Genomic DNA, 72089 nt, shown 5'->3' with positions numbered 1-72089 from the left:
ATGTCATTTGATTAGTTTAGACATGCTTTGTGTGAATTCCACCTGTTTAGTGTCTAATTACCATATATGTGAATTATGCAATGTCATCTTGTTGCAAGACATTATATATGTGAATTATGCAATGTTATCTTGTTGCAAGGCATTATGTATGTGAATTATGCAATGCCATGCTGTTTAGGCAAGCGTCATATATGTGAATTATATCATGCCGTACTTTTTTTGTATTTCTCATTGCTTTTGTCGACAATGTTTGTATATTCAACTGCTCTTCCTGTGCATCAGCCATTTGAATTGGTGATGGAGAAATCTGGAGTGAAAACAAGGTCTTCGGAGCAGACAATGCTACCTGCTGAAGCAGACATCTTGCTGGTTACAGATAGCTCTTTAGAGGAGGATTCAGAGGCAAATGACCAGTCCTATTATCCCCCTGAGGTGTATGCTCAAACTTGGCAGGGTTATATTACTCATATAATGCATATGTTGTATTGCAATGCTTAGTTTTTACATCATATACACAATATTGAATGCCATCTCCTAAGTTGACACATCATATATGCTATTGCCCTCTACTCACTTCCTTAGTATATAAATCATATATTTGAATTAGGTCATGCCATGATGTTTACATAGACAGCATGTATCTGAATTATGGCATGCCAACCCATTTTCTAAAGATATAATATAGTTATATCATCTCATCCTGTTTACATAGTCATCATATCTAAATTATGTCATTCTATCCATGAATTATATCATGCCATCATGTTTCCATCGACGGCATGTTTGTGATTTATGGCATGCCAACCACTTTAATAGACACATCGTATAGTTATATCATGTCATCATGTTTACATAGTCATCATATTTTGAAGTATGTCATTCTATCCTGTTTAGTTAGCCATCATACATGTGAAATTGTGTCATACTATCTTGTTTAATTAGCCATCATATATGTGAAATTATGTCCTGCTATTTTGTTTGCTTAGACAACATAAATGTGAATTATTTCATGCCCTGTTTTCTTCCCTACTATCCATTGCATCTGTCTATCTTACAATGCCTGTACATTCAATTACTTTTCTTGTTTATCAGCCATTTCAATTGGAGGGAGTGATGGCAGTATCTGTGGGAGTAAAAACATGGTCTTCAGAAAAGATCGTGCTACCTGTCGATGCAGATAGAACCACGGTTGTACTTTCCCAAGAACCAGCCCCACCACACATAACCCACACTCATGCAGATTGTACCCCTATCCAGTTGGACAAAGAACCAGCTACACCCCTTCTAACCCCAATCCCAGCAGATAGACACCCAGTTCCCGTTGACACAGCACCGTCTCCACCACAGAGCACCCAAACACGAGTAGTTAGTAAGGCAACTGCAGTGCCCAAATCACAAGAACCACCACTCCGAACCTGAAGTCAACGCTTAAAGCAGAAGAAGAATTGTTCTCAGGTCAGGTTCCGTAGCTATGGTTCATACTACTTTGCTCTTGCATCACTGTATTTACTAATACCAACTAATTTCAAATTTGAAGGATGCAATTGAAACTCCAATTGTGCAATAGGTATGTTTTAAACCTGTTTCTTCAATGTGTTTGGTTGTTTGCTGTTGTAACTTGCTCTATGTTGACTTCAGTTTCAATTGAATAAACAGTTATGTTCTCATGCCATGCACATTACAAGTGCTGTTATTGCTATGTAGTTTCCCACACTTATATTCTGTCTATGCTGCTTTGTCTTAAATATATATGATTCGAACTGTATCTATCTTGATTTGGCAACATAAACTAGAATGATATAGACCATACAGTGACCATACTACATAGATATATGTTTGTTTCATGTTGTTATCCTGTCCACCTTACTACTGAACTGGTTTACCAAAATGAGTTTCTTATACTACATTGTAAGCCTGAGATGTGTTTGTTTGTTTCTCTTTTAGGACGCGGATAAAATATTGGAGAAGAGTACCCTGTTATGCAATGGTAAAGGAAGTAATGCAGATAAGATTCAAGATAGTGAGACATCCCTGTTAGTCTCCAAGAAAGCTGATAAAAACTATATTGAAGACACTGAGACAACCCCAAAGTCCTGTCTTGATGTAGTGTTCGAGTTACTAGCTACCACTGCTGGCACCAGCTCTTCGAACTCATTGCCTGAATCAGTTCGGCTTCTTGACTCTCAACTTCAAGTTGAAAGACATCGATCAGATGTTATGCGACAGGAAGCCGAAGGACTGAGGAAGTCCCTGCAGAATTCAGATGCATACTTTTTGGTGCAACGGCAAGCGCTGGAGGACTTAAGCGCCAAACAAGAGAAAGTTAATAAGCTTGCTAAGCATCTTGCCAGCATTATGGGTACCCAGGATATTGTTTCTTGAGCTCTTCTGAAGTGGTTTCAGTTCTGGACTTGTTTTGCTGCGGCGTTTATATGCTGCTGTGTTCCCTATATTTGCACTGGTGGCGAACTTTGATGCCCAGTGGATGTAATATGTGTAATAGCCGTGATAGCCTAGTGTAAGTTGATTGCTTATTTATTTCCTTGTTGTCTTGTTTATTTGTTTGCTTGTAGTCAGTGCAGTTCTTTTTCTGCGGTTTGCTAGTGGCTGCAATAACCTATTTTTTTAAAACTAGGCCACAACAACCATGGGCTAATATTTACGGTAGTGACACTGGGCCTCCTACGGGCCGTAGAAACAGTGGGCCTTCTATGGGCCGTAAAAACAGTGGGCCTTCTACGGGCCATAGAAACAATGGGCCTTCTACGGGCCGTATCATCAATGGGCCTTCTATGGGCCGTATCATCAATGGGCCTTATACGGGCCAAACAGACCGCATTCTGGCCGTAAACGGGCTAGAGTTGGAATCGTCCGTTCATGGGCCGACCATAACGGGCCATCGTTAATAGGCCGTATTTGATGATGCTATGAAAACAGCCCAACGTATTAACGGACCACAAACGGGCTGACTGTAACCACGGGATGAATTTGGCCCACAAGCAGAAAATGACAGTAACAGGCTGTAAGTAAACGAATGCTGGAAATGAGCCCAAGAATAAATGGGCTCTGAGAAGGCCGAAAGATAACATGGACTGGAGACGACCCAACGGAATAACGGGTCGTTAATGGGTATAAAGTGATACACTGTTCATTACGGGCCAGTTTCACCACGGGTCGTTAATGGGTGTAAAGTGATACACTATTCATTACGGGCCAGTTTCACCATGGGCTGTTAATAGGCGACGAGTTACATAGGGCCTCATATGGGCCGAAATACGTCATGGGCCATACATGGGCCAGAAGTGAAAACGGGCTGGAATCATATTGGATGGCCCAGATGACGCTACTGGGCCTAATTCGGATAGGGCGTAACGGGCCTTGGGTTAGCGGGCTGTAAATGGGCTATATGCGAACATGCCGCCACCTTTTGACCAAGTCAAACAGGCCGGCCTTTTCACAGGAATGGGCCTCTGTTGGGCCGTGCCACGTGTTAATGTATCATAGACGCCTTCTGTCCAATGAGTGGATGACATCTGTCCCGACGATGAGCCGACACGTGTTTCCTCCAGCCAATGATGATTTTACACGTGGAAAATCCCCATTGGTCGGGGCTGTTAACGGGTTATCGGATGCAAAACCCGACCCGATAGCTTAACGGCGTTCCGTTACGGTGGATGCCACGTGTTGGTCACCCTTGATGAAAGCACTTCTGTGACGCGCGATTTATCGTCATGAAAGTGGGCACTTCCGTGATGATAATTTTGGTAATGTCATGGAACACTTCTACGACAGCACAGGTATGACTATCTTGATTCTGTCATAAATTTGTCATGGATGTACATGCATGACAAAAAACGCGACCTACTGTGACAAACACGTATCATCACGGAAGTGTATTTTTTTGTAGTGTTTATTCTTTGGTCGGTATGCTATAATTCAGGCCGGAAGGTTCAGTGGATCTCAGTGTTGTTGGTCTTCAGGCCGGCTCGTTACTCATATGGGCCAAAACGTGGGCCTATAATCATCTTGGGCCATTAGCAGGTCTAAACCTATAGTAGTTTCCCGCCTTTAACAAGCCATGGGCTACATATTTACTGTAGTGACACTAGGCTTCCTACGGGCTGTAGAAACAATGGTCCTTCTACGGTCCGTAGAAACAATGGGCCTTCTACGGGCCGTAGAAACAATGTGCCTTCTATGGGCCGTATCATCAATGGGCCTTAGACGGGCCATATGATCGATTGGCCAAACATGGGCCAAAAACAGACCGCATTATGGTCGTAAACGGGCTAGAGTTGGAGTCGTCCGTTCATGGGCCGACCATAACGGGCCGTCGTTAATAGGCCGTATTTGATGACGCTATGAAAACGGCCCAACGTATTAACGGGCCACAAACGGGCCGACTGTAACCACGGGCTGAATTTGGCCCATAAGCAGAAAATGGTAGTAACGGGCCGTAAGTAACCGAATGCTAGAAATGAGCCCAAGAATAAATGGGCCCTGAGAAGGCCGAAAGATAACATGGGTTGCAAAAGGCCCAATGGATTAATGGGATGTTAATGGGTATAAAGTGATACACTGTTCATTACAGGCCAGTTTCACCACGGGTTGTTAATGGGCCAAGAGTTACAAAGGGCCTCATCTGGGCCGAAAGACGTCATGTGCCATACATGGGCCGGAACTTAAAATGGGCTGGAATCATATTGGACGGCCCAGATGACGCTACTGGGCCTAATTCGGATAGGTCGTAACAGGCCCTGGGTTAGTGGGCTATAAATGGGCTATATGCGAACAGGTCGTTAACACGCTTTCCGTGGGCCGGCCCGCCACCTTTTGACCAAGTCAAACGGGCCGACCTTTTCACAGGAATGGGCCTCTGTTAGACCGTGCCACGTGTCGACGTATCATAGGCGCCTTGTGTCCAATGAGTGGATGACATTTGTCCCAACGGTGAGCCGACACGTGTTTCCTCCAGCCAATGATGACTTTACACGTGGAAAATCCCCATTGGTCGGGGCTGTTAGCGGGTTATCGGATCCAAAACCGGACCCGATAGCTTAAAGGCGTTCCGTTACGGTGGATGCCACGTGTCGGTCACCCTTGACGAAAGCACTTCTGTGACGCGTGATTTATCGTCATGGAAGTGGACACTTCCATGATGATAATTTTGGTAATGTCATGGAACACTGCTACGACAGCACAGGTATGACTATCTTGATTCTGTCATAAAATTGTCATGGATGTACATGCATGACAAAAAATGCGACCTACTGTGTGTCACATCCCTAGTTCTGGCCTGTCCTATGCCTGCTTCCATCTGAGCATCATGTTTAAATTTTTGAAACCTGAACTGAGGAATTTTGGAAGCCTCAAAAACTTAAATAAAAGAAGGGCAAAAACCCTAAAAATCTCATTCATTGCTCCAAAATGCTCTTCTTAAATGTTTGATAATTTTGGTAAGGGTTCTGGTCCCAACCAAAATATTGAACATTTTTAAGGATTTATTTTTGGGACTTTGAATTTAAATCATTAGCTATTTGAATTTGAATTATATTCATATAACTAGAATATAATTTCAAATACCCCTGAAATATTTTATGAGCTTTTGGAAAAGTCCATATAGCAAAATAAAAATATTCAGAGGAGCTTTGGCATTGTTTGAATTATTTTTTAATTCAAAACAGTGGCAAAAGAATTAAATAAAAGAAAAACAGAACAGAAATAAAAGACAGAGAGAGAGAGAAGGAAGTTACCTGTCAGCCCACCCGTCCCAAACCTACCTGGCGGCCTAGCTGGCAGGCCCAGCCCACCACTTCCCCCCCCCTGTCGCCTTCCTCCTCGCGCCAGTAGGCGCAGGCGCGTGGCCGGAGCGCGCGGGCACACGCCCAGGCCACCTCCTGCCTCTCTGCCTGTCTCCCCGTCGCCCTGAGGATGCCACGCACCCCCCTGGACCGCTCTCACTCTCCCCCATTCCTTCTTCTCTCTTCTCTGGCTCTCTCACTCGCGCGACCGAGGACCGCCGTCACCGCCGCTCGTCGCAGTCGTAGCCACCACCGTCGTTCCACCCCACCAGAGTGACCAAAGGCTCCGCCTCGACGCCCCCGACCTCTCCATGGAGCTACGCAACGCCGGGAGCCCTGCATCGCCGCCCACGTCGCCGTTCCCCTCCTCGGCCACCGGAGATCGTCGCCGCCGATTCGCTGCACTCCGGCCGCCCCCGAGCCCACTAACCCTCCCTGCAGCTCCGCGGTGAGCCTTTGACCCGATTCCCCCTCTCCCCTTGCCCTATCTCCCTCTCTAGCCGCCGTTCACAACGAGCCGAGAGCTCTTCGCCGACGGCCATGGCGCCGCCGCGGCCACAGTTGCTGCCGCCCGTGTTTGAGCACGTGTCTGCGCTCAGCGTGTTCCCAGGAGCCCAGAACAAGCATCCGTTCGTCCTCTCGTCAACCGTAGCCTCATTTCCGTCGAGGTCCGAACCTCGGCCGCCGCCGCGAGCTCGATTCCGGCGAGCCCGTTCGACCTCAGCCCCTCCCGCTTGCCTAGATGGATGCGGCTGAGCGCCAGCTATGCGTAGATGATCGCTGCCGCTGTTTTGGTCGACGGAGGACGTTTCCCGAGCCCCTCCGCCGCGTCTGGACTCGCCGGCGGTTAAACGCCGGCGACCGTTGACCCTTGACCGGCGTGGGTTGACCCCACTGCCCGGTTTGACCCTCCCCTCTCTCTCACTGACGTGTGGGCCCCAGGCCACTAACTAAACCAGGATTAGCAATAGTTTAACGCTAACTAAATTTAGTTAGTTAACTAACTACTGACACGTGGGTCCCACTGGTCAGGGTTGACCTGGACCGCGCCCGTTGACTGCTGACGTCACGGTGACGCACTGATGACGTAGTAAATGTTTCTGGAATTTAAATAATTCTTAAATGAGTTATTATTTTCAGAAAATGTCCTAAACTTCAATAAATCATAGAAAATTAACCGTAACTCCAAATTAAATAAATTATATATGAAAAATTATCAGAAAAATTCAAGGAATCCATATGTACCATTTCCATGCATGTTAGAACAACTTATCACTACTGTTTAGGACAAATGAAGTGAATGACATTTAAATAACCACATATGGAGTTTGAATTTGAATCTTATATTCAAACCAACTTCATTTAATCTGTTGCTAGTTGCATTAGCTCAAAACACATTCATATTGCCATGTCATGAGCATGCATCATATTGTGCATTGCATTGATTGTTTTCCCTTCCGTGTTGCCGGTATTTGTTCCCTCTCGATAGACGTGATACCGATGATGTGATCGTTGACACTGATGAAGACTCAATGTTATCTTCAGAAGTGCCAGGCAAGCAAAACCCCCTTGTTCATTCCGATACAATCCTACTCTCTCGCTCCTGCTCTCTTTTACTGCATTAGGACAACAACGATTCAACTGTTACTTGCTGCGGTAGCTGAACCCCTTTATCCTTTGCATGACCTGTCATTGCCACAGTAAATAGATGAAACCCACTAGCATGAGTAGGAGTTGTTTGAGCCCTGATGTGCCTACTCATTTATGTTTGTTGTCATGCCTGCTACTGCGTAGAGTTGAGTCGGGTCTGATTCATCGGGGATGAATCAGAGGCGTGTGAACCTGTCCTACTGTGTGTGAGCTAAGTGTGTGAACACGATTTGGTAAAGGTAGCGGTGAGAGGCCATGTAGGAGTACATGGTGGGTTGTCTCATTGCAGCCGTCCTCAGGAACTGAGTTCTGTGTTTGTGATCCATGATTCAGCTACTACCACGCATTGGGCCCGAAACCAATGGACCCTCTCGGCTTCTTGATCACCCTTGTCCTCTGTCTAGGAGTTGCAAGTAGTTTCTGGTGTTTGTAGTATGCTGGAGGCCGTGGGCAGCGCTGACCGTAGGGGTGGGCTGTGATGCGGTAGGCACGTGGCACGGTGTACCGGGCGCCCGTTTGGTGTCTCGGGAACCCTGTTCACATCGTTTGGGGCTGTGAGCGAAACTCCGGCCGGATCTCCTCATGGATGGAACCCGAATAGGCGATAAACCTGGACTAGAGACTTAGGTGATTAGGTAGGTCGTGGCCGACACCCACGTTGGGCTTCCGCTTGAAGGTTGCCGAGTACATGTCGTGTAAACGGCGGTAAGTGGTGAGAGCGTGTGTGAAGAAGTACACCCCTGCAGGGTTAATATGATCTATTCGAATAGCCGTGTCCGCAGAAAAGGACTTCTGGGTTGCTTATATCAGTTCATAGACAAGTGAAAGTGGATACCTTAAAATACGCAAGATAAGCGTGAGTGCTATGGATGGCGTTCTCGTAGGGGGACGGGAGCGGATCCATAGTGGTGTATTGGTTGGTGAATATGTGGACTCGTGTGCGCCACTTCAAAAGAGTTGCTTGCAGTCGTAGTTTAGGATAGCCACCGAGTCAAAGCTGGCTTGCTGCAATTAAACCCCACCACCCCTTTGTTGATAATGATGCATATGTAGATAGTTCTGATGTAAGTCTTGCTGGGTACATTTGTACTCACGTTTGCCTATTTTATGTTTTTGCAGAGAGACTTCAGTCTCACTAGTAATTCCGCGTGGTCTTCGACGTTTAGCTTGTTACCTCAGCTACGATCTTGTGCCTCGGCAGGATCTGATAGATAGTCAGGCTTTTCAGCCTTTTCCATTTATAGATGTCTGTACTCAGACATGATAGCTTCCGCTTGTGCTTTGACTTGTATGCTCTGATTGTTGGGTCATAAGACCCATGTTTGTAATATCTCGCTCCTCGGAGCCTATTGATAAATTACTTGAGTCATAGAGTCATGTTGTGATGCCATGTGGTATTTGCACATATCGAGCATATTGTGTGTATGTTATTGAAATGCTTGGTATGTGTGGGATCTGACCATCTAGTTGTTTCTCTTTAGTAGCCTCTCTTACCGGGAAATGTCTCCTAGTGTTTCCACCGAGCCATGGTAGCTTGCTACTGCTCCGGAACACTTAGGCTGGCCGGCATGTGTCCTTCTTCGTTCCTGTGTCTGTCCCTCCGGGGAAATGTCACGCGATGAATACCGGAGTCCTGTTAGCCTGCTACAGCCCGGTTCACCGGAGTCCTGCTAGCCCAGTGCTACAGCCTGGATTCACTCGCTGATGACCGACACGTTCGATGCTGGGTCATGGATGCCTGTCCCTGTAAGTCTGTGCCACTTTGGGTTTACGACTAGCCATGTCAGCCCGGGCTCCTTATCATATGGATGCTAGCGACACTGTCATATACGTGTGCCAAAAGGCGCAAACGGTCCCGGGTAAAGGTAGGGCGACACCCGTGGGAATACCGTGCGTGAGGCCGCAAAGTGATATGAGGTGTTACATGCTAGATCGATGTGGCATTGAGCCGGGGTCCTGACAGCGTTGGTATCAGAGCTTGACTGCCTGTAGGATTACCAAGCCAAACTGGTCGAAGTTGAGTCTAGAAATTCTGTAGTTATGTAAGGGAATTGATTGTGGGATGGAACGTAAGGCTCTTTTACTCCTTATACCTCATGGCCTTCTGATCTGAGTCATCATCTTCTCTTCTACGGGGATTAAGAACTAGGCTATCTCTTCTTTCTATTAGGATCACGTGTTACTAATCCGTAGACTTATAAGATTGTTGATTCAAGCCCCAGTTCAGTTCCTACTATCTTCCGTATGTTAATTGTTGATCTCGAAACCTTGATATTGTGCTTCTGAGTGGTTATGCCACCATTTTTGTGAATGTCTCAAATCTTTTCTGAGCATTTACAGCCGTTATGCTGTCCGAGTCATCCCAGGTTTCTAAGTAGTCTGATGCAATTGCAAATCTTTTCTTCCCGTTTCAATGTGCCCATGGGCCAGATTAATCACACTAATTGTTGAGTTGAGGTATTCTATTGCCTTGACTTTTATGTTGGAGTTATTATTATGACCCTACGTGTCTTAGGGGATCAACTAGTAATTTAGCCATGTTTTGTGTCCCAGTGTGATGATTCTGGCTTTTATTCTCGAAAGCATCCCGTGATGCCACTTAGTAGTAGGTATTCTACTCCTTGGGTTTTGAACCCGAGATTCACCCTACTTACTTCATGTTGATAGTAATTGCTAGCTCCCTTAGGTTATTAGTAACCTTTGCGATAGTCCTTGAAGTCCGTGGTATCTTCTTCTTCCAAATACCATGAACTACTTATGGCAGAAGTTCCTCGTTGAACTGAACGATCACAACCAGAGTGCTCTTGATGAGTTCTCCATGCTATATTGTGACTCTGCCAGCTCAATCTTTTTGCATGGGTTATCCGGAAGAATTATGTTGAACCTGGTTTGACATACTAATCTACGCATCCACAGCTCAAAAGTTATATGTTCCTTTGAATTGTCCCTCTTTAGTTGTCTACTGACCTTCGTCTATCAATTGATAGTCAAGAGTATGCGTGCGTTCGTTTATCGATGCCTATTACTCTTGTGGTCCGTCAAGCCATTCTATCGCGGTATGACTAGGAGAAACAAACTCCGGTACCTCATCCATATCCAGGATTGGGTCAAAGAAGTTGTGCTCCACAGATCAAATTGCTAATCCAGCTTTTGTTCTGCTCTACCTTGGAGTATTACATATTTTATATCGGGATTGTTATAGGAATTGCACACCATCCTGTGAACTATTGGTACAGTGATACTTCTCGCCATCATTACTCATTCCTCGGTTCCATGTGGTTATAACCGGAATGTCGACAAGTGAATCGTGATGTGTGAAATCAATACTCCTAGCAACCTCGTTGCTTGGTAGTTAAATGGATGGTAACCTCATTCTTAGCGTATTGATTATTGAATCGTCACCCTAAGACTGATCGTGCTATCTAGTTCTTATTTCGGTGCACCCTTCGATTGATGAGTTAGGATCTTGCCAAGTCCTCACTCATTTGATCATATCGTCTTGCCCTCAAAAGCGAGATTGTTCTCGAGCTTAGTAACATACCGGTGGTTCGTGATTTTCCGAATATCTTCTCGGAAGTATTACCAGGTTGTTCCCTGACTGTTATGTTGAACTCGTGATCAAGTTGGTTTCTTGTGAACCACCTTCTCTCCAAGAATCGGTGTTAGATATCCCTGAGCTAGTTGGTTAAGCTAGACAACAACTTGGAGAGTTGGAGGATAAAAGCTTGCCTGACTTAGTTCGTTCCAAAGGGATAATCTTGTGTAGTGTGTGTTGAAGAAAGATGATATCTTCATCGATTGGTCCCTGTGATCAGTTGCTGGACCTATTGTCTTATCAATCCTTTGATTTGAGTGTGGGCTATCGTCAAATCAAATCAGTACCAATGATGCTCGTAATGTTGTCTTATTCGTGGTTGATCCCTCGAGCATACACCATTACATCTTTGGTCTGACCAATGCTATCACCGTGTTCACACGATGGTGGAAGTCCAGTGATATGGAAATTCCGATGAGTTGTTGTTGAGCCCATTGACAACATTCTTATCTCCTCCATGATTTTGTTGAACATTAAGCTAGTGTTGGAAACTTTTGAAAGCATTTCTTCATGCTAACTCATGAAGTATTTGTTTGATGAAAGGAGTGACTTCCTCTTATACACGTGCATTTGGTGAAAGTTGCCGCCGTGGATTTGAGAAAGTTAGTTTTGCTTCCTCTGGAATCATCCCAAGTCAGTCATGCATACGTGCGAAGTATTCTGTGGTCTGGAGACTTGCAACCTTCATTCCATATGTGTTCCGAGCACACCAAGCCACTGATTGATTTGTTCAAGGAGAAGAAGTTCCTTCTTAAGAGTATACCTTATGCAAGGATTTTGATATCCTCGTTGATGGTTCCCAACCTGAACCCGGTAGCATTTTATTGTAAGACTACCATGTGGGTATGCTTGTCTGGGACAACATGTTCACATGTTTGTAGCAGAACCAGCTCATGTTTTGGAGCTTGCTATCGTAGTTCATCTCCCGAGAATCTCGCAACGTCATCTCGTCGATTTGTGTTGCAAACTTTCATTTTTCTTCCTAGACTCGATGAGTCTGGAATATCCTGACACCAACCAGATCTGAATCTCAGGCAGATATGATGGTTGGAATATTTCCCAAGAATTATAATATTGGTCGCGCAATAACCGGTAAAGTGGATGTCGTGGCCAACACACCCAGCCGGAAGACCTGTTATTATAATATCTTGTTTGAGGAAGTTGGCCACCTCCCCATAGGGATTTCGTAGGATTTACTCCCTAGTTGCCCCTATGGATTTTGAGATCCCGAAGTCCGACCTTTTTACTTGATGTTCTAGATATCAAACCATATCTATGAATGGGTTACACTAGCACATCAAGGAGAACATTAGAAGCGGAGTGCTAAATGTCTCTCGGTCGATCATCCAGATTTTTATTTCCTTGGCCTCGCTAAGGTGAAATCTGAGAAGGTGTTATCTTCCTTTGCATCTGCATCGTCCATCGTTGTTCATCATGGTGGTATGTTGTGTTGCCAGGATCCTTGACACGGATGTTGGTAAAACCTTGATGAATATGGAAATGCTCAAGTTCTTGAGAGCACACGCAAGCGCTACGTGTTATCATCGGCACTAACTGGGTTTGCTCTCAGTTTCCTCGGCAATGCCATGATCTTTTCAAACAGTGAATTCACTCTCTATTGTTGGGTTCCTCCCCAGTTACCAGAATCATTCCCAGCATTTGCATTTTGTTCCCAGCTTGCACCGCCAATGTGCCATTCTACCATGGGTCTCTTCCGTTTCCGGTGATAAGCAAATTCATCCATTACGTTGTCTTCAACAAGGTAATCCACATCATCCAAGTCCGAGTATGCCATTCTGCCGACCCCCTCCAAATGATCGCTTGTGATTGCCTTAGGCTGGTATAAAGAGTTTCAATGATCTTTGAATCAAAGGTAATTCTTTTTGCCACTTAAGGGGATATATCTACGAGTCACCTTCCGTAAGGTGCATCATTATGGTGTCATGTCAACTCAACTCCTCGCTACATGACAACCGTTCACCACCTTCTTAGGTGTGGAATCGTTGTCTACCTAGTGAACCTTCGTCATCTGTTCCACTCCATTCCTCTAGAGGTGTACTTCGTCTCTCAGCTCGAGAGATGTTGCTATGTCCCATTCCGTGAGTCAATCCTGAGTTGTTCGTTCCTTGAGAAGATTAATTCTTCTAGAGTTTTCCTTCCCTCTTCTTGTCATGTTAGTTGGAGTTCTTAGAGAAAGACTTCGAGGCAATGATGGTGATCGAATCAACGCTCCTATGAAGTGCACCCTGGATCGTGAAGATTATACTAGTTGCGTTTTCCCTTCACCTTACCCTACGCTTGAATCTCGGGACGAGATTTTTGTTTAGTGGGGGTGAGTTGTCACATCCCTAGTTCTGGCCTGTCCTATGCCTGCTTCCATCTGAGCATCATGTTTAAATTTTTGAAACCTGAACTGAGGAATTTTGGAAGCCTCAAAAACTTAAATAAAAGAAGGGCAAAAACCCTAAAAATCTCATTCATTGCTCCAAAATGCTCTTCTTAAATGTTTGATAATTTTGGTAAGGGTTCTGGTCCCAACCAAAATATTGAACATTTTTAAGGATTTATTTTTGGGACTTTGAATTTAAATCATTAGCTATTTGAATTTGAATTATATTCATATAACTAGAATATAATTTCAAATACCCCTGAAATATTTTATGAGCTTTTGGAAAAGTCCATATAGCAAAATAAAAATATTCAGAGGAGCTTTGGCATTGTTTGAATTATTTTTTAATTCAAAACAGTGGCAAAAGAATTAAATAAAAGAAAAACAGAACAGAAATAAAAGACAGAGAGAGAGAGAAGGAAGTTACCTGTCAGCCCACCCGGCCCAAACCTACCTGGCGGCCTAGCTGGCAGGCCCAGCCCACCACTCCCCCCCTGTCGCCTTCCTCCTCGCGCTAGTAGGCGCAGGCGCGTGGCCGGAGCGCGCGGGCACACGCCCAGGCCACCTCCTGCCTCTCTGCCTGTCTCCCCGTCGCCCTGAGGATGCCACGCACCCCCCTGGACCGCTCTCACTCTCCCCCATTCCTTCTTCTCTCTTCTTTGGCTCTCTCACTCGCGCGACCGAGGACCGCCGTCGCCGCCGCTCGTCGCAGTCGTAGCCACCACCGTCGTTCCACCCCACCAGAGTGACCAAAGGCTCCGCCTCGACGCCCCCGACCTCTCCATGGAGCTACGCAACGCCGGGAGCCCTGCATCGCCGCCCACGTCGCCGTTCCCCTCCTCGGCCACCGGAGATCGTCGCCGCCGATTCGCTGCACTCCGGCCGCCCCCGAGCCCACTAACCCTCCCTGCAGCTCCGCGGTGAGCCTTTGACCCGATTCCCCCTCTCCCCGTGCCCTATCTCCCTCTCTAGCCGCCGTTCACAACGAGCCGAGAGCTCTTCGCCGACGGCCATGGCGCCGCCGCGGCCACAGTTGCTGCCGCCCGTGTTTGAGCACGTGTCTGCGCTCAGCGTGGTCCCAGGAGCCCAGAACAAGCATCCGTTCGTCCTCTCGTCAACCGTAGCCTCATTTCCGTCGAGGTCTGAACCTCGGCCGCCGCCGCGAGCTCGATTCCGGCGAGCCCGTTCGACCTCAGCCCCTCCCGCTTGCCTAGATGGATGCGGCTGAGCGCCAGCTATGCGTAGATGATCGCTGCCGCTGTTTTGGTCGCCGGAGGACGTTTCCCGAGCCCCTCCGCCGCGTCTGGACTCGCCGGCGGTTAAACGCCGGTGACCGTTGACCCTTGACCGACGTGGGTTGACCCCACTGCCCGGTTTGACCCTCCCCTCTCTCTCACTGACGTGTGGGCCCCAGGCCACTAACTAAACCAGGATTAGCAATAGTTTAACGCTAACTAAATTTAGTTAGTTAACTAACTACTGACACGTGGGTCCCACTGGTCAGGGTTGACCTGGACCGCGCCCGTTGACTGCTGACATCACGGTGACGCACTGATGACGTAGTAAATGTTTCTGGAATTTAAATAATTCTTAAATGAGTTATTATTTTCAGAAAATGTCCTAAACTTCAATAAATCATAGAAAATTAACCGTAACTCCAAATTAAATAAATTATATATGAAAAATTATCAGAAAAATTCAAGGAATCCATCTGTACCATTTCCATGCATGTTAGAACAACTTATCACTACTGTTTAGGACAAATGAAGTGAATGACATTTAAATAACCACATATGGAGTTTGAATTTGAATCTTATATTCAAACCAACTTCATTTAATCTGTTGCTAGTTGCATTAGCTCAAAACACATTCATATTGCCATGTCATGAGCATGCATCATATTGTGCATTGCATTGATTGTGTTCCCTTCTGTGTTGCCGGTATTTGTTCCCTCTCGATAGACGTGATACCGATGATGTGATCGTTGACACTGATGAAGACTCAATGTTATCTTCAGAAGTGCCAGGCAAGCAAAACCCCCTTGTTCATTCTGATACAATCCTACTCTCTCGCTCCTGCTCTTTTTTACTGCATTAGGACAACAACGATTCAACTGTTACTTGCTGCGGTAGCTGAACCCCTTTATCCTTTGCATGACCTGTCATTGCCACAGTAAATAGATGAAACCCACTAGCATGAGTAGGAGTTGTTTGAGCCCTGATGTGCCTACTCATTTATGTTTGTTGTCATGCCTGCTACTGCGTAGAGTTGAGTCGGGTCTGATTCATCGGGGATGAATCAGAGGCGTGTGAACCTGTCCTACTGTGTGTGAGCTAAGTGTGTGAACACGATTTGGTAAAGGTAGCGGTGAGAGGCCATGTAGGAGTACATGGTGGGTTGTCTCATTGCAGCCGTCCTCAGGAACTGAGTTCTGTGTTTGTGATCCATGATTCAGCTACTACCACGCATTGGGCCCGAAACCAATGGACCCTCTCGGCTTCTTGATCACCCTTGTCCTCTATCCAGGAGTTGCAAGTAGTTTCTGGTGTTTGTAGTATGCTGGAGGCCGTGGGCAGCGCTGACCGTAGGGGTGGGCTGTGATGCGGTACGCACGTGGCACGGTGTACCGGGCGCCCGTTTGGTGTCTCGGGAACCCTGTTCACATCGTTTGGGGCTGTGAGCGAAACTCCGGCCGGATCTCCTCATGGATGGAACCCGAATAGGCGATAAACCTGGACTAGAGACTTAGGTGATTAGGTAGGTCGTGGCCGACACCCACGTTGTGCTTCCGCTTGAAGGTTGCCGAGTACATGTCGTGTAAACGGCGGTAAGTGGTGAGAGCGTGTGTGAAGAAGTACACCCCTGCAGGGTTAATATGATCTATTCGAATAGCGTGTCCGCGGAAAAGGACTTCTGGGTTGCTTATATCAGTTCATAGACAAGTGAAAGTGGATACCTTAAAATACGCAAGATAAGCGTGAGTGCTATGGATGGCGTTCTCGTAGGGGGACGGGAGCGGATCCATAGTGGTGTATTGGTTGGTGAATATGTGGACTCGTGTGCGCCACTTCAAAAGAGTTGCTTGCAGTCGTAGTTTAGGATAGCCACCGAGTCAAAGCTGGCTTGCTGCAGTTAAACCCCACCACCCCTTTGTTGATAATGATGCATATGTAGATAGTTCTGATGTAAGTCTTGCTGGGTACATTTGTACTCACGTTTGCCTATTTTATGTTTTTGCAGAGAGACTTCAGTCTCACTAGTAATTCCGCGTGGTCTTCGACGTTTAGCTTGTTACCTCAGCTACGATCTTGTGCCTCGGCAGGATCTGATAGATAGTCAGGCTTTTCAGCCTTTTCCATTTATAGATGTCTGTACTCAGACATGATAGCTTCCGCTTGTGCTTTGACTTGTATGCTCTGATTGTTGGGTCATAAGACCCATGTTTGTAATATCTCGCTCCTTGGAGCCTATTGATAAATTACTTGAGTCATAGAGTCATGTTGTGATGCCATGTTGTATTTGCACATATCGAGCATATTGTGTGTATGTTATTGAAATGCTTGGTATGTGTGGGATCTAACCATCTAGTTGTTTCTCTTTAGTAGCCTCTCTTACCGGGAAATGTCTCCTAGTGTTTCCACCGAGCCATGGTAGCTTGCTACTGCTCCGGAACACTTAGGCTGGCCGGCATGTGTCCTTCTTCGTTCCTGTGTCTGTCCCTCCGGGGAAATGTCACGCGATGAATACCGGAGTCCTGTTAGCCTGCTACAGCCCGGTTCACCGGAGTCCTGCTAGCCCAGTGCTACAGCCTGGATTCACTCGCTGATGACCGGCACGTTCGATGCTGGGTCATGGATGCCTGTCCCTGTAAGTCTGTGCCACTTTGGGTTTACGACTAGCCATGTCAGCCCGGGCTCCTTATCATATGGATGCTAGCGACACTGTCATATACGTGTGCCAAAAGGCGCAAACGGTCCCAGGTAAAGGTAGGGCGACACCCGTGGGAATACCGTGCGTGAGGCCGCAAAGTGATATGAGGTGTTACATGCTAGATCGATGTGGCATTGAGTCGGGGTCCTGACACTGTGACAAACATGTATCATCACGGAAGTGTACTTTTTTGTAGTGTAGGTCTATGGTAAACTACTCACGCTTCATCCGAAGGGCAATAGAGTTGATGTAGAAGCCCTCCATGATCTAATCCCCCTCCGGCAGGGTGCCAGAAAAGGTCCCTAGATGGGATCTTGATGTCTACTACGCAACTTTTTTCTTGTAGACACGTGTTGGGCCTCCAAGCACAGAGTTCTGTAAGACAGTAGCAATTTTCCCTCAAGTGGATGACCTAAGTTTATCAATCCGTGAGAGGTGTAGGATGAAGACGGGCTCTCCCAAATGACCCTGCAACCAAATACAAGAAATCTCTTGTGTCCCCAACACACCCAATACAATGGCAAATTGTATAGGTGCACTAGTTCGGCGAAGAGATGGTGACAAAAGTGTAATGTTGATGGTAGAAATATATTTTTATAATCTGAATAAATAAAAACAGCAAGGTAGCAAATAGTAAACGGGCACAAAAATGGTATTGCAATGCTTAAAATGATGCCTAGGGCCCGTACTTTCGCTAGTGCAATCTCTCAACAGTGCTAATATAATTGGATCATATGACAATCCCTCAAAGTGCAATAAAGAATCACTCCAAAGTTCCTATCTAGCGGAGAACATAAGAATAAATTGTTTGTAGGGTACGAAATCACCTCAAAGCTATTATTTCCGTTCGATCTATTCAAGAGTCCGTACTAAAATAACACAAAGCTATTCTTTCCGTTCGATCTATCCTAGAGTTCGTAATAAAATAACACCAAAGCAAATTCATATTCATAATATTCAATCCAACACAAAGAACTTCAAAGAGTGCCCCAAGATTTCTATCGGAGAAACAAATACAAGAACGTGCATCAACCCCTATGCATAGATTACCCAAATGTCACCTCGGGAATCCGCGAGTTGAGTGCCAAAACATATATCAAATGAATCAATATGATACCCCATTGTCACCACGAGTATTCAATTGCAAGACATATATCAAGTGTTCTCAAATCCATAAAAGTATTCAATCCGATAACCACGAAATCTCAACGGGAAAAACTCAATTCATCACAACAAGATAGAGAGGGGAAAACACCATATGATCTGACTATATTAACAAAGCCCGCGATACATCAATATCGTGACATCTCAAGAACATGAGAGAGAGAGAGAGATTAAACACATAGCTACTGGTACAAACCCTCAGCCCCGAGGGTGGACTACTCCCTCCTCATCGTGGTGGCCGCCGGGATGATGAAGATGGCCACCGGAGATGATTCCACCATCCGGCAGGGTGCCGGAAAGGGTCTAGATTGATTTTCGGTGGCAGCCTTGCGGCGGCAAAACTTCTGATCTAGGTTAACCCCGAGGGGTTTTGGAATATTTGGGAATTAATAGTGCAAAGAAGGGGTACATGAGGCTACCGAAGTGAGCACAACCCACCAGGGCGCGCCTGGGGGCCCAGGTGCGCGCTGGTGGGTTGTTCCCCCCTTGGGGCACCCCCCAGGTGCAGCTCTGGCCCATTGGGTGTCTTCTGGTCCATAAAAATTCTCCAAAAAGTTTTGTGGTGTTTGGACTCCGTTTGATATTGATTTCCCGCGATGTAAAAAACAAGCAAAAATAGCAACTAACACTTGGCACTGGGTCAATAGGTTAGTCCCAAAAATGATATAAAGTTGCTATAAAATGATTGTTAAAACATCCTAGAATGATAAAATAACAATGTGAATACTTCATAAATTATAGATACGTTGGAGACGTATCAGATCTCACGGGTACAGAAGGTTGCGGCGGTGGAAAAGTGTTTTCGTGGATGCCTCTGTTGGTTTGGGGATATATGGGAATATATAGGTGTAAGAATTAGGTTAGGAGGTGCACGAGGGGCCCACAAGGGTGGGGGCGCGCCCTCCGTCCTTGTGGCCACCTCGTGGCTCCTCCGACTTCATCTCCAAGTCTCCTTGTTGTCTTCTAGTCCAAGAAAAATCATCGCGAATGTTTTATTCTGTTTGGACTCCGTTTGGTATTCCTTTTCTGCGAAACTCAAAAACAGGGAAAAACAGGAACAGGCACTGGGATCTAGGTTAGTAGGTTAGTCCCAAAAATAATATAAAATAGCATATTAATGCATATAAAGCATCCAAAACAGATAATATAATAGTATAGAACAATCAAAAGTTATAGATACATTGGAGACGTAACAACTGACTTCCTCGCACATGAGTGTGACCAACACCATGTCCTTACAAATTCCTTTGTGCAAAATTTCCATTTCTTAAATAGGAACAATCCTCCTGAGGTGCTGTTTAATTTGTATGCTGAAACTCATCAAATATCGCTTACTGAATTTTGTGAGACATGCTTAATTCCCTTTGAAGGGGAGTTAAGAGAACCTAGATCGACGGAGTTTGAGGGTTTCCTCCGCACCCTAGTTGTGGGTGAAGAGAGGGGTGTGTCGAAAGCCACCGCCACTAGCTTCCAGTTTCCTTCCATGCACTATTTTACTCTATTCATAGCCAAGTGCTTGACTGCTACAGAGAAGGGCAGTATACTCAATGCACCTGACCTTGCCATTTTACATGGCGCGCTTCATGATGATCACACTTATAGCCTAGGGGCTATTGTTGCATGCCACCTACACACTAATAGAACTAAGGGTAAAATTCATGGTGGTATTTATGCAACTTGCTTGGTGAGACGCTTTAACATTCCGCTACACCAACATGATTATTTGTTGCCTAGAGTTTATCTGGACCGCCAGTCATTGGTGGACCATCAGTTTCTTGATAACACTGAGCTACTTGACCCTCTCCGCTATAACTTGGTTTTCAGTGAGGATACCCATGATATTATCCCATTGCTTGCACCTGCTTTGTTTGATTCTATTGCCAGGAACGGATACAGGGTCATGCCAGCGGACATTATTGCCTACCGAAACGCACAGGCAGCAAAAGAGGAGGAGCCCCAGGAGTGGGATGCTCAGGTGCCTCCGCCTCAGCACTTTGACGTTGGACTGTAGGCTACTACGGGTGGTGATTACCAAGCTAGGATAAAAGCCTAATCTTGGGAGAGTACGTATTCCCACCGACATTACATTCATGTTCACACATTTCCTTGTTGATGTCCATACTTTTTCATTGTATTATCCATGCTAGTTTCATTTTTTTCTCGCTTTCTTCTTGTGTGTTTGAAAAACTTTGAGAAAATTCAAAAACAATTCCCGCTTCTTTTCGGTTTTTCTTTTTTAGTTTAAATTATTTTTAGTATTAAAAGAAAACCCAAAACGATTTCTCGATTCTTCTTTTGCTTGTTGGCAGCTTTCTCGTGTAAATAGTTTTTCTCGTTTTTTTTAATTCTTTAATGTTCTTTCTTCAAGAAAAACTAAAAACTCCAAAAATATTTCAGTGTGTTTCTGTGAAATTCTTTTCTTTTGCTGAATCGTACCAAGGAGAAGACCATGATGAAAATGTTGAGTGGCTCTCATATGCGTTATTGTTAATCTAACAGAAAGCTCAAATTACCGTGTCTTCTCCTTTTGAATAAAATGTTTGCAGATTCTAGCTTAGTCTACATCACTCTTGCACTATTATTATTTTCACATCATTCAGTCATGCAAGTGAAAGGCAATAATGACGATATATGATGAATTGACTGAGGCAGAAAAAGCAGTATGAACTCAATTTGTTTTTGTTTTCATAAATATGTTTAACTCAGTATCCATGATTCAGCATATTATGATTGTGTTGGGGAACGCAGTATTTCAAAAATTTACCTACGATCATGCAAGATCTATCTAGGAGATGCATAGCAACGTGAGGGGAGAGTGTGTCTACGTACCCTCGTACACCGAAAGCGGAAGCGTTTAGTAACGCGGTTGATGTAGTCAAACGTCTTCGCGATCCAACCGACCAAGTACCGAACGCACGACACCTCCATGATCTGCACACATTCAGCTCGGTGACATCCCTCATACTCTTTGATCCAGCTGAGGCCGAGGATGAGTTCCGTTAGCATGACGGTGTGTTGACGGTGATGATGAAGTTACCGACGCAGGGCTTCGCCTAAGCACTATGACAATATGACTGAGGTGTAAAACTGTGGAGGGGGCACCGCACACGACTAAAGATCAACTTGTGTGTCTATGGGGTGCCCCCCTCCCCCGTATATAAAGGAGGGGAGGAGGAGGAGGGTCGGCCACAAGGGGCGCGCCCAAGGAGGGGAATCCTACTCCTAGTAGGAGTAGGTTTCCCCCTTTCCTAGTCCTAGTAGGAGAAGAAGGAAGGAGAGGAAGAAGAGAAGGAAAGGGGGGCGGCCCCCTAGCCCTAGTCCAATTTGGTTTGGGCTAGGGGGGTGCCACACCTTGGCTTGCCTCCTCTCTTCCACCATTAGGACCATGAGGCCCAATAACTTCCCGGTGGGGGGGGGGGGTCCGGTAACCCCCAGTACTCCGAAACTTATCCGAAATGACCTGAACCATTCTGGTGTCCTAATGTAGCCTTCCAATATATGAATATTTATGTCTCGACCATTTCGAGACTCCTCGTCATGTCTATGATCTCATCCGGGACTCCAAACAACCTTTGGTACATCAAATCACATAACTCATAATACACATCGTCATCGAACGTTAAGCGTGCGGACCCTACGGGTTCAAGAATTATGTAGACATGACCGAGACACATCTCTGGTCAATAACCAATAGCGGAACCTAGATGCTCATATTGGTTCCTACATATTCTACGAAGATCTTTATTGGTCAAACCACACAACAACATACGTTGTTCCCTTTGTCATCGGTATGTTACTTGCCCGAGATTCGATCATCGGTATCATCATACCTAGTTCAATCTCGTCACCGGCAAGTCTCTTTACTCATTTCGTAATGCATCATCCTACAACTAACTCATTAGCCACATTGCTTGCAAGGCTTATAGTGATGAGCATTACCGAGAGGGCCCAGAGATACTGATATGTCTCCATCGTATCTACTTTTCCAAACACTTTTGACCTTGTTTTGGACTCTAACTTGCATGATTTGAATGGAACAAACCTGGACCGATGTTGTTTTCAGCAGAATTGTCATGGTGTTATTTTTGTGCAGAAATAAAAGTTCTCGAAATGACCTAAAACTTCACGGAGAATATTTTTGGAATATATAAAAAATGTTGGCGAAAGAATCAATGTCAGGGGGCCCACACCCTGTCCACGAGGGTGGGGGCGCGCCCACCCCCTTAGGGCACGCCCCCGTATCTCGTGGGCCCCTTGATGCTCCATCGACCTCAACTCCAACTCTATATATTCACGTTCGGGGAGAAAAAAATCAGAGAGAAGGATTCGTTGCGTTTTACGATATGGAGCCGCCGCCAAGCCCTAATCTCTCTCGGGAGGGCTAATATGGAGTCCGTTCGGGGCTCTGAAGAGGAGAATCCGTCGCCATCGTCATCATAAACCTTCTCCATCACCAATTTCATGATGCTCACCGTCGTGCGTGAGTAATTCCATCGTAGGCTTGCTGGACGGAGATGGGTTGGATGAGATTTATCATGTAATTGAGTTAGTTTTGTTAGGGTTTGATCCCTAGTATCCATTATGTTCTGAGATTGATGTTGCTATGACTTTGCTATGCTTAATTCTTGTCACTAGGGCCCGAGTGCCATGATTTCAGATCTGAACCTATTATGTTTTCATGAATATATGTCAGTTCTTGATCCTATCTTGCAAGTCAATAGTCACCTACTATGTGTTATGATCCGGTAACCCTGAAGTGACAATAATCGGGACCACTCCCGTGATGAATATAGTTTGAGGAGTTCATGTATTCACTAAGTGCTAATGCTTTGTTCCGGTACTCTATTAAAAGGAGGCCTTAATATCCCTTAGTTTCCGAGAGGACCCTGCTGCCACGGGAGGGTAGGACAAAAGATGTCATATAAGTTCTTTCCATATGCACGTATGACTATTCAGAATACATGCCTACATTACATTGATGAACTGGAGCTAGTTCTATGTCACCCTATGTTATAACTGTTGCATGATGAATCGCATCCGACATAATTATCCATCACTGATCCAATGCCTACGAGCTTTTCACATATTGATCTTTGCTTAGTTACTTCACTATTGCCACTGTTACAATTACTACAAAACTGCTACTGTTACTTTTGCCACCGTTACCGTTACTTCCATACTACTTTGCTACTAAATACTTTGCTGCAGATATTAAGTCTTTCAAGTGCGGTTGAATTGACAATTCAACTGTTAATACTTGAGAATATTCTTTGGCTCCCCTTGTGTCGAATCAATAAATTTGGTTGAATACTCTACCCTTGAAAACTGTTGCGGTCCCCTATACTTGTGGGTTATCAAGACTATTTTCTGGCGCTGTTGCTGCGGAGCATAGCTCTATTCTTTGAGTCACTCGGGATTTATATTTGTTGATCACTATGAGGAACTTTAAAGATGAAAGAACCAAGATTTTTCCCTCAACTACGAGGGGAGGTAAGGAACTGCCATCTAGCTCTGCACTTGATTCACCTTCTGTTTTGAGTAAACTTGCGACACCTACTCCTGCTATTCATTCTGACATGTCGCATGTTATTGATGATGCCACTTCTGCTTTGCATGATGCTTATGATGAAACTACTTCTATGCTTGATAATATTGTGCCATTAGTTGAATTTCTTGATGAACAACTTGCTAGGGTTAGAGAGAATGAAATTATTGAAACTGATAATATTGATGAAAGTGATGATGAAGATTCTCCCCTAGATATAAATTGCCTGTTGTGTCTGAGGGTTATGTTATGGATGAAGAAACTGCTAGAGACTTTTTAGCTTGCAATGATAGATATGATCTTAAGAAACTGTTAGCTAAGATGAAAGAAAAGTCTTTGAATGCTAGAATGAAATATGACCCTGCTTTTGCTACTTCACCTATCTGTATTTCCAATAAGGATTATGACTTCTCTGTCGATCTTGAGTTAATTACTTTGGTTGAATCTAATCCTTTTTATGGCTATGAATCTGAAACTGTTGTGGCACACCTTACTAAATTAAATGATATAGCCACCCTTTTTTACTAATGATGAGAAAACTCGCGACTACTTTATCCTTAAGTTATTTCTGTTCTCATTAAAGGGTGATGCTAAAACATGGTTTAATTCTCTTGATCCTGGTTGTGTGCAAGTCCCCGGGATATGCTTTATTACTTCTCTGCTAAATATTTCCTCGCTCATAAGAAACAAGTTGCCTTAAGGGAAATATATAATTTCGTGCAAATTGAAGAAGAGAGTCCCCCACAAGCTTGGGGGAGGCTTCTCCGATTACTTAATGCTTTGCCTGATCATCCTCTCAAGAAAAATGAAATACTTGATATCTTTTATAATGGACTAACCAAGGCTTCCAGAGACCACCTGGATAGTTGTGCTGGTTGTGTTTTCAGGGAAAGAATTGTTGATCAAGCTGAATTGCTATTGAATAATATGTTGTGTAATGAAAATGACTGGACACTTCCTGAACCAACTCCTAAGCCAACTCCGAAGAAAAGGGGTATTCTATTTCTCAGTCCTGGAGATATGCAAGAGGCAAAGAAATCTATGAAAGAAAAGGGTATTAAAGCTGAAGATGTTAAAAATTTACCACCTATTGAAGAAATACATGGTCTTGATAACCCGACACAGGTAGTAAAGGTAAATTCTCTCTATAGATTTGATAAGGGTGAAATCCCATCTGCTAAGATTGCTAGCCAATGCTTGGATGAGTTTGATAATTTTATTGTTAAGTAAGAAAACTGCAATGCTTATATGATTGAACACTTGAGTGATTATATGTCTAGAGTTAAAGGTGAACTTTAACTTATTAGTAAACATGCTTCTATGGTTACCACTCAAGTAGAACAAGTGCTTAAAGCTCAGAATGATTTTCTCAATGAATTAAATAATAAGAAAAATGATAATGTTGTTAGAGTTGTGACTAGAGGGGGTAAAATGACTTAGGAACCTTTGTATCATGAGGGCCACCCTAAGAGAATTGAGCAAGATTCTCAAAGAATAAAGTTGATGCACCTAGTTCTTCTAAGAAGCATAAAAGGAAAAATGATAGGACTTTGCATGCTCCTAGTCAACCTATTGTTGACACACCTGAGAATCCCAATGATATTTCTATTTATGATGCTAAAACACAATCTGGTAATGAACATGAACCTAGTGATAATGTTAATGATGATGTCCATGTTGATGCTCAACCTAGCAATAACAATGATATAGTGATTGAACTTACTGTTGATCTTGATGACCCACAATCAAAGAATCAACGTTATGATAAGAGAGACTTTGTTGCTAGGAAACACGGTAAAGAAAGAGAACCATGGGTTCAGAAACCCATGCCTTTTCCTCCTAAACCATCCAAGAAAAAGGATGATGAGGATTTTGAGCGCTTTGCTGAAATGATTAGACCTATCTTTTTGTGTATGTGTTTGACCGTTATGCTTAAAATGAATCATTATGCTAAGTCCATGAAAGATATTGTTACAAATAAAAGAAAGATACCGGAAGCTGAAATTTCCACCAAGCTTTCTAATTATACTTTTAAAGGTGGAATACCTAAAAAACTAGGAGTACCAACTATACCATGCTCCATTAAGAGGAACTATGTTAAAACTGTTTTATGTGATCTCGGAGCCGATGTTAGTGTTATGCCTCTCTCTTTATATAGTAGACTTGATTTGAATAAGTTAACACCTACTGAAATATCTTTGCAAATGGCTGATAAATCAACTGCCATACCTGTCGGTATTTGTGAGGATGTGACTGTTGTGGTTGCAAATGTTACTATTTTAACGGACTTTGTTATTCTTGATATCCCCGAGGACGATAATATGTTTATTATTCTTGGTAGACCCTTTTTGAATACTGCAAGGGCTGTTATTGATTGCGACAAAGGCAATGTCACTTTTCATGTTAATGGTAATGAGCACATGGTACACTTTCTGAGGAAACAACCTCAAGTCCACAATATTAATTCTATTGGAAAAACTTCAACGATTATTATTGGAGGTTTTGAATTTCCTCTTCCTACTGTTAAGAAGAAATATGATATTCTTATTGTTGGGGACATGCATATCCTCGTTGAGGTAACCTAGTGTTATTCGAAAATTCTCCGGTTTCATGCGATTCGGAAAGAGTTTGTTAACAAGACTTGATCAACCTTGTTAGTGGATTCCTTTTGATGAGCATGCGATGGATGAAGTTAGAAAGCACAACTCTCCTCTTTTTACTTTCTGTTATTTAGATTAAATAAAGCAAAATTAGTATTTTTCTGTCTGTTTTCTGAATTATCCTTGCAATAAAAAAATACCCCCAAAAATAAAAGTTCTCCAAATGTCCTGAAAATTTTATATGATTTTTTCTAGCATATTTAAGAACATTTGGTGCTGAGAATACACCAGGGTGATCCACCACCTGGCCATGAGGGTCCAGGGCACGCCCCTGCCTCGTGGACCCCACGTGGGTCCCCTCCACTTATTCTTGCACCCACACACTTCTTCTTCCTCCAGAAAAAATTCTCCACCAGCTCAAACCCAGTTCTAGCTCATCTTGCTGCCATTTTCGATCTCCTTGCTCAAAGCTCCATTCACAAAACTGCTTTGGGGGATTGTTCTTCGGTATGTGACCCCTCCAATGGTCCAATTAGTTTTTGTTCTAGTGCTTTATTTATTGCAAATTTTTGCTGCTTAGGTGACCCTGTTCTTGAGCTCGCATGTCAAATTTATGTGGTCAAAAGTAGTTTTATTGCATGATATGGCCTCTAGGCACTTGTGGGAGTAGTTGTTGTCAATCTTGTTGAGTCTGGTTCACTTTTATTTTGAGTTACTAAAAATTTCAGAAATTTTTCAGAGGAAATGATGATGAGATTGTTGAGGGGCTCTTCGAGCCGAAGCTCGAAGGATAAGCAAAGTGAAGGGAATAAGAAGCCCAAATATAATCTCCCCTGCACTGCGGAGGTTCACCCTTGTGAATGGCCTTGTGATGAGTTCTTGAGAGAAGCTGGGATTTATGAAGACTAGCACAAATGCCCGTGCGTTGCAACGGAGAAAAAAATAGAACAACTCTACAACAAGACGAGCATATGACTCATTCATGATGTCATCACCACATAAGCAGTGGGTTGTACATCTTCACTCCTTGACGAGAATAGATGACACTTGTGTGGTTCCACTATGCGCCGATTACCGGCACCATATATTTTCCTAAAAAAATATCGAGCACCCTTACCCTGAAGAACCCTCTCCATCAGTCCACGTCCTCAATTTGAAAATGGATCCTACATTGGCACCACTTATGCTTCATCTCACCCTTGACAATGATACCCTACGAGTGTGTAAATAACAACTCTGCTAAATTATTTAGAGGCCTCTATTTACATCCCATCTCACATCAAACTAACATAAGAAGATGTAAAGAAACATACCTTGGAAGATATTGTCTAGATTATTATGATGTTTAGAATTGTTATTATTATAGAGTTTAAAATAAGTAAATTTGAATTAGCAAGTTGGAAGGAAACCATAAACTGTATTTCAAATCCAACGATCCAACTTAGATGGCTCCATCAAATATACAGTATCCAAACAAATTATACACTGTAATTTCAAGTATAGATTAGAAAGATTCATCAAATATATTGTAAATCTAAGTTCTGAATTGTTCTCTTTTTAAGACATCCATAAATATTCACTCACAGAGTAGGCATTTTAGTTCCATAGCCCAAAATCAGTTGTCAATTGTGAACCCTAAGAACGGGATCAAGGAGTCAATATTGAACTTCAAAATATAAAGATGAACCTATGTACCTCTCCATAGTGCACTATAGCACAACATGAAGCCGCCTAGCAGTCAACAAACCAAGATTGACCAATCAAAAGTAGATTTTTTTCTTCTTCTTTTTTTTCTTTTTCAAAAAGGAGGTTGAAACTTCTGGCCTGTAAACCCCTAACATCATCTGTAAATAACACCGGGAGCTTCTTCCACGTATTGTAGATGTCACAGCACCGCAATCGCACAGACTCCGCAATGTTTGTAGCGGAATCATGTGCATCCATATTTTCTAGAGGCGGTGAGGCGGCTGTCCACGGCTAGCCATCAATGGCATCCACTGCGTGACTGCATTCACGGCAAGCCGTCTCAACGACCACGACAACAACAACCTTTTCTCCTTCCTTGACTTCTCTTGGGCATCATCTTCGGCAGACGGTGAGAAGGACCCAACACATTCATGATCTAGCTGCACAATTTGAGGCCATGGCTGAAAGAGTTTGCAAGGAACCGGCAGAGCGCGCATATTCGAGACCACATGAGAGTGGAAGTTATACGATAGGACATGGTGAAGACCAATGCCACACGGTGTCATCCAAATGGAGCAGCCTGAGTGCAAGGAGCAGCACCACTCACCGGAGTAGGACCCATTATTTGAATCCTGCCGACCGTGACGACTCAAGGTTGTTGGCGGCCCGCTCGGTCCTTCACTGATGAGAAAACTGGCCGGTCTGGTTATGAAAATTAGGCCCGACAAACTCTCGGTCCGATCCGTTTTTTGACCGAGTCTCCGAGCAGGTCCGACAAAGCACAGTCACCGTGGCTGCCGTTCCTCGTCGTTGCGACCACCGGCAACCTCCTGAGTGAACCACCGCATACCCGAGCACCGTCGCATCGCCATCTTCCTGCCTACGTGATGAATTGGTCCAGAACGGCGCCTACACGACGCACGCATCCTCTCTTCCCCGACCACGGCCACCAGCTGCCATCAAATTTGTCGCCGCCGTCACATCTCTGGCCTTGCTAACGCGATGAAGTGGTGCAGCCCGTGCACGCTCACAAGCAGGGCACGAACTGTATATCTCCTTCTTCCCCGCGACATCGGCGAACAGTTTACAGTTAGTTCAGTTAGCACTTTGGTTTTTCGTCAGGTTAGGCTAGAACGCTTTCTTTCTGTTAGCTAGTTTAACTCGCAGGTTTAACTGCCTAGAGCGAGTCTCACGCATTGTAGGTCTGCTCGTGGGATGGCATCAGTGTTGTTGATCACGATGACGCAGAGTCAGGAGCCACAAAGCTCGGTTCCTGTTCTGCGAGTCTGAATAAATAGCAGAGAAATAGAACAGAAAAGTTGTGAAGTTTGTGCTAGCAAAACAACCGCTTCTTCCTAAAGCAATCTCTCAGTTCACATGTGTTCGTTCCAAGGGCATCTCGGGTGCCGACAAACACATCGGTGAGCACATATACGTTGGTATGCCCCGTCTTGTTCCTGCAGGAACAATAAGTTGATCTCGTCATGGTCGTCCCCCACATATGATGTCTAAATTTGCAATGATGTATGTACAGTTGGTATTGCAGTACAAGCTGATTAGTAATCTGAAATTTGAAGCAACGATGTACGTACATAGTAGTATGTGGTGACAGTGCCGCCGGGCGGCAGAGTTCCCCAAGATGAGACGCTACCATAGATGGACTACCTCTTTGTCTGCAACAAGCATCCGGAGGAGTTGCTCTTTAGGATAGGGCATGGCACAAACGCACGCAACCACTCTGGGCACGCACAAAGGCACAACACACACACACACACGCAGCTAGCGCTCCCTCGCCATCGCTAGATCCCTCACCCTGACCGAGCTTTCGCCTCGCCGGTCCGGTTCAGGGGGACAGGCCCGCTGGGCACTTTGGTCCGGTCCCGACTGCTCCCAGCGGCAGGTCATCGTCATGCTAGATGATAATCCATGCAGCTTGCACAGAGCTCGTTCTTCGCGTCCAATCCCACCTACATCTACATCCTTGCCATTATCATCGTCGACTTCAACGACGGTGGAAGGTTCTGTTGTGCTCACCGACACCTCAATCTCGATGGCCCTCGTCCTGCTCCATGTCCGTCTCCACGTACGGCCGTGCTACGGCAGGTCACGATGAATCCATGAAATAGCTCCTTGTCCGCCGCTGCCAGAGTCTTGCCGACGATTACGAGCGCTCTCACCTCGGTTGCGGCGGACCTAAGACGCGAGATCACAATCGATCCAATGTTATGTGAATCAAGCCAATCGAAAAGGCAGGATCCAACCGGTGTGTGGATCATAGGTGTTTCCTGTTCTTATACAAAACGAAATGTTTTTACGTTTTCTTTTTGAGGGTTAGGAAACATTTTTACGTGGGTGTAAGGGATGGCTCATGGGCTGTTTCGTTCGCTTGGCCTTTTGTGGATGGGCTGTTTCGTTCCCTTTCTCGGTGCCGAACAATCTGAACGAAAATTGACGTATGACCAGAAGCGACCAATGCTTTAGTACCACCTCGCGTATATGTTTTAAATTCAAACTGAAAGCGTAAACTTACGAGAAGAAGCGTATTGTGATGGTGAACCCAAGGAGTCAATCCGTGCTTTATTATTAGGGAGAGATTTTTATTATTTGGCTGAAATGCAGGCCTTGTCGACTTCCTTCGCGACCAGCGCGAACAGTATCTCCTCCTCACTAATATTTTCATGCAATGTTTTTACTTTCATGCTAAGAAATCACCACCTTCAGTGGAATTTCATTTATATGATGGGGTTAAGAAGATGTCACTATATGATTTTTGTCGGGTCTGTAAGATACCCTTTGAGGGCAGCATAGAGGAACCACATTGTAATGATGTGGAGGGGTTTATTGATACAATTGCTGTAGGGGAAACGAGGAAAGTTTCCGATGCAAGAATTACTAGCATACATTTTCCTGTTCTGCATTACTTTGCGATATTTGCTAGTAGATGCTTAATTGGTCGCGGAAACAGTGGAAATCTTAGTGCTCCTGATATTGTTATTTTGTGCCATGCTTTGTTTCGTGACACCACTTTCAGTTTAGGCGTTGTTGTTGCTAAATGATTAAATTTGAACCGTACAAAGGGCCCCATGCATCTTTGCTTCGCGCCTTGCTGCACACTTTAGGATACCTATTAGGCATTATGAGAAAGAGGAAAAGTTGTTGCCCCTATTTTTCTAGATTATAAGAGTATGGTAGCACATGATTTCATTGTTAAGGATAAAAAGAAGATGCTTAAGTATAGATTGATATTTGATAAAAACTACTATGAGATTATTACCTTGCCTGCGCCTTCTTTGTTTAACATATTTTCAGGCATGTACCTCATTTTGCCGGAGGCCATTCATGCCTACTAGAGCCTAACATTAGCTCCAGAGCCCGAGCCAGAGCCACCCCTTGATCCTTATCGGCAGTCTGTTTATCAGTGGGATCCGGAGGAGATTGCCAACTAGTGGCACCCAGAGGACACTCCTCCGTACACCGGAGAGGGCAGCTTTGAGCCATGGCCATAGACCAACTGAGGCCAAAAGCCTAAGCTTGGGGGAGTACGTATTGCTCAATGATGTTACATTCATGTTCACACACTCATTCCAGTTGTCGATGCTCATACTTTTTCATTGTAATATCCATGCTAGTTTATTTTCTTTTCCAGCATTCTTCTTGTGTGTTTGAAAAACCTTAAGAAAATCCAAAAAAAATAGTTGTAGCTTTTAGCTAGTTTACTTTCCATGCCTGTAGTTGTAATAATTAAAAAGGAAACCCAAAAAGATTTCTCGTTCTTCTTTTTCTTGTTGGGAGCTTTTCCGTGTAAATAGTTTTGTTTTTCTTCTTTTCTTTGGGGGTGGAGAGGAGAAGACCATAATGAAAATGTTGAGTGGCTCTCATATGCATTATTGTTGATCCAACCAAGAGCCCATATTACCTTGTCTTCTCCCTTGTATTGAATGCTTGCACATTCCAGCTTAGTCCAATGCACGTGCACTATTATTATTATCCACACTGTTCGGTTGTGCAAGTGAAAGGAAATAATGACGATATATGATGGACTGATTGAGATGAGAGAAGCTGGTATGAACTCGACCTATCTTGTTTGTGTAAATATGATTAGTTCATCGTTCCTGATTTAGCCTATTATGAATGAAACATGTTTGCAATGACGTTTAGAGATTATAGTTGCTCATGCCATGCTTAATTAGCTAGGAGTTTATAATGGTTTACCTTGCGTGCCAACATGCTATTAAAATGGTTGTGATGTGGTATGATAGGGTGGTATCTTCCTTTGAACGATTCGAGTGGCTTGACTTGGCACATGTTCACACATGTAGTTGAAACAAAATCAACATAGCCTCCACGATATTTATGTTCATGATTAATTATATCCTACTCATGCTTGCACTCAGTGTTGATTAATTTTAATGCATGTTCATGACTATTGTCGCTCTCTAGCTGGTCGCTTCCCAGTCTCTTTCTAGCCTCCACTTGTACTAAGTGAGAATACTGCTTGTGCATCCACTTCCATAAACCCCAAAAGTTATTCCATATGAATCCACCACACCTTCCTATATGCGGTATCTACCTGCCGTTCCAAGTATTGTATGTGCCAAACTCTAAACCTTCAAATGAAATTCTGTTTTGTATACTCGAATAGCTCATGTATCAACTAGGGTTGTCTACATCTTCCATGCTAGGCGAGTTATTCTCAAGAGGAGTGGACTCCGCTCCTCATTCACGAGAAAATGGTTGGTAACCGGGATGCCCAGATCCATGCTTAAATTAAAATAATTGCAAACAAAACTCCCCCAGGATTGTTGATAGTTGGAGGCACCCGTTGTTTCGGACAAGCCATGGATTGATGTTTGTTGGTGGTAGGGGGAGTATAAACTTTACCATTCTATTTGGGAACCGCCTATAATGTGTGTAGCATAGAAGATATCGAGATCTCTCGGTTGTTATGTTTACAACGAAACTATACCACTCAAAATATTATTTATCCCTATTTCAAAAATCGAGCTCTGGCACCTCTACAAATCCCTGCTTCCCTCTGTGAAGGGCCTATCTATTTACTTTTATGTTGAGTCATCATCCTCTTATTAAAAAGCACCAGTTGGAGAGCACCGCTGTCATTTGCATGTATTACTATTAGTTTACATTGAGTATGACTGTCATTGGATCTCTTTTACCATGAATTACAATGCTTAGTCAGTCCTTGATCTTCAGAGGTGCTCTGCATTTATGTTTTGCAGTCTCAGAAAGGGCTAGCGAGATACCACCTTGTTATATCATATTATGATTGTTTTGAGAAAGTGTTGTCGTCCGAGATTTATTATTATTGCTCGCTAGTTGATTATGCCAATGATATGAGTAAACATGAGACCTAAATGTTATTGTGAATATGGTTAGTTCATAATCTTTGCTGAAAACTTGAATGCTGGCTTTAGATATTTACAACAACAAGATCAAACAGAGTTTGTAAAAGTTTTTCTTTATCACTTTCAGTTTGTCAATGGAATTGCTTGAGGACAAGCAAAGGTTTAAGCTTGGGGGAATTGATACGTCTCCATCGTATCTACTTTTCCAAACACTTTTGATCATGTTTTGGACTCTAACTTGCATGATTTGAATGGAAGTAACCCGGATTGACGCTTTTTTCAGCAGAATTGTCATGGTGTTATTTTTGTGCAGAAATAGAAGTTCTCGGAATGACCTGAAACTTCACAGAGAATATTTTTGGAATATATAAAAAATACCGGCGAAAGAATCAGCGTCAGGGGGCCCACACCCTGTCCACGAGGGTGGGGGGCGCCCCCCTATCTCGTGGCCCCCCTGATGCTCCACCAACCTCAACTCCTACTATATATATTCAAGTTCGGGTAGAAAAAAATCAAAGAGAAGGATTCATAGCATTTTACGATACGGAGCCGCCGCCAAGCCCTAATCTCTCTCGGGAGGGCTGATCTGGAGTCCATTCGGGGCTCCGGAGAGGGGAATCTGTCGCCATCGTCATCATCAACCTTCCTCCATCACCAATTTCATGATGCTCACCGCCGTGCGTCAGTAATTCCATCATAGGCTTGCTGGACGGTGATGGGTTGGATGAGATTTATCATGTAATCAAGTTAGTTTTGTTAGGGTTTGATCCCTAGTATCCATTATGTTGTGAGATTGATGTTGCTATGACTTTGCTATGCTTAATGCTTGTCACTAGGGCCCGAGTGCCATGATTTCAGATCTGAACCTATTATGTTTTCATGAATATATGTCAGTTCTTGATCCTATCTTGCAAGTCAATAGTCACCTACTATGTGTTATGATCCGGTAACCCTGAAGTGACAATAATCGGGACCACTCCCGGTGATGACTATAGTTTGAGGAGTTAATGTATTCACTAAGTGTTAATGCTTTGTTCCGGTACTCTATTAAAAGGAGGCCTTAATATCCCTTAGTTTCCGATAGGACCCCGTTGCCACGGGAGGGTAGGACAAAAGATGTCACGCAAGTTCTTTCCATAAGCACGTATGACTATATTCGGAATACATGCCTACATTACATTGATGAACTGGGGCTAGCTCTGTGTCACCCTATGTTATAACTGTTGCATGTTGAATCGCATCCGACATAATTATCCATCGCTGATCCAATGCATACGAGCTTTCCAGATATTGATCTTTGCTTAGTTACTTCACCGTTGCCACTGTTACAATTACTACAAAACTGCTACTGTTACTTTTGCCACCGTTACCGTTACTTCCATACTACTTTGCTACTAAATACTTTGCTGCAGATATTAAGTCTTTCAGGTGCGGTTGAATTGAAAACTCAACTGTTAATACTTGAGGATATTCTTTGGCTCCCCTTGTGTCGAATCAATAAATTTGGGTTGAATGCTCTTCCCTCAAAAACTGTTGCGATCCCCTATACTTGTGGGTTATCAGATGCCTCTCCGACAATCTGAGTGACAAATCCTAATCTCGATCTATGCCAACTCAACAAACACCATCGGAGACACCTATAGAGCATCTTTATAATGACCTAGTTACGTTGTGACGTTTGATAGCACATTAAGTGTTCCTCTGATATTCGGGAGTTGCATAATATCATAGTCATAGGAACATGTATAAGTCATGAAGAAAGCAATAGCAATAAACTAAACGATCATAGTGCTAAGCTAACGGATGGGTCTAGTCCATCACATCATTCTCTAATGATGTGATCCCATTCATCAAATGACAACACATGCCCATCGCTAGGAAACTTAACCATCTTTGATTAACGAGCTAGTCAAGTAGAGGTATCCTAGGGACACTCTGTTTGTCTATGTATTCACACATGTACTAAGTTTCCGGTTAATACAATTCTAGCATGAATAATAAATATTTATCATGATATAAGGAAATATAAATAACAACTTTATTATTGTCTCTAGGGCATATTCCTTCATTCTCCCACCTGCACTAGAGTCAATAATATAGTTCACATCGTCATGTGATTTCACACATATAGTTCACATCTTTATGTGATTAGTTCACATCTTTATGTGACTAATACCCAAAGGGTTTACTAGAGTCAATAATCTAGTTCACATCGCTATGTGATTAACACCCAAAGAGTGATCATGTTTTACGTGTGAGAGAACTTTAGTCTACAGGTCTGCAACATTCAGATCCATATGTATTTTGCAAATTTCTATGTCTACAATACTCTGCACGGAGCTACTCTAGCTAATTGCTCCCACTTTCAATATGTATCTAGATTGAGACTTAGAGTCATCTAGATCGGTGTCAAAAGCTTGTATCGACATAACTCTTTACGACGAACTCTTTTATCACCTATATAACCGAGAAATATTTCCTTAGTCCTCTAAGGATAATTTTGACCGCTGTCAAGTGATCTACTGGTAGACACTGGTACAACGAGCTCCTAAACAAACAGTTTAAAACTCCTTTCCGCGATGGCATTTGGAACCGTCGCCAAGTGAGTGTGGGCGATAGGGGGTCCTTCCCACACGACCCAGAAATCATCGGGAATAGGCCCTTGTGGGACCCAGGCTGGGGACGTGTGCGATCGGACGAGGCATGGAAACCCAATCATTTCCGTAGGTATGTACATCCCACACGGTGAATCCCACAAATCATTTCCGTAGGTATGTACATCCCACACGGTGAATCCCAGAAATCATTTCCGTAGGTATGTGCATCCCACACGGTGAATCCCAGAAATCATTTCCGTAGGTATGTTCATCCCACACGGTGAATCCCAGAAATCATTTCCGTAGGTATGTACATCCCACACGGTGAATCCCAGAAAATCATTTCCGTAGGTATGTACATCCCACACAGTTCTTTGTGTGGAAATGTGTGTGCAAGGTGGCCTAACGCAAACAGTTTGCTGCCAGAAGCCGTGTGCGATTGTTAGTTGATCAAACACACCTACTTTCTAGAAACCGTGCGGGTTGTTTGAGTTCATCGCCCACGGTGTTGTCTGAGTAACCGTTTGCAATAGAAAACCCCAATAAGTATGGTAATTAGCCTATTATTGATAATCCATGTACTAATCAAACTGATATTTTTTATAAAACACGCCAGAAATTTCATATCCGTATAAAAGCAACCAGGATTTCATAATCGAATTACATCAGATAGCTTCGGCACTCAGTTACGCCATTACATAACGGCTCCAAGTTTCACATGCAGCATAAAAAACCTTTGGAAAGTAGCATCATACACGGTAAATAGACATATGAATCTCATCTGGGAAACTGCAGAAGCGGAAGGCAAATATTGAGCCTTCAGTGATGTTGAATGTCCTTGCAACTTTAGGCCAGTGACTATGGATAATTGCCAGCCCAACCTTCGTCCTCTTTAGCAAGACTTCAATATAGTACCATGGGTGTTGACTGAATACCTTCCTCGCCTCTTGCCCATGCAGGTGGTTTGAGAGGTAATCATTGGTGAACTGCTTTGAAAAGTACTGAAAACAAAGCTATGCATAAATCGCTGTTGTAAATTTTGAAATGGCGCAAGGGGTAAAAACAAGGTAAAAGAGTTGGTACCATCCTATAGTTGACTGATGTCTTCTTCATTGTGCAAAAAAAGATCTTGTTGTTATTCGTCGCAAGTTTCTTCGTCCTAACAATCTTTCCGAGTTTCTTGACTTGACTGATATTCATGGACATCTCATTTCCCCATATGCAAAATGGGTCGAACAGTGGGTCTAAGCCTTTGACAGCATGACCTACATGTGCAAGACCAAATTGTAAGAAACCTAAATATTAGAATGATTCCTGCAACTGCACAATAATGTGCTATTAGCCAAAGGGCCCTACTTGAACAAACCTCGATGGTAAACCGCAGCGTCTCCCATTGTTTCCCTACAACACACATAAGGAAGATCTTGATCAGGTTAACTGAGAGTTGCCATACTATCAGTAGAATATGTATTGAGTACAGCCAAATTCGATTGGTGTCACATGCATAACAATACAAAATTGTACCCACAGCAAATGAAAATCAAATTGCAGAACTGAACCAAACAGTTAAATGGACAGCAGACCAAAGGAACCAAAATAGTTAACTAAGCACGACATTGCAGAATAGAAACATGTACTAGAAGATAAGACAGTTAACAAAACAAAGAATGCTTGAGAACAGTACTACGAAATGTAGCAATTGTTGGGCCAAAGTGTTAACTGAACATTACATTTCAGAGGACCAAACTGTTAACTGAACATCAGATTGCATATTAACATTACAGAGGACAAATCACTAGAAGGCATTGGTGGTGGCCTCGAGAAAACATCACGAACTGTATTTTAAAGTAAACAATCGCGCGGCGGTGTCGATGGTGGCCTCGAAGACGAGGTGCTCCTCCAAGATCTGGCGGTCGACACACATGTCAGCCATAGCAACCTCGTTCGCGCGTGCAGCCGCATGCTACTCAGATCCACGTTATACTACATGTAAAATGGCTGTGGGTGGCATTTAATTGGAGGAGGGGGTAGTGATTTCGGTGGAAGGTGTCGCTCTGTCAGTCGGGGCATATGGGACAAGAAAGGAGGAGGATGGTGTGGGTGGGTGTGGATTACCTGACCATGTCGATAAGGCCGCGCAGCAAGAAGAAGGGTCGGTGGCGAGGAGTCTGTGCAGCAAGAAGAAGGGTCGCCGGTGAGGAGGAGGCGCTGCAAGAAGAAGGGTCGCCGTCGAGGAGGCGGCACGTGCTTGTAGTTCAAATTTGAATTATGCACGTTAAATCATTTCTAGGTCCCATGCAAGAGATTGGAGTGAAATTCAAACATCTGGGCGTCGTGGCTCGGTCGAAAAGATTGAGAAACTTGGTTTTTTAATTCCTGTAATTCGAAAACATGCTTGAAAATCATGAAACTTGGCATGGTGTTATGACATGGCATGAACATGCTGCGGTAATTTTTTTGGCCGAATTGGGACAAGCTTTGGCGTAAGATTGTTGCAAACCAGAGCTTCCCTCAAGAAGGCTCGTGGTTCCGAGAGGGAACGTGTCACCTCCGTGTGTGAAATGACATATGTACACTGCCTTCTCCCGCCTTATTTTTTCACATAGCCAGATTAGACCAAATCGAAGTAGCGTGCTAAATTTTGGAATTATTCCAGGCTCATTTCGCCTTTTTTATACATTAATTGAGTTTCTGGGCATTTAATGTGCATAATTCAAATTTGAACTACAAGCACATGCTCCAGTGCACCAAAGTTGTTTGAAAAATCACATGTGTGTCCTTGGGTGAATTTCTAGGTCCCATGCAAGAGATGGGAGTGAAATTCAAACATCTAGGCATCGTGGCTCGGCCGGAAAGATTGAGAAACTTGGTTTTTTAATTCCTGTAATTCCAAAACATGCGTGAAAATCATGAAAATTGGCATGGTGTCATGACATGGCACCAACAAGCTGCGGTAATATTTTTGTCCGAATTAGGACAAGCTTTGGTGTAAGCTTCTTGCAAACCGGAGCTTCCCTCAAGAAGGCTTGTGGTTCCGAGAGGGAACGTATCACCTCAGTGTGTGAAACGACATACGTACACTGCCTTCTCCCGCCTTATTTTTTTACACTGTCAGATTAAACCAAATAGAAGTACCGTGCTAAATTTTGGAATTATTTCAGGCTTGTTTCGCCTTTTTATACATTAATTGAGTTTTTGGGTATTTAATGTGCATAATTCAAATTTGAACTACAAGTACATGCTCCAGTGCACCAAAGTTGTTTGAAAAATCGCATGTGTGTCCTTGGGTGAATTTATAGGTCTCTTGCAAGAGATGGGAGTGAAATTCAAACATCTGGGCGTCGTGGCTCGGCCGGAAATATTGAGAAACTTAGTTTTTTAATTCCTGTAATTCCAAAACACGCCTAAAAATCATGAAACTTGGCATGGTGTCATGACATGGCACCAACATGTTGCGGTAATATTTTTGGCCGAATTGGGACAAGCTTTGGTGTAACCTTCTTGCATACCGGAGCTTCCCTCAAGAAGGCTCGTGGTTCCTAGAGGGAACGTGTCACCTCCGTGTGCGAAACGACATATGTATAGTGCCTTCTCCCGCCTTATTTTTTTACACAGCCAGATTAGACCAAATAGAAGTATCGTGCTAAATTTTGGAATTATTCCGGGTTTGTTTGGCCTTTTTATACATTAATTGAGTTTCTGCGCATTTAATGTCCATAATTCAAATTTGAACTACAAGCACATGCTCCAGTGCACCAAAGTTGTTTGAAAAATAACATGTGTCTTGGGTGAATTTATAGGTGTTATGCAAGAGATGGGAGTGAAATTCAAACATCTGGGCGTAGTGGCTCGGCCGGAAAGATTGAGAAACTTGCTTTTTTTAATTCCTGTAATTGCAAAACACGCCTGAAAATCATGAAACTTGGCATGGTCTCATGACATGGCACCAACATGTTGTGGTAATTTTTTTGTCCAATTTGCGAAGGCCCACATATTAACAATCAACAAAGTCATTTTGGAATAAGTGTTGTCACGTTAAAAATCAGAAACACAAGTATTATTGAAACCCTGGGCGTTTGACTTACCAATTACGTGCGGCCATGTGTCCCCTTTTTTATTGGCTAGGAGGTGTCGTGCGGGGTAGCTATTTGAGTACGGGAGGTGTGCGAGCAGACCCCATGCGCGTGCTCATCAGGAGGAGAGCCCTTTGACCACTACCCGCCATGCACCTCCCTCCCAATGTCTCCATTAATGGCGTCCGAGCACCTGTTCTATGGCGTGGCTATATGTCTCACTAGACTGAGATTTAAGAGAGAGAAAATGAAAATCTGAAAAGGAAGTTTTGCATGGATCTTGATGTATGATCCGACGGACCTATATAGCATCAACTGTGACTTATGGCAAGCATGATGAATATAAGGACGATGACAGTGGATAAGAATTGTCTTACATATTTAGAAACATAATTAAAAAAAGCCACATGCGGTAACGCCCGAAATACACAAGGGTAAAAGAAGAAGGAAGACAACGATCTGGCTCGTTGATCTCTATTTTCTTGATGCGTTGCTGCAGGCCGCGAGAACTAGTCCCCGCGGTGAGTGGCGAGGAGCTCTCTCTTGTCCTCAAGATGCTGCTTGAGAGCATCCACGGATTCCTCCACCAGCCTTCTGCGCTCAATGCGCAGCTTGTTATTCTCGTCCATAAGTTTCTCGACAATGACGACAGTCCTTTTCAACAAGGCAGTGGTCTGCTCCTGCTGCTCCGCACTTTCGACGATCTTCGCCCTTAGCAGGTCGCGCTTGGCTTGGAGCTTCGCATTGCTCTCATTTAGTTGTCGGATGACATTGGTAGACTGTTCAAACGAGGCTTGCAGGTCATCCTGCAACCTCCCCCACCTGGAGATCTGATCCATCTGCCTATGGATGAGGGCACGCATGCGCCTATAAGAGTCCTCGCCTGCCCGCGAGGCACTTTCCCAGGCCGCCGCGGCAAGGAAGGACATCTCTGTTGCATTCGCGGTGCAGCGGGGCATCTCTTCTGCTTCCGCAGCGCGGCCGGACCAGTCTGCTGCATCGACGGCACGGCGGGTCCTCCGTGCTACTTCAGGGGCACGGCGGGACCTCTCTGCTGCTACGACTGTGCAGCGGGACATGTTGGCTACTATCGCGGCGAGGCGGGACATCTCTCGTGCTCCCGCTTCCAGGCTCGCCTCTCCCTCGTCGCAATCTCTCGACCCAGAACTCACGCTGGCCATGGCGGACGCAAGGGAACGATGATGAATGGCTTGTTTGTTTTTGAATTTTTGTGGATGAGGAGTTGAGGAGGAATGTGCGGTCATCTTGGAGTAGTAGTATTTATAAGCGCGTAGTAATATGTTCCTAAGTGGGAAACCGTTTAGGTTTTGATCGGTGTGAACATGTTTGCAATTTGGAATGTGACGGGACGCATGCTCAAAATTTACTGACGGTTATAAGTGCGACCCTATTCCCGGAAGGCGTAACGTGGGCACGTATGCCTTCTCGGCCGCGTATGTGGCGTTTGCACCATAGGGTGCACCGCAATAGACAATGTTAGCACACGTCTTTTAATTAGAATGGGTGTGCCCGTCTAGCGCACACAAGTTGATCTATCTAACTATTTCAGTTTGTTGTGGCTAATTACAAACAGTTCATCCATGTGAAGTGTATGCCATCAATCGCAGACACTTTGATCTGGCTTACCCGTTTCTGTTCTATTGCCTAATCGCAAATAGTTAATCCTTCTAAAGCGATGCCCTCAATCGCACACACCTTGATCTGGCTGACCGTTTCTTGTGTTGCCTAATCACAAACAATTCATCCGAGTGAGCCGTATGATGTATATCGCACACACCTTCATCTGGCTGCTCGTTTCTTTTGTGTTGCCTAATCACAAATAGTTCATCCGAGTGAACCGTGTGCTCTATATCGCACACGCCTTCCTCAGGCTGCCCGTTTCTTTTGTTCCGCCTCATCGCAAATAGTTCATTGGACTGAACCGTATGCCCTGGATCGCACACGCAACTAAAATCTGAACCATGTTTGATGCATCCTCCATCGCAAACATTTTCACCTTTTTTGACAGTTTTCATACAGCACTGTTTGTGATTATGGCATCGCACACAGTTTCTCGAAGTGTCTCTGATCATAGTGTCGCGTTAGCAGCATCCTGCAGTAGTGAGATCACTATTGTACTCCCTTGCCAAAATCATGCTAAGGTATACAATAGGTCTGGTAGACAACATAGCATACTTTCTAGAACCTATGACTAAGGCATAGGGAATGAATTTTCATTTTCTGCCGTGGTCGGGTTTTGAGTTTTTACTCAACTTCACACCTTCCAACACAGGCAAGAACTCCTTCTTTGACTGTTCCATTTTGAACTACTTCAAAAACTTGTCAAGGTATGTACTTATTGAAAAAATTATCAAGCGTCTTGATCTATCTCTATAGATCTTGATGCCCAATATGTAAGCAGCTTCACCGAGGTCTTTCATTGAAAAATTCTTATTCAAGTATCATTTTATGCTATCCAGAAATTTAGTATCATTTCTGATCAACAATATGTCATCCACATATAATATCAGAAATGGTACATAGCTCCCACTCACATTCTTGTAAATACATGCTTCTCCAAAAGTCTATATAAAACTATATGCTTTGATCAACTCATCAAAGCGTATATTCCAACTCCGATATGCTTGTACTAGTCCATAGATGGATCGCTGGAGCTTGCACACTTTGTTAGCACCTTTAGGATTGACAAAACCTTCTGGTTGCATCATATACAACTCTTCTTTAATAAATCCATTAAGGAATGTAGTTTTGACATCCATTTGCCATATTTCATAAAATGCGGCAACTGCTAACATGATTCGGACAGACTTCTAAGCATCGATACGAGTGAGAAAATCTCATCGTAGTCAACACGTTGAACTTGTCGAAAACCTTTTTGCGACAATTCGAGCTTTGTAGATAGTAACACTACTATCAGCATCCGTCTTCCTCTTGAAGATCCATTTATTCTGAATGGCTCATCGATCATCGGGCAAGTCAATCAAAGTCCATACTTTGTTCTCATACATGGATCCCATCTCAGATTTCATGGCCTTAAGCCATTTCGCGGAATCTGGGCTCATCATTGATACGTCTCCCACGTATCTATAATTTTTTATTGTTCCATGCTATTATATTATCTGTTTTGGATGTTAATGGGCTTTATTTTACACTTTTATATTATTTTTGGGACTAACCTATTAACCCAAGGCCCAGTGCAAATTGCTGTTTTTTGCCTATTTCAGTGTTTAGCAGAAAAGGGATATCAAACGGAGTCCAAATGGAATGAAACCTTCGGGGGCGTGATTTTTGGAACAAACGTGATCCAGAGGACTTGGAGTGGACGTCAAGCAACCAACGAGGATGCCATGAGGCAAGGGGCGCGCCTACCCCCCTCGGCGCGCCCTCCCCCCTCGTGGGCCCCTCGTGGCTCAACCGACCTACTTCTACCTCCTATATATGTTCACATACCCCGAAAACATCCAGGAGCACCACGAAACCCTATTTCCACCACCGCAACCTTCTGTACCCAAGAGATCCCATCTTGGGGCCTTTCCGGAGGTTCGCCTGAGTGGGCATTGATCACGGAGGGCCTCTACATCAACTCCATGGCCCCTCCGATGATGTGTGAGTAGTTTACTTCAAACCTTCGGGTCCATAGCTAGTAGCTAGATGGCTTCTTCTCTCTCCTTGGATCTAGATACAAAAAACTCCTCAATCTTCTTGGAGATCTATTAGATGTAACTCTTTTTTGCGGTGTGTTTGTCGAGATCCGATGAATTGTGGGTTTATGATCAAGTCTATCTATGAACAATATTTGATTCTTCTCTGAAATCTTTTATGCATGATTGTTTATCTTTGCAAGTCTGTTTGAATTATCAGTTTGGTTTGGCCTCCTAGATTGATCTTTCTTGCAATGGGAGAAGTGATTAGCTTTGGGTTCAATCTTGCGGTGCTCGATCCCAGTGATAGAAAGGGAAACAACACGTATTGTATTGTTGCCATCGAGGATAAAAAGATGGGGTTTATATCATATTGCTTGAGTTTATCCCTCTACATCATGTCATCTTACCTAAGGTGTTACTCTGTTCTTATGAACTTAATACTCTAGATGCATGCTGGATAGCGATCGATGTGTGGAGTAATAGTAGTAGATGCAGGCAGGAGTCGGTCTACTTGTCACGAACGTGATGCCTATATACATGATCATGCCTAGATATTCTCATAATTATTCGCTTTTCTATCAATTGCTCGACAGTAATTCGTTCACCCACCGTAATACTTATGCTATCGAAGACACTAATGAAACCTATGCCCCCCGGGTCTATTCTCCATCATATAAGTTTCCAATCTATTTTATTTTGCAATCTTTACTTTCAATCTATATCATAAAAATACAAAAAATATTTTATCTTATCATTATTATCTCTATCATATCTCACTCTCATAAGTGACCGTGAAGGGATTGACAACCCCTTTATCGCGTTGGTTGCGAAGTTCTTATTTGTTTGTGTAGGCACGAGGGACTTGCGTGTGGCCTCCTACTAGATTGATAGCTTGGTTCTCAAAAGCTGAGGGAAATACTTACGCTACTTTGCTCCATCACCCTTTCCTCTTCAAGGGAAAACCAACGCAGTGCTCAAGAGGTAGCAAGAAGGATTTCTGGCGCCGTTGCCGGGGAGGTTGCACCAAGTCAAGTCAAGATTTGATCTCCCGTCAACGAGCCATTTCTGGCGCCGTTGCCGGGGAGTCTACGCACAAGTCAAGACATACCAAGTACCCATCACAAACTCTTATCCCTCGCATTACATTATTTGCCATTTGCCTCTCGTTTTCCTCTCCCCCACTTCACCCTTGCTGTTTTATTCGCCCTCCTTTTCATCCACCTTTTCTTTTGCTTACTTCGTCGTTATGGCTAGTCCTTTATCTACTCTCGTGTCTCCCAATTTTGAAGTTCTCCACTTCGAACAAAGACAAGGAGAAAACTTAAAAGATGCTTGGTATAGGATGATAAAATCTTATCATGACTGCACTATAGAGGGAGACTTGCTACTTCTTGAGGACTGCGTTGGTTTTCCCTTGAAGAGGAAAGGGTGATGCAGTAAAGCAGTGTAAGTATTTCCCTCAGTTTTTGAGAACCAAGGTATCAATCCAGTAAGAGACCACGAGCGAATCAGCTCGTACCTACACAAACAAATAAGAACCTCGCAACCAACGCGATAAAGGGGTTGTCAATCCCTTCATGGTCACTTGCAAGAGTGAGATCTGATAGAGATGATAATATAAGATAAATATTTTTGGTATTTTTATGATATAGATTGAAAGTAAAGATTGCAAAATAAACAGTATTGGAAATAACGGTAGATTAATATGATAGCAGATAGACCCGGGGGCCATAGGTTTCACTAGTGGCTTCTCTCAAGATAGCATAAGTATTACGGTGGGTGAACAAATTACTGTCGATCAATTGATAGAATTGAGCATAGTTATGAGAATATCTAGGCATGATCATGTATATAGGCATCATGTCCGCGACAAGTAGACCGACTCCTGCCTGCACCTACTACTATTACTCCACACATCGACCGCTATCCAGCATGCATCTAGAGTATTAAATTCATAAGAACAGAGTAACGCCTTAAGCAAGATGACATGATGTAGAGGGATAAACTTATGCAATATGATATAAACCCCATCTTTTTATCCTCGATGGCAACAATACAATACGTGTCGTTTCCCCTACTGTCACTAGGATCAAGCACCGCAAGATTGAACCCAAAGCTAAGCACTTCTCCCATTGCAAGAAAGATCAATCTAGTAGGCCAAACCAAACTGATAATTCGAAGAGACTTGCAAAGATAAACCAATCATACATAAAAGAATTCAGAGAAGATTCAAATATTGTTCATAGATAATCTGGATCATAAACCAATATTACACGCATGCTCCTAGGGGGATAGATTGGTAGGAAAAGACCATCGCTCGTCCCCAACTGCCACTCATAAGGAAGACAATCAATAAATAAATCATGCTCCGACTTCATCACATAACGGTTCACCATACGTGCATGCTACGGGAATCACTTACTTCAACACAAGTATTTCTCAAATTCACAACTACTCAACTAGCACGACTCTAATATCACCATCTCCATATCTCAAAACCATTATCAAGTATCAAACTTCTCATAGTATTCAATGCACTTCTTGTATGATAGTTTTTATTCTTCCTAAAAGCAAATTTCCATGTTGTTCTAAAGGACTCTCAAAATAATATAAGTGAATCATGAGAGATCATTTATTTCTACAAAATAAAACCATCGTCGTGCTCTAAAAGATATAAGTGAAGCACTAGAGCAAAAACTATATAGCTCAAAAGATATAAGTGAAGCACATAGAATACTCTAATAAATTTCAAATCATGTGAGTCTCTCTAAAAAGGTGTGTACAACAAGGATGATTGTGTTAAACTAAAAAGCAAAGACTCAAATCATACAAGATGCTCCAAGTAAAACACATATCATGTGGTGAATAAAAATATAGCTCCAAGTAAAGTTACCGATAGACGAAGACGAAAGAGGGGATGCCTTCCGGGGCATCCCCAAGCTTAGGCTTTTTGGTGTCCTTGAATTTTACCTTGTGGTGCCATGGGCATCCCCAATCTTAGGCTCTTGCCACTCCTTGTTCCATAATCCATCAAAACTTTACCCAAAACTTGAAAACTTCACAACACAAAACTCAAATTAGAAAATCTCGTGAGCTCCGTTAGCAAAACAAAACAAAACACCACTTCAAGGTACTGTAATGAACTCATTCTTGATTTATATTGGTGTTAAACCTACTGTATTCCAACTTCTCTATGGTTTATAAGCTCTTTTACTAGCCATGGATTCATCAAAATAAGCAAACAACACACGAAGAACAGAATTTGTCAAAAACAAAACAGTCTGTAGTAATCTGTAGCTAATGCAAACTTATGGAACCCCAAAATTCTAAAATAAATTTCTGGACGTGAGGAATTTATCTATTAATCATCTGCAAAAAGAATTAACTAAATAGCACTCTCAAAATAAAAATGGCAGCAATTCTTGTGAGCGCTAAGGTTTCTGTTTTTTATAGCAAGATCAAAAAGACTTTCCCCAAGTCTTCCCAACGGTTCTACTTGGCACAAACACTAATTAAACACAAAAAACACAACCAAAACAGAGGCTAGATAAATTATTTATTACTAAACAGGAGCAAAAATCAAGCAATAAAAATAAATTGGGTTGCCTCCCAACAAGCGCTATCGTTTAACGCCCCTAGCTAGGCATAAAAGCAAGGATAAATCTAGGTATTGCCATCTTTGGTATGCAATCCATAAGTGGCTCTCATAATAGATTCATATGGTAATTTAATTTTCTTTCTAGGGAAGTGTTACATGCCTTTCCTTAATGGAGATTGGAATTTAATATTCCCTTCCTTCATATCAATATTTGCACCAATCGTTCTAAGGAAAGGTCTACCAAGAATAATAGGGCATGAAGGATTGCAATCTATATCAAGAACAATGAAATGTATGGGCACATAGTTCCTATTTGCAACAATGAGAACATCATTAATTCTTCCCATAGGGTTTATTAATGGTGGAATCTGCAAGATGCAAGTTTAAAGAACAGTCATCAAAATCACGGAAACCTAGCAAATCACACAAAGATTTTGGAATCGTGGAAACACTAGCACCCAAATCACACAAAGCATAACACTCATGATCTTTAATTTTAATTTTTATTGTAGGTTCCCACTCATCATAATTTTTTCTAGGGATAGAAACTTCCAACTTAGATTTTTCTTCATAAGATTGCATCAAGGCATCAACGATATGTTTAGTAAAAGCTTTATTTTGACTGTAAGCATGAGGAGAATTTAGCACGGATTGCAACAAGGAAATACAATCTATCAAAGAGAAATTATCATAATTAAACTCCTTGAAATCCAAGATAGTGGGTTCATTGCTATCTAAAGTTTTAACCTCTTTAATCCCACTTTTATCAATTTTAGCATCAAGATCAAAAAACTCCGAATCATTGGAACACCTTTTAACTAAAGTTGACTCATCTCCAGTCCCATCATTATCAAGATTCATATTGAAAAACAAAGATTTAATAGGGGACACATCAATAACTTTTAGATCTTCATCTTTATAATCATGAAAACTAGAAGAACACGCTTTCACAAAGCAATTTTTCTTAGCACGCATCCTAGCGGTTCTTTCTTTGCACTCATCAATGGAAATTCTCATGGATTTGAGATACTCATTGATATCATGCTTTGGTGGAATAGATCTAAGTTTCAAAGAATCAACATCAAGAGAAATTCTATCCACGTTCCTAGCCAACTCATCAATCTTAAGCAATTTTTCTTCAATCAGAGCATTGAAACTCTTTTGCAAAGTAATAAATTATTTAATATTAGATTCAAAATCAGAGGGTGTCTTATTATAATTTCCATAGGAATTGTTGTAGGAATTACCATAATTATTAGAGGAATTACTAGGAAACGGCCTAGGATTAAAATTACCTCTATACGCGTTATTACCAGAATTGTTCCTACCAACAAAATTCACATCCATAGATTCATTATTATTCTCAATCAAAGTAGACAAAGGCATATCATTAGGATCAGTAGGAGCACTCTTATTAGCAAACAATTTCATAAGTTCATCCATCTTTTCACTCAAAACCTTAATCTCTTCAATTGCATGCACTTTTTTACTAGTAGATCTTTCCGTGTGCCATTGAGAATAATTAACCATGATATTATCTAGGAGTTTGGTAGCTTCTCCTAAAGCGATTTCCATATAGGTGCCTCTCGCGGCTGAATCTAAAAGATTTCTAGAAGCAAAATTCAATCCGGCATAAAAATTCTGTATAATCATCCATAAATTTAAACCATGTGTAGGGCAATTACGTATCATTAATTTCATCCTCTCCCAAGATTGTGCAACATTTTCATGATCAAGTTGCTTAAAATTCATAATATCGTTTCTAAGAGAGATGATCTTAGCATAAGGATGGAAATTTTATCCATGGACATGGATACCCATGGATATCCAACCCGAATGGATTGGGTTTGGATATGCTTTTTGCGCCCATGGGCAGCGCCCAAACCCGACCCGATTACTCATGGATAGGGCATGGACATAATATTGTACCCATGGATATATCCAAACCCGACCCGATAGTCTGACTTAACGAGCAATATTCTGCTACCCCTACCCCATAGTCACATGTCCCGCTATAATTTTATCCTTTATCTAAAACATCCAAAAGAATTTACACAATCCCCACTGTAACATACTCCAACGCACCTTCTCATCATATTATCTACACTAATTAAATGACTTGTCATTGAGAATCGGTGTCATCTCCTTGAGTTACTCCTGTCATAGCCCTAGATGTGGTCGCCGCTGCAAGCGGCTAGCCCGCTACCCCCACATAAGGTGGATCGCTGCAGCAGCCACTATTGGTCTGCGACAACCCAGCTCCATATGTCCTTGACCCCTCCGTCTTCACTTTACCACACACGCATTGATGTGTGGCCACAAAAATGGGACAATGCAAGGGCTATGACTGCACGGCAGGGAGTGAGCACGCCAATGCAGAGTGCACATTGTGCAATGAGTTATGTCTTATGTATATGTCTTGAGAGGACCCGATGGATATCCAATGGGTTTGGATATCCATCGGATTTGTACATGGTCACAATTTTTTGCTCATGGATTTTTTCATGGATGGGCTAGGACTGCCTTTATGGATATGGATATGGATTTGATATTGTTCAACCCGATCCAAACCCGACCCATTGCCATCCTTATCTTAGCAGGAGGGAAATACTTAGAGATAAAAGCATCTTTGCACTTATTCCACTAATCAATACTATTTTTAGGCAAAGACGAAAACCAAGCTTTAGCACGATCTCTAAGCGAAAAAGGAAATAGCTTAAGTTTAACAATATTATTATCCACATCTTTCTGCTTTTGCATATCACACAAATCAACAAAGTTGTTTAGATGGGTAGCGGCATCTTCACTAGGAAGGCAAGAAAACGGATCTTTCATGACAAGATTCAGCAAAGCAGTATTAATTTCACAAGATTCGGCATCGGTAAGAGGAGCAATCGGAGTGATAATAAAATCATTATTGTTGGTATTGGTAAAGTCACACAATTTAGTATTATCTTGAGCCATCATGACTAGCAAACAATCCAACACACAAGCAAACAGGAAATGGGCAAAAAAAGGCAAATTGGGAAAGAGAAGGAGAACAGAAAGAGAGGGCGAATAAAACGGCAAGGGTGAAGTGGGGGAGAGGAAAACGAGAGGCAAATGGCAAATAATGTAATGCAGAGGATAAGAGTTGTGATGGGTACTTGGTATGTCTTGACTTGGCATAGATCTCCCCGGCAACGGCGCCAAAAATCCTTCTTGCTACCTCTTGAGCACTGCATTGGTTTTCCCTTGAAGAGGAAAGGGTGATGCAGTAAAGCAGCGTAAGTATTTCCCTCAGTTTTTGAGAACCAAGGTATCAATCCAGTAAGAGACCACGCGCGAGTCAGCTCATACCTACACAAACAAATAAGAACCTCACAACCAATGTGATAAAGGGGTTGTCAATCCCTTCATGGCCACTTGCAAGAGTGAGATCTGATAGGGATGATAATATAAGATAAATATTTTTGGTATTTTTATGATATAGATTGAAAGTAAAGATTGCAAAATAAACAGTAATGGAAATAATGGTAGATTAATATGATGGCAGATATACCCCGGGGCCATAGGTTTCACTAGCGGCTTCTCTCAAGATAGCATAAGTATTATGGTGGGTGAACAAATTACTGTCGAGCAATTGATAGAATTGAGCATAGTTATGAGAATATCTAGGCATGATCATGTATATAGGCATCATGTCCGCGACAAGTAGACCGACTCCTGCCTGCATCTACTACTATTACTCCACACATCGACCGCTATCCAGCATGCATCTAGAGTATTAAGTTCATAAGAAAAGAGTAACGCCTTAAGCAAGATGACATGATGTAGAGGGATAAACTCATGCAATATGATATAAACCCCATCTTTTTATCCTCGATGGCAACAATACAATACATGTCGTTTCCCCTACTGTCACTGGGATTGAGCACCGCAAGATTGAACCCAAAGCTAAGCACTTCTCCCATTGCAAGAAAGATCAATCTAGTAGGCCAAATCAAATTGATAATTCGAAGAGTCTTGCAAAGATAAACCAATCATACATAAAAGAATTCAGAAAAGATTCAAATATTGTTCATAGATAATCTAGATCATAAACCCAAAATTCATCGGATCTCGACAAACACACCGCAAAAGAAGATTACATCGAATAGATCTCCAAGAGAATCAAGGAGAACTCTGTATTGAGATCTAAAGAGAGAGAAGAAGCCATCTAGCTACTAGCTATGGACCCGAAGGTCTGAAGTAAACTACTCACACATCACCGGAGAGGCCATGGAGTTGATGTAGAGGCCCTCTGTGATCAATGCCCCCTTCGGTGGAGCTCCGGAAAAGGCCCCAAGATGGGATCTCCCGGGTACAGAAGGTTGTGGCGGTGGAATTAGGTTTTCGTGGTGCTCCTGGATGTTTGGGGGGTACGTGGACTTATATAGGAGGAAGAAGTAGGTCGGTGGAGCAACGAGGGGCCCACGAGGGTGGAGGGCGCGCCCAAGGGGGGTAGGCGCGCCCCCTACCTCGTGGCCTCCTTGATTGTTTCTTGACGCCCACTCCAAGTCTCCTAGATCACGTTTGTTGAGAAAATCACGTTCCCGAAGGTTTCATTCCGTTTGGACTTCATTTGATATTCCTTTTCTGCGAAACATTGAAATAAGCAAAAAAACAGAATGAAAGTGTAAAATAAAGCCCCGACGACAATTCAAGCAGTTGTTTCATACTTTTGATGTTCTCAAACTTTTTCAATCTTCACGCAATATATGAGCGTGAGCCATGGATATAGCACTATATGTGGAATAGAAGGGTGGTTGTGGAGAAGACAAAAAGAGAGAAGATAGTCTCACATCAACTAGGCGTATCAATGGGCTATGGAGATGCCCATCAATAGATATCAATGTGAGTGATTAGGGTTTGCCATGCAACGGATGCACTAGAAGTATAAGTGTATGAAAGCTCAACAAAAGAAACTAAGTGGGTGTGCATCCAACTTGCTTGCTCACGAAGACCTAGGGAAATTAGAGGAAGCCCATCATTGGAATATACAAGCCAAGTTTTATAATGTAAAATTCCTACTAGTGTATGAAAGTGATAACATAGGAGACTCTCTATCATGAAGATCATGGTGCTACTTTGAAGCACAAGTGTGGAAAAAGGATAGTAACATTGCCCCTTCTCTCTTTTTCTCTCATTTTTTTATTTGCGCCTTTTTTTGGCCTCTTTTCTCTTTTTTTCTCCCTTTTTTTATTTTTCGTCCGGAGTCTCATCCCGACTTGTGGGGGGAATCATAGTCTCCATCATCCTTTTCTCACTGGGACAATGCTCTAATAATGACGATCATCACACTTTAATTTACTTACAACTCAAGAATTACAACTCAATACTTAGAACAAAATATGACTCTATGTGAATGCCTCCGGCGGTGTACCGGGATGTGCAATGATGCATGAGTGACATGTATGAAGAATTATGAATGGTGGATTTGCCTCAAATACAATGTCAACTACATGATCATGCCAGCAATATGACAATGATGAAGCGTGTCATACTAACAGAATGGTGGAAAGTTGCATGGCAATATATCTCGGAATGGCTATGGAAATGCCATAATAGGTAGGTATGGTGGCTGTTTTGAGGAAGGTATATGGTGGGTTTATGGTACCGGCGAAAGTTGCGTGATAATAGAGGTTAGCAATAAATAATTCATCTAGCCTCTGTTTAGATGTGGTTTTATGCTTTTAATTAGTGTTTGTGCCAAGTAGAACCTTTGGGAAGACTTGGGGAAAGTCTTTGTGATCTTGCTGTAAAAAACAGAAACTTTAGCGCTCACGAGATTTGCTGCCATTTTTCATTGGAGAGTGATATTTAGTTCATTATTTTTGAAGATGATTAATAGGTAAATTCTTCACGTCCAGAAATTTATTTTAGAATTTTTGGGGTTCCATAAGTATTCGAAACCTACAGATTACTACAGACTATTCTGTTTTTGACAGATTCTGTTTTTCGTGTGTTGTTTGCTTATTTTGATGGATCTATGGCTACTAATAGAGTTTATGAACCATAGAAAAGTTGGAATACAGTAGGTTTAACACCAATATAAATAAATAATGAGTTCATTACAGCACCTTGAAGTGGTGGTTTGTTTTCTTTTACTAACGGAGCTCACGAAGATTTTCTTTTAAGTGTTGTGTTGTGAAATTTTCAAGTTTTGGGTAAAGATTTGATGGATTATGGAAAAAGGAGTGGCAAGAGCCTAAGCTTTGGGATGCCCAAGGCACCCCAAGGTAAAATTCAAGTACAAACAAAAGCCTAAGCTTTGGGATGCCCCGGAAGGCATCCCCTCTTTCGTCGTCGTCCATCGGTAACTTTACTTGGAGCAATATTTTTATTCGCCACATGATATGTGTTTTGCTTGGAGCATCTTGTATGATTTGAGTCTTTGATTTTTAGTTTACCACAATAATCCTTTCTGTACACACCTTTTGGGAGAGACATGCATGAATTGGAATTTATTAGAATACTCTATGTGCTTCACTTATATCTTTTGAGTTGGATAATTTTTGCTCTAGTGCTTCGCTTATATCTTTTAGAGCACGGCGGTGGTTTTATTTTATAGAAATAATTGATCTCTCATGCCTCACTTATATCATTTTGAGAGTCCTATAGAACATCATGGTAATTCACTTTGGTTATAAATATTATATGCTAAGAGAAGTTGGATGCTTGATAGATTGTTTTGAGATATAAAGGTGGTAATATTAGAGGTGTGCTAGTTGAGTAATTGTGAAATTGATGAATACTTGTGTTGATGTTGGCAAGTCCCGTAGCATGCACATATGGTAATGTTATGTGACAAATTTGAAGCATGGGGTGTTCTTTGATTGCTTTCCTTATGAGTGGCGGTCGAGGACGAGCGATGGTCTTTTCCTACCAATCTATCCCCCTAGGAGCATGCGCGTAGTGCTTGGTTTTGATGACTTATAGATTTTTGCAATAAGTATGTGAGTTCTTTATGACTAATGTTGAGTCCATGGATTATACGCACTCTCACCCTTCCATCATTGCTAGCCTCTTCAGTACCGTGCATTGCCCTTTCTCACCTTGAGAGTTGGTGCAAACTTCGCCGGTGCATCCAAACCCTGTGATATGATACGCTCTATCACACATAAGCCTCCTTATATCTTTGTCAAAACAGCCACCATACCTACCTATTATGGCATTTTCATAGCCATTCCGAGATATATTTCCATGCAACTTTCCACCGTTCCATTTATTATGACACATATCATCATTGTCATATTGCTTTGCATGATCATGTAGTTGACATCGTATTTGTGGCAAAGCCACCATGCTTAATTTTTCATACATGTCACTCTTGATTCATCGCAATCCCGGTACACCGTCGGAGGCATTCACATAGAGTCATATTTTGTTCTAAGTATCGAGTTGTAATTCTTGAGTTGTAAGAAAATAAAAGTGTGATGATCATCATTAGAGCATTGTCCCATGTGAGGAAAGGATGATGGAGACTATGATTCCCCCACAAATCGGGATGAGACTCCGGACAAAAAAAAGAGTCCATAAAAAAGAGAGAAAAGAAGGCCCAAATAAAAAAATGAGAGAAAAAGAGAGAAGGGACAATGTTACTATCCTTTTTTCACACTTGTGCTTCAGAGTATGACCATGATCTTCATGATAGAGAGTCTCTTATTTTGTCACTTTCATATAAGTGGGAATTTTTCATTATAGAACTTGGCTTGTATATTCCAATGATGGGCTTCCTCAAATGCCCTAGGTCTTCATGAGCAAGCAAGTTGGATGCACACCCACTTAGTTTCTTTGATGAGCTTTCATATATTTATAGCTCTAGTGCATCCGTTGCATGGCAATCTCTACTCCTTGCATTGACATCAATCGGTGGGCATCTCCATAGCCCAGTGATTAGCCGCGTCAATGCGAGACTTTCTCCCTTTTTGTCTTCTCACACAACCTCAATCATCATATTCTATTCCACCCATAGTGCTATGTCCATGGCTCGCGCTCATATATTGCGTAAAAGTTGAAAGAGTTTGAAAAGGCTAAGTATGAAACAATTGCTTGGCTTGTCATCGGGGTTGTGCATGATGGGAGCATTTTGTGTGACGAAAATGAAGCATGGCCAAACTATATGACTTTGTAGGGATAAGTTTTCTTCGGCTATGGTATTTTGATAAGACATAATTGCTTGATTAGCATACTTGGAGTATTACTATTTTTATGTCAACAATAAACTATTATCTTGAATCTTTCAGATCTGAACATTCATGCCACAATAGAGAAAAATACACTGAAGAATATTCTAGAAAGCATTCCACATCAAATATTATGTTTTTATCATTTACCTACTCGAGGACGACCTATTAACCCAAGGGCTAGTGCAAATTGCTGTTTTTTTGCCTATTTCGGTGTTTCGCAGAAAAGGGATATCAAACGGAGTCCAAAGGGAATGAAACCTTCAGGAGCGTGATTTTTGGAACAAACGTGATCGAGAGGACTTGGAGTGGACGTCAAGCAACCAACGAGGAGGCCACGAGGCAGGGGCGCGCCTACACCCCTAGGCGCGCCCTCCCCCTCGTGGGCCCCTCGTGGCTCAACTGACCTACTTCTTCCTGTTGGAAATATGCCCTAGAGGCAATAATAAAAGTGTTATTATTATATTTCTTTGTTCATGATAATAGTCTTTTATTCATGCTATAACTGTATTATCCGGAAATCGTAATACACGTGTGAATACATAGACCACAATATGTCCCTAGTGAGCCTCTAGTTGACTAGCTCGTTGTGATCAACAGATAGTCATGGTTTCCTGGCTATGGACATTGGATGTCGTTGATAACGGGATCACATCATTAGGAGAATGATGTGATGGACAAGACCCAATCCTAAGCCTAGCACAAAGATCGTGTAGTTCGTATGCTAAAGCTTTTCTAATGTCAAGTATCTTTTCCTTAGACCATGAGATTGTGCAACTCCCGGATACCGTAGGAATGCTTTGGGTGTACCAAACGTCACAACGTAACTGGGTGGCTATAAAGGTGCATTACAGGTATCTCCGAAAGTGTCTGTTGGGTTGGCACGAATCGAGACTGGGATTTGTCACTCCGTGTAAACGGAGAGGTATCTCTGGGCCCACTCGGTAGGACATCATCATAATGTGCACAATGTGACCAAGGGGTTGATCAAGGGATGATGTGTTACGGAACGAGTAAAGAGACTTGCCGGTAACGAGATTGAACAAGGTATCGGTATACCGACGATCGAATCTCGGGCAAGTACAATACCGCTAGACAAAGGGAATTGTATACGGGATCGATTGAGTCCTTGACATCGTGGTTCATCCGATGAGATCATCGTGGAACATGTGGGAGCCAACATGGGTATCCAGATCCCGCTGTTGGTTATTGACCGAAGAACGTCTCGGTCATGTCTGCATGTCTCCCGTACCCGTAGGGTCTACACACTTAAGGTTCGATGACGCTAGGGTTATAAAGGAAGCTTGTATGTGGTTACCGAATGTTGTTCGGAGTCCCGGATGAGATCCCGGACGTCACGAGGAGTTCCGGAATGGTCCGGAGGTAAAGATTTATATATGGGAAGTCCTGTTTTGGTCACCGGAAAAGTTTCGGGCGATATCGGTAATGTACCGGGACCACCGGGAGGGTCCCGGGGGTCCACCAAGTGGGGCCACCTGCCCCAGAAGGCTGCGTGGTCCAAGTGTGGGAGGGGAACAGCCCCTAGGTGGGCTGGTGCGCCCCCCACAAGGGACCCAAGGCGCAAGGGAGAGTGGGAGGGGGCAAACCCGAGTCCAGATGGGCCTTAAGGCCCACCTAGTGGGCGCCTCCCCTCTCTCCCCTCTTGGCCGCCTCCCCAAGCCCCATCTAGGGCTGGCCGCACCCCTTGGGGGGGGAAACCCTAGATGGGGGCGCAGCCCTCTCCCTCCCCTATATATATTTAAGGTTTGGGGCTGCTATAGACACGAGAACTTCTCCCTCTTGGCGCAGCCCTACCTCTCGTACTCCTCCTCTTCCGCGGTGCTTGGCGAAGCCCTGCTGGACTACCACGCTCCTCCTCCACCACCACCACGCCGTTGTGCTGCTGCTGGATGGAGTCTTCCTCAACCTCTCCCTCTCTCCTTGCTGGATCAAGGCATGGGAGACGTCACCGGGTTGTACGTGTGTTGAACGCGGAGGTGCCGTCCGTTCGGCACTAGGATCTCCGGTGATTTGGATCACGACGAGTACGACTCCTTCAACCCCGTTCTCTTGAACGCTTCCGCTTAGCGATCTACAAGGGTATGTAGATGCACTCTCCTTCCCCTCGTTGCTGGTTTCTCCATAGACAGATCTTGGTGACACGTAGGAAAATTTTGAATTTCTGCTACGTTCCCCAACAGTGGCATCATGAGCTAGGTCTATTGCGTAGATTCTTTGCACGAGTAGAACACAAAGTAGTTGTGGGCGTTGATGTTGTTCAATATGCTTACCTTTACTAGTCCAATCTTGTTTCGACGGTATTGTGGGATGAAGCGGCCCGGACCGAGCTTACACGTACTCTTACGTGAGACAGGTTCCACCGACTGACATGCACTTGGTGCATAAGGTGGCTAGCGGGTGCCAGTCTCTCCCACTTTAGTCGGAACGGATTCGATGAAAAGGGTCCTTATGAAGGGTAAATAGCAATTGGCATATCACGTTGTGGTTTTGCGTAGGTAAGAAACGTTCTTGCTAGAAACCCATAGCAGCCACGTAAAACATGCAAACAACAATTAGAGGACGTCTAACTTGTTTTTGCAGGGTATGCTATGTGATGTGATATGGCCAAGAAGAATGTGATGAATATATGTGATGTATGAGATTGATCATGTTCTTGTAATAGGAATCACGACTTGCATGTCGATGAATATGACAACCGGCAGGAGCCATAGGAGTTGTCTTTATTTATTGTATGACCTGCGTGTCATTGAAGAACGCCATGTAAACTACTTTACTTTATTGCTAAACGCGTTAGTCATAGAAGTAGAAGTAGTTGTTGGCATGACAACTTCATGAAGACACGGTGATGGAGATCATGATGATGGAGATCATGGTGTCATGCCATTGACAAGATGATCATGGAGCCCCGAAGATGAAGATCAAAGGAGCTATATGATATTGGCCATATCATGTCACTACTCTATTTGATTGCATGTGATGTTTATCATGTTTATACATCTTATTTGCTTAGAACGACGGTAGTAAATAAGATGATCCCTTACAACAATTTCAAGAAGTGTTCTCCCCTAACTGTGCACCGTTGCTACAGTTCGTCGCTTCTAAGCACCACGTGATGATCGGGTGTGATGGATTCTTACGTTCACATACAACGGGTGTAAGACAGATTTACACACGCGAAAACACTTAGGGTTAACTTGACGAGCCTAGCATGTACAGACATGGCCTCGGAACACAGAGACCGAAAGGTCGAGCATGAGTCGTATAGTAGATACGATCAACATGAAGATGTTCGCCGATGATGACTAGTCCGTCTCACGTGATGATCGGACACGGTCTAGTTGACTCGGATCATGTAATCACTTAGATGACCAGAGGGATGTCTATCTGAGTGGGAGTTCATAAGATGAACTTAATTATCCTGAACATAGTCAAAAAGATCTTTGAAAATTATGTCGTAGCTCGCACTTTAGTTCTACTGTTTTAGATATGTTCCTAGAGAAAATATAGTTGAAAGTTGATAGTAGCAATTATGCGGACAGTAGAAAGCTTATGTTCTTAATGCACCGCTCAGTGTGTTGAACCCCAAATGTCGTTTGTCGATGTTGCGAACATCGGACATACACATTTTGATAACTACGTGATAGTTCAGTTAAATGGTTTAAGTATAGGCACCAAAGACGTTTTTCGAAACGTCGCGGAACATATGAGATGTTTCGAGGGCTGAAATTAGGATTTCAGGCTCGTGCCCACGTCAAGAGGTATAAGACCTCCGACGATTTTCTTAGCCTACAAACTAAGGGAGAAAAGCTCAATCGTTGAGCTTGTGCTCAGATTATCTGAGTACAACAATCACTTGAATCGAGTGGGAGTTGATCTTCCAGATGAGATAGTGATGTTTCTCCAAAGACATTGCCACCAAGCTACTAGAGCTTCGTGATGAACTATAACATATCAGGGATAGATATGATGATCCTTTGAGGTATTCGCGATGTTTGACACCGCGAAAGTAGAAATCAAGAAGGAGCATCAATTGTTGATGGTTGGTGAAACCACTAGTTTCAAGAAGGGCAAGGGCAAGAAGGGATACTTCATGAAACGGCAAATCAGCTGCTGCTCTAGTGAAGAAACCCAAGGTTGAACCCAAACCCGAGACTAAGTGCTTCTGTAATAAGGGGAACAGTCACTAGAGCGGAATTGCCCTAGATACTTGGTAGATGAGAAGGTTGGCAAGGTCAATAGAAGTATATTGGATATACATTATGTTAATGTGTACTTTACTAGTACTCCTAGTAGCACCAGGATATTAGATACTGGTTCGGTTGCTAAATGTTAGTAACTCGAAATAAAAGCTACGGAATAAACGGAGACTAGCTAAAGGTGAGATGACGATATGTGTTGGAAGTATTTCCAAGGTTGATCAAATATCGTACGCTCCCTCTACCATCAAGATTAGTATTAAACCCGAATAATTATCATTTGGTGTTTGCGTTGAGCATAGACATGATTGGATTATGTCTATCGCAATACGGTTATTCATTTAAGGAGAATAATGGTTACTCTATTTATTTGAATAAAACCTTCAATGGTCTTGCACCTAAATGAATGATTTATTTGAATCTCAATCGTAGTGATACACATTTTCATGCCAAAAGATATAAGATAGTAATGATAGTACCACTTACTTGTGGCACTGCCATGTAAGTCATAATGGTATAAAACGCATGAAGAAGCTCCATGTTGATGGATCTTTGGACTCACTCGTTTTTGAAAAGTTTGAGACATGTGAACCATGTCTATTGGTGTATACGCATGAAGAAACTCCATACAGATGGATCGTTTGGACTCACCTGATTTTGAATCACTTGAGACATGCAAATCATACCACATTGGCAAGATGACTGAAAGCCTCGGTTTCAGTAAAATGGAACTAGAAAGCAACTTGTTGGAAGTAACACATTTTGATGTGTCCGGTCCAATGAGTGTTGAGGCATGCAGTGAATATCGTTATGTTCTTACTTCACAGATGATTCGAGTAGATGTTGAGAATATTTACTTGATGAAACACAAGTCTGAATTATTGAATGGTTCAAGTAATTTCAGAGTGAAGTAGAAGATCATTGTGACAAGAGGATAAAATGTCTGTGATATGATCATAGAGATGAATATCTGAGTTACGAGTTTTGGCACACAATTAAGACATTGTGGAAATTGTTTCGCAATTAATACCGCCTGGAACACCATAGTGTGATGGTGTGTCCGAACATCATAGTTGCACCTTATTGGATATGTTGCGTACCATGATGTCTCTTATCGAATTACCACTATTGTTCATGGGTTAGGCATTAGAGACAACCACATTCACTTTAAATAGGGCACCACGTAATTCCGTTGAGATGACACCGTATGAATTATGGTTTAGAGAAACCTAAGCTGTCATTTCTTAAAAGTTTGGGGCTACGACGCTTATGTGAAAAAGTTTCAGGCTGATAAGCTAGAACCCAAAGCGGATAAATGCATCTTCATAGGATACCCAAAACAGTTGAGTATACCTCCTGTCTCAGATCCGAAAGCAATAAAGGATTGTTTCTAGAATCGGGTCCTTTCTCGAGGAAAAGTTTCTCTCGAAAGAATTGAGTGGGAGGATGGTGGAGACTTGATGAGGTTATTAAACCGTCTCTTCAACTAGTGTGTGGCAGGGCACAGGAAGTTGTTCCTATGTCACCTACACCAATTGAAGTGGAAGCTTATGATATTGATCATGAGACTTCGGATCAAGTCACTCCCAAACCTCGTAGGATGACAAGGATGCGTACTACTTCAGAGTGGTACGTAATCCTGTCTTGGAAGTCATGTTGCTAGACAACAATGAACCTACGAGCTATGGAGAAGCGATGGTGGGCCTGGATTCCGATAAATGGCTCAAGGCCATAAAATCCGAGAGAGGATCCATGTATGAAAACGAAGTGTAGACTTTGGAAGAACTGCTTGATGGTCGTAAGGCTATTAGGTACAGATGGGTTTTAAAAGGAAGACGGACGATGATGGTAAATGTCACCATTAAGAAAGCTCGACTTGTCGTTAAGATGTTTTCTGACAAGTTCAAGGATTTGACTACGGTGAGACTTTCTCACTCGTAGCGATGCTAAGAGTCTGTTGGAATTATATTAGCGATTACTGCATTATTTATGAAATCTTGCAGATAGGATGTCAAAACATTGTTTCCTCGACGATTTTCTTGAGGAAAGGTTGTATGTGATACAACCGGAAGGTTTTGTCAATCCCAAAAATGCTAATAAGTATGCAAAGCTCCAGCAATCCTTCTAAGGACTGGAGTGAGCATCTCGGAGTTGGAATGTATGCTTTGATGATGATCAAAGATTTTGGGTTTGTGCAAAGTTTATGAGAAACTTGTATTTCCAAAGAAGTGAGTGGGAGCACTATAGAATTTCTGATGAGTATATGTTGTTGACATGTTGATGATCAGAAATGATTTTCTAGAAAGCATATAGGGTTATTTGAAAGGTGTTTTTCAATAGAAAACCTGGATTAAGCTACTTGAACATTGAGCATCAAGATCTATAAGGATAGATCAAAATGCTTAATAATACTTTCAAATGAGCACATACCTTGACATGATCTTGAAGGTGTTCAAGATGGATCAGTCAAAGAAGAAGTTCTTGCCTGAGTTGTAAGGTACGAAGTTAAGACTTAAAGCTCGACCTCGGCAGAAAAGAGAGAAAGGACGAAGGTCGTCCCCTATGCTTTAGACGTAGGCTCTACAGTATGCTATGTTGTGTACCGCACCTGAAGTGTGCCTTGCCATGAGTCAGTCAAGGGGTACAAGAGTGATCCAAGAATGGATCACAGGACAGCGGTCAAAGTTATCCTTAGTAACTAGTGGACTAAGGAATTTTCTCGGTTATGGAGGTGATAAAGAGTTCAACGTAAAGAGTTACGACGATGCAAGCTTAACACCTATCCGGATAGCCCTGAGTAGAGATACCGGATACGTATAATAGAGCAACAATTTAGAATAGCTCCAAGTAGAACAGTTATTTGGAATAGCTCCAAATAGAGCGTGGTAGCTGCATCTAGGAGATGACATAGAGATTTGTGAAGCACACACGGATCTGAAAGGTCCAGACCCGTTGACTAAAACCTCTCTTGCAAGCAAAACATGATCAACCCCCAGAACTCATTGAGTCTTAATCACATGATGATGTGAACTAGTTTAATGACACTAGTAAACTCTTTGGACGTTGGTCACATGGTGATGTGACCTGACAGTGTTAATCACATGGTGATGTGAACTAGATTATTGACTCTAGTGCAAGTGGGAGACTGTTGGAAATATGCCCTAGAGGCAATAATAAAAGTGTTATTATTATATTTCTTTGTTCATGATAATAGTCTTTTATTCATGCTATAACTGTATTATCCGGAAATCGTAATACACGTGTGAATACATAGACCACAATATGTCCCTAGTGAGCCTCTAGTTGACTAGCTCGTTGTGATCAACAGATAGTCATGGTTTCCTGGCTATGGACATTGGATGTCGTTGATAACGGGATCACATCATTAGGAGAATGATGTGATGGACAAGACCCAATCCTAAGCCTAGCACAAAGATCGTGTAGTTCGTATGCTAAAGCTTTTCTAATGTCAAGTATCTTTTCCTTAGACCATGAGATTGTGCAACTCCCGGATACCGTAGGAATGCTTTGGGTGTACCAAACGTCACAACGTAACTGGGTGGCTATAAAGGTGCATTACAGGTATCTCCGAAAGTGTCTGTTGGGTTGGCACGAATCGAGACTGGGATTTGTCACTCCGTGTAAACGGAGAGGTATCTCTGGGCCCACTCGGTAGGACATCATCATAATGTGCACAATGTGACCAAGGGGTTGATCACGGGATGATGTGTTACGGAACGAGTAAAGAGACTTGCCGGTAACGAGATTGAACAAGGTATCGGTATACCGACGATCGAATCTCGGGCAAGTACAATACCGCTAGACAAAGGGAATTGTATACGGGATCGATTGAGTCCTTGACATCGTGGTTCATTCGATGAGATCATCGTGGAACATGTGGGAGCCAACATGGGTATCCAGATCCCGCTGTTGGTTATTGACCGAAGAACGTCTCGGTCAAGTCTGCATGTCTCCCGAACCCGTAGGGTCTACACACTTAAGGTTCGATGACGCTAGGGTTATAAAGGAAGCTTGTATGTGGTTACCGAATGTTGTTCGGAGTCCCGGATGAGATCCCGGACGTCACGAGGAGTTCCGGAATGGTCCGGAGGTAAATATTTATATATGGCAAGTCCTGTTTTGGTCACCGGAAAAGTTTCGGGCGATATCGGTAATGTATCGGGACCACCGGGAGGGTCCCGGGGGTCCACCAAGTGGGGCCACCTGCCCCAGAAGGCTGCGTGGGCCAAGTGTGGTAGGGGACCAGCCCCTAGGTGGGCTGGTGCGCCCCCCACAAGGGACCCAAGGCACAAGGGAGAGTGGGAGGGGGCAAACCCTAGTCCAGATGGGCCTTAAGGCCCACCTAGTGGGCGCCTCCCCTCTCTCCCCTCTTGGCCGCCTCCCCAAGCCCCATCTAGGGCTGGCCGCACCCCTTGGGGGGGGGAAACCCTAGATGGGGGCGCAGCCCTCTCCCTCCCCTATATATATTTAAGGTTTGGGGCTGCTATAGACACGAGAACTTCTCCCTCTTGGCGCAGCCCTACCTCTCGTACTCCTCCTCTTCCGCGGTGCTTGGCGAAGCCCTGCTGGACTACCACGCTCCTCCTCCACCACCACCACGCCGTTGTGCTGCTGCTGGATGGAGTCTTCCTCAACCTCTCCCTCTCTCCTTGCTGGATCAAGGCATGGGAGACGTCACCGGGCTGTACGTGTGTTGAACGCGGAGGTGCCGTCCGTTCGGCACTAGGATCTCCGGTGATTTGGATCACGACGAGTACGACTCCTTCAACCCCGTTCTCTTGAACGCTTCCGCTTAGTGATCTACAAGGGTATGTAGATGCACTCTCCTTCCCCTCGTTGCTGGTTTCTCCATAGACAGATCTTGGTGACACGTAGGAAAATTTTGAATTTCTGCTACGTTCCCCAACACTTCCTCCTATATATGTTCACATACCCCGAAAACATCCAGGAGCACCACGAAACCCTATTTCCACCGCCGCAACCTTCTGTACCCAAGAGATCCCATCTTGGGGCCTTTCCGGAGGTTCGCCTGAGTGGGCATTGATCACGGAGGGCCTCAACATCAACTCCATGGCCCCTCCGATGATGTGTGAGTAGTTTACTTCAGACCTTCAGGTCCATAGCTAGTAGCTAGATGGCTTATTGTCTCTCTTTGGATCTCAATATGAAGTTCTCCTCGATCTTCTTGGAGATCTATTTGATGTAACTCTTTTTTGCGGTGTGTTTATCAAGATCCAATGAATTGTGGGTTTATGATCAAGTCTATCTATGAACAATATTTGATTCTTCTTTGAAATCTTTTATGCATGATTGGTTATCTTTGCAAGTCTCTTCGAATTATCAGCTTGGTTTGTCCTACTAGATTGATCTTTCTTGCAATGGGAGAAGTGCTCAGCTTTGGGTTTAATCTTGCGGTGCTCGATCCCAGTGACAGAAAGGGAAACGACGCGTATTGTATTGTTGCCATCGAGGATAAAAATATGGGGTTTATATCATATTGCTTGAGTTTATCCCTCTACATCATGTCATCTTACCTATGGTGTTACTCTGTTCTTATGAACTTAATACTCTAGATGCATGCTAGATAGCAGTCGATGTGTGGAGTAATAGTAGTAGATGCAGGCAGGAGTCGGTCTACTTGTCACAGACGTGATGCCTATATACATGATCATGCCTATATATTCTCATAATTATTCGCTTTTCTATCAATTGCTCGACAGTAATTCGTTCATCCACCGTAATACTTATGCTATCTTGAGAGAAGCCACTAGTGAAACATATGCCCCCGGGTCTATTCTCCATCATATAAGTTTCCAATCTATTGTATTTTGCAATCTTTACTTTCAATCTATATCATAAAAATACCAAAAAATATTTTATCTTATCATTATTATCTCTATCAGATCTCACTCTCGTAAGTGACTGTGAATGGATTGACAACCCCTTTATCGCGTTGGTTGAGAGGTTCTTATTTGTTTGTGTAGGTACAAGGGACTTGCGTGTGGCCTCCTACTGGATTGATACATTGGTTCTCAAAAATTGAGGGAAATACTTACGCTACTTTGCTGCATCACCCTCTCCTCTTCAAGGGAAAACCAACGCAGTGCTCAAGAGGTAGCAATCATCACTTCCTCATAGTTCGTAGGTTCGTCATGGAATAGTAACATGACTTCTAGAACAGGATTACCGTACCACTCTGGTGTGGAACGTAATCTGGTGGACCTACGAGGTTCAGTAGTAACTTGATCTGAAGTTTCATGATCATCATCATTAACTTCCTCACTAATTGGTGTAGGAATCACTGGAAATGATTTCTGTGATGAACTACTTTCCAATTCGGTAGAAGGTACAATTACCTCATCAAGTTCTACTTTCCTCCCACTCACTTTTTTCGAGAGAAACTCCTTCTCTAGAAAGGATACACTCTTAGCAACAAAGATCTTGCCTTCGGATCTGTGATAGAAGGTGTACCCAACAGTTTCTTTTGGGTATCGTATGAAGACACACTTCTCCGATTTGGGTTTGAGCTTATCAGGCTGAAACTTTTTCACATAAGCATCGCAACCCCAAACTTTAAGAAACGATAGCTTAGGTTTCTTGCTATACCATAGTTCATACGGTGTCATCTCAACGGATTTTTAGACGGTGCCCTATTTAACGTGAATGCATCTGTCTCTAATGCATAACCCCAAAACGATAGTGGTAAATCGGTAAGAGACATCATAGATCGCACCATATCTAATAAAGTACGGTTACAACATTCGGACACACCATTACGCCGTGGTGTTCCAGGTGGCGTGAGGTGCGAAACTATTTGACATTGTTTCAACTGAAGGCCAAACTCGTAACTCAAATATTTCGTCTCCGCGACCAGATTGTAGAAACTTTATTTTCTTGTTATGATGATTCTCCAGTTCACTCTGAAATTCTTTGAACTTTTCAAACATTTCAGACTTGTGTTTCATTATGTAGATATACTCATATCTGCTCAAATCATGTGTGAAGGTCAGAAAATAACGATACCCGTCGCGAGCCTCAACACTCATCGGACCGCATACATCGGTATGTATTATTTCCAATAAGTCAGTGGCTCCCTCCATTGTTCCGGAGAACGGAGTCTTAGTCATCTTGCCCATGAGGCATGGTTTGCAAGCATCAAATGATTCATAATCAAGTGATTCCAAAAGTCCATCTGCATGGAGTTTCTTCATGCGCTTTACACCAATATGACCTAAACGGCTGTGCCACAGGTATGTTGCACTATCATTATCAACTTTGCATCTTTTGGCATCAATATTATGAATATGTGTATCACTATGATTGAGACTTAATAAACCATTTATATTAAGTGTATGACCGTAGAAGGTTTTATTCATGTAAATAGAACAACAATTATTCTTTGGCTTAAATGAATAACAGTATTGCAATAAACATGATCCAATCATATTCATGCTCAACGCAAACACCAAATAACATTTATTTTAGGTTCAACACTAATCCCAAAGGAAAAAGGAGTGTGCGATGGTGATCTTATCAACCTTGGAATCATATCCAACACACATCGTCACCTTGCCCTTAACTAGTCTCTGTTCATTTTGCAACTCTTGTTTCGAGTTACTAATCTTAGCAATTGAACTGGTATCAAATACCCTGGGGTTACTATGAACACTAGTAAAGTACACATCAATAACATTTATATCAAATATACATTTGTTCACTTTGCCATCCTTCTTATCCGCCAAGTATTTGGGGTAGTTTCACTTCCAGTGACCATTCCCTTTGTATTAGAAGCACTCAGTTTCAGGCTTAGGTCTAGATTTGGGCTTCTTCACGGGAGTGGCAACTTGCTTTCCATTCTTCTTGAAGTGCCCTTTCTTTCCCTTGCCATTTTACTTGAAACTAGTGGTCTTATCAACCATCAACACTTGATGCTCTTTCTTGATTTCTACCTTCGCCGATTTTAGCATCACGAAGAGCTCAGGAATCGTTTTCGTCATCCCTTGCATATTATAGTTCATCACGAAGTTCCAGTAACTTGGTGATGGTGACTAGAGAACTCTATCAATCACTATCTTATCTGGAAGATTAACTCCCACTTGATTCAAGCGATTGTAGTGCTCAGACATTCTGAGCACATGCTCACTGGTTGAGCCATTCTCCTCCATCTTGTAGGCAAAGTACTTGTCAGAGGTCTCATACCTCTCAACACGAGCATGAGACTGAAATACCAAGTTCATCTCTTGGAACATCTCATATGCTCCATGTCGTTCAAAATATTTTTGAAGTCTCAGTTCTAAGCCGTAAAGCATGGTGCACTAAACTATCAAGTACTCATCATACCGAGCTTGCCAAACGTTCATAATGTCTGCATCTGCTCCTGCAAAAGGTCGGTCACCTAGCGGTGCATTAAGGACATAATTCTTCTGTGCAGCAATGAGGATAATCCTCATATCACGGATCCAGTCTGCATCATTACTACTATCATCTTTCAACTTATTTTCTCTAGGAACATATCAAAAAATAAATGGGGATCTATAATGCGAGCTATTGATCTACAACATAATTTGCAAACAATATCAAGACTAAGTTCATGATAAATTAAAGTTTAATTAATCATATTACTTAAGAACTCCCACTTAGATAGACATCCCTCTAATCATCTAAATGATCACGTGATCCATATCAACTAAACCATGTCCGACCATCACGTGAGATGAAGTAGTTTTCAATGGTGAACATCACTATGTTGATCATATCTACTATATGATTCATGTTCGACCTTTCGGTCTCAGTGTTCCGAGGTCATATCTGCATATGCTAGGCTCGTCAAGTTTAACCCGAGTATTCCGCGTGTGCAAAACTGTCTTGCACCCGTTGTATGTGAATGTAGAGCTTATCACACCCGATCATCACGTGGTGTCTCGGCACGACGAACTATCGCAACGGTGCATACTCAGGGAGAACACTTATACCTTGAAATTTAGTGAGAGATCGTCTTATAATGATACCGTCGTACTAAGCAAAATAAGATGAATAAAAGATAAACATCACATGCAATCAATATAAGTGATATGATATGGCCATCATCATTTTGTGCTTTTGATCTCCATCTCCAAGGCACCGTCATGATCACCATCGTCACCGGCTTGACACCTTGATCTCCATCATAGCATTGTTGTCGTCTCGCCAACTATTGCTTCCACGACTATCGCTACCGCATAGTGATAAAGTAAAGCAATTACATGGTGATTGCATTTCATACAATAAAGCGACAAACATATGGCTCCTGCCAGTTGCTGATAACTTTGTTACAAAGCATGATCATCTCATACAACAATTTATATAATCATGCCTTGACCATATCACATCACAGCATACCCTGCAAAAACAAGTTAGACGTCCTTTACTTTATTGTTGCAAGTTTTACGTGGCTGCTACGGGCTTAGCAAGAACCATTCTTACCTACGCATCAAAAACCACAATGATTTTTCATCAAGTGTGCCGTTTTGACCTTCAACAAGGACTCGGTGTAGTCACACTCGATTCAACTAAAGTTGGAGAAACCGACACCCACTAGCCACCTGTGTGCATAGCACGTCGGTAGAACCAGTCTCATGAAGGCGGTCATGTAATGTCGGTCTGGGCCGCTTCATCCAACAATATCGCTGAATCAAAGTATGACATGCTGGTAAGCAATATGACTATTATCACCCACAACTCTTTGTGTTCTACTCATGCATATAACATCTACGCATAGACCTGCTCGGATGGCACAGTTGGGGAATGCAATATTTCAAAAAAATTACCTACGATCACGCAAGATCTATCTAGGAGATGCATCGCAATGAGAGGGGAGAGTGTGTCTACGTACCCTCGTAGACCGAAAGCGGAAGCATTTAGTAACGCGGTTGATGTAGTCGAACGTCTTCGTGATCCAATCGATCAAGTACCGAACACATGGCACCTCCGTGATCTGCACACGTTCAGCTCGATGACGTCCCTCGTACTCTTGAAATAGCTAAGGCCGAGGGTGAGTTCCGTCAGCACGACGGTGTGCTGACAGTGGTGATGAAGTTACCGATGCAGGGCTTCGCCTAAGCACTAGGACAATATGACCGAGGTGTAAAACTGTGTAGGGGGCACCGCACACGGCTAAAGATAAACTTGTGTGTCTATGGGGTGCCCCCCTCCCCCGTATATAAAGGAGGGGAGGAGGAGGAGGGACGGCCACAAGGGGCGCGCCCAAGGGGGGGAATCCTACTCCTAGTAGGAGTAGGTTTCCCACTTTCCTAGTCCTAGTAGGAGAAGAAGGAAGGACAGGAAGAAGAGAAGGAAAGGGGAGCGGCTCCCCTAGCCCTAGTCCAATACGGTTTGGGCTAGGGGGGCACGCGCCACACCTTGGCCTGCCTCCTCTCTTCCACCATTAGGCCCATGAGGCCCAATAACTTCCCGGGGGGAGGGAGGGGTCCGGTAACCCCCGGTACTCCGAAACTTATCTGAAACGACCCGAACCATTCCGGAGTCCGAATGTAGCCTTCCAATAAATGAATCTTTATGTCTCAACCATTTAGAGACTCCTCGTCATGTCCGTGATCTCATCCGGGACTCCGAACAACCTTTGGTACATCAAATCACATGACTCATAATACATATCGTCATCGAACGTTAAGCGTGCGGATGCTCATAATACATACATAATACTCCGGGTTTGAGAACTATGTAGACATGGCCGAGACACATCTCTGGTCAATAACCAACCCGGATGCTCATATTTGTTACAACAAATTCTACGAAGATCTTTATCGGTCAAACCGCACAACAACATACGTTGTTCCCTTTGTCATCGGTATGTTACTTGCCCGAGATTCGATCGTCGGTATCATCATACGTAGTTCGATCTCGTCACCGACAAGTCTCTTTACTTGTTCTGTATTGCATTATCCCGAAACTAACTCATTAGTCACATTGCTTGCAAGGCTTATAGTGATGTGCATCATCGAGAGGGCCCAAAGATACCTCTCCGACAATCGGAATGACAAATCCTAATCTCGATCTATGCCAACTCAACAAACACCATCGGAGACACCTGTAGAGCATCTTTATAATCACCCAGTTACATTCTGATGTTTGATAGCACACTAAGTGTTCCTCCGATATTTGGGAGTTGCATAATCTCATAGCCATAGGAACATGTATAAGTCATGAAGAAAGTAATAGCAATAAACTAAACGATCATAGTGCTAAGCTAACGGATGGGTCTAGTCCATCACATCATTCTCTAATGATGTGATCCAGTTCATCAAATGGCAACACATGTCCATGGCTAGGAAACTTAACCATATTTGATTAACGAGCAAGTCAAGTAGAGGCATCCTAGGGACACTTTGTTTGTCTATGTATTCACACATGTACTAAGTTTCCGGTTAATACAATTCTAGCATGAATAATAAACATTTATCATGATATAAGGAAATATAAATAACAACTTTATTATTGCCTCTAGGGCATATTTCCTTCAGATTGAACATGTTTATGGTGACAATTAGAGTTTATAGTTGCTCATGCCATGCTTAAGTAGCTAGGAGCGAACAATGATTTATTTTAGATGTCAACATGCATTAAAATGGTTGTGATGTAGTATGATGATATGGTATCCTCCCCTGAATGTTTCGAGTGGCTTGACTTGGCACATGTTCATACATGTAGATTCAAAACAAACATAGCCTCCGCGATATTCATGTTCATGGTGTTTATAACCTACTCATGCTAATACTCAATGTTAATTATTCATAATGCATGATCTTGACCGTTTTCGCTCTCTAGCTGGTCGTTTCCCAACCTATTTTCTAGCCTCCACCTGTACTAAGCGGGAATACTACTTGTGCATCAAAATCCTTAAACCAAAGTTATTCCAAATGAGTCCACTATATCTACCTATATGCTATATTACCCTACCGCTCCAAGTAAATTTGCATGTGCCACCTCTAA

The sequence above is a fragment of the Triticum dicoccoides genome, chromosome 4A, assembly GCF_002162155.2.
Source record: "Triticum dicoccoides isolate Atlit2015 ecotype Zavitan chromosome 4A, WEW_v2.0, whole genome shotgun sequence".
NCBI lineage: Eukaryota > Viridiplantae > Streptophyta > Magnoliopsida > Poales > Poaceae > Triticum > Triticum dicoccoides.
The sequence above is the reverse complement of the archived record's forward strand: the minus strand, read 5'-3'. Positions refer to the sequence as shown.